Source organism: Micropterus dolomieu, linkage group LG05 (assembly GCF_021292245.1).
Source record: "Micropterus dolomieu isolate WLL.071019.BEF.003 ecotype Adirondacks linkage group LG05, ASM2129224v1, whole genome shotgun sequence".
NCBI classification, from domain to species: Eukaryota; Metazoa; Chordata; class Actinopteri; order Centrarchiformes; family Centrarchidae; genus Micropterus; species Micropterus dolomieu.
Window position 1 is genome coordinate 14,452,485 of NC_060154.1, and position 72,089 is coordinate 14,524,573.

General features: G+C 39.5%; 1 protein-coding gene across 2 annotated transcripts; it reads left to right on the top strand.

The window, feature by feature from the left end:
• Nucleotides 1-3,258: 3,258 nt before the first annotated feature.
• Nucleotides 3,259-60,300, top strand: LOC123970916 (arf-GAP with coiled-coil, ANK repeat and PH domain-containing protein 2-like). 2 transcript variants are annotated; one of them, XM_046049307.1, is made up of 24 exons: nucleotides 3,259-3,700; nucleotides 20,616-20,673; nucleotides 24,901-25,020; nucleotides 25,691-25,744; nucleotides 28,345-28,403; nucleotides 29,433-29,616; nucleotides 33,291-33,335; nucleotides 33,412-33,507; nucleotides 37,826-37,900; nucleotides 39,443-39,454; nucleotides 45,100-45,212; nucleotides 45,793-45,844; nucleotides 46,354-46,454; nucleotides 46,623-46,728; nucleotides 47,022-47,230; nucleotides 48,197-48,266; nucleotides 48,474-48,568; nucleotides 49,113-49,315; nucleotides 51,869-51,961; nucleotides 52,618-52,850; nucleotides 53,165-53,274; nucleotides 53,403-53,513; nucleotides 54,174-54,235; nucleotides 58,247-60,300. In XM_046049307.1, exons 1-24 carry the CDS (start codon nucleotides 3,648-3,650, stop codon nucleotides 58,348-58,350), a joined length of 2,418 nt encoding a protein of 805 aa, XP_045905263.1. In that variant the 5' UTR covers nucleotides 3,259-3,647; the 3' UTR covers nucleotides 58,351-60,300. The 2 variants fall into 2 exon arrangements, with proteins under 2 accessions (XP_045905263.1, XP_045905264.1); XM_046049308.1 differs by lacking the exon at nucleotides 39,443-39,454.
• The last annotated feature ends 11,789 nt before the right edge of the window (nucleotides 60,301-72,089 follow it).

The following is a 72,089-nucleotide window of genomic DNA, read 5'->3' on the forward strand; positions in this document are numbered from 1 at the left end:
ATTGTACTCTCGCGCCCAGACGACCTGCGTATTTAACTTCTCGTTGCATGAGAGCTTCACCAGGCAGAATTTGTGAGGAAGTTCTTGAGGAAAGTACAATCATCTAGTTTGTGTTTTAATTTCTCACCTGGCTTCAATACACTTTATTTAATGTTGTCTGATGTACTTTAGTGTGTACGACGCAGCTTGGTAATGTGAAAGAGTTGTCATTGATGCTACTGACAAGTTGGTTGAAGCGGATGTTGGCGAAAGGAGTTAACCACTAAGGTTTATTGGAGGTGAATGGTTTTTGTAATGTCTTGGGTTCCTAAGTGTCAAGAAAGTTACTGCAAAGTCTTAAAAAACTGTAGGATTTGACAAAAGTATTGATGAAAATAAATAAATAAATTGCAATGGTAATGTTGTTGACTGTCAGTTTCCGGGGAGTGATCCTCAGCTACACACTGGAAGGTTTTACTTGGCAGTTGAATGAAGAACCAAATGCCCAAAGAGAAAAGTATGTTGGAACTCTGAGTATGTCTAGTGTTGTGATCTCTTAATGTTCTTCAGACCCTTTAATTCTTCACTGTGTTGAGCTCTGTATTACAGAAACACAGGATCACAGACCCAACAGACGGACTTCTGCAGACGTCCCTTTGTGGTTTAGTTCTTGTAATTTAGTCTTCGGTGGCATTTTTTGTCTCCACGTTAAAGTTTAAAGCAACTTCCTTTCGACTATTTCCCACCAATCAACAAGCTCACATTCGAGCAGTTTATTATCACGATTATTGTAAAGAAACAGGAATAGTTATGTCTGGAAATACATTTTTTTTAATTTTGGTTTATTTTGTAAACCGATAGAAAAGACAACGGCAGAGAGGCTGATACGCTCGGTTTATCTTCTCTTAAGACAAAAGGACAACGTCGTCCGAAACGTAACTGACATGATCACCCCATCGGTGGTTGTTACCTGTCAAATGTGCCTCTTACGTATTTATGTACATGTGTGTAAAATGAACAGGCTATGCCCCATGTTAAGGTTTTTTGTTTTGTGCCGTTTTTCTTTTGCCTCACGTGTCCAGTGTCTCGCTTTTTACTTTTGCACCACTTTGTTTTGTTTTCTAAGGATGACAGACTGTTAGGGAGTCCTGTGACTCTGCACTGTGTATCTGTCTCAAAATGACACAGATGTCAAAATCCATGTTTATGTATTTCCAGTTGGCATGTTCAAAATCATCAGTTGGTTTGTTACTCTGTTTTGTTTTTGTCTCCTGTCATTAAACAAATGTTGTTAGTAACTAACAATGGCTGTGACTTGTGTTTGATCTGAAGAGTCGGATACCTTAAAGCTGAGTGATGCAGAAGATCAGCACCAACCGTGCAGATATCTCTGACAGTGTCTGTCTGATTAAAGCCTGTACAAGACTGGAATTACAACGCATGTCTCCTTGTAGAAACGGCAGACTTTTTTTCTTTTATTTCTGGTTTTTCTGTTGGTTTTTTTCCCTCTCTTCTTCTCTTGGCATTCACTGACTAAAATGAAAAGCTATTGTAAGTGACTCTCCAGTCTGTGATCATCGCGTGCTAAACAGCAAAAACAAATCCATATTTTTAATCTGTAAATGAGTCAAATCCGTACACATTCAGTTTATCAAACTAATCCGCATCTAATTTGGCAGTGATGTGAAAAGTACCTTTTTACTTTAATATAAGTATCCTTCCAAAATTGAAATCTATTTACTCAAACTTCAGCCCTTTACAAAAGTAAGGAAATTAATTAATTAGGTATTTCATCACAACAAACATATTTTTAGTCTTGTTAGACTTTAAATTATTTTTTTATTGGTAAAAGTGATAATGTGAGTCACTAATGTTAGTGCCACTTTATTAAAAAGGTCTGCATTGCCTTACCACACAACAAACATGTGACTTTGCCATCTGTAAAAGCAGATAACCTTCCCTGTGATGGTTTATCTAATGTATGTCTCTACTTATTGTTTTTCATACTATATGGGAATGAATGGAGACACCTGGAAGACAGAAACGTCTAAGAGTATGTTGTGAACTTAAATATATAGACATAGAGCACTGAACACAGACTATTGGCCCTAGTATTTCAATCTCAAAATTGTAAGGACTGAAAAACCGTTAATTTCGGCCTCTCGCTTGAAATGACTGCGTCTCTCTTACCACCAGATCGCGCTGTTTCACAACACATCTTTCGTTCCTTTTGGATTTCTAGTAATTCTAATAGGATAAAGCCTGTTCGTGCAAGGATTATCCTGCATGCTTGGTCTGCAGTGGGTTTACAGCTAAGAATGAATTTTATTCAAACGCAAAACAGCGTTTCAACGCAAGTGGTCGAGAGATTTGTTTCACCCTCGGATGAAATGTCAAATGAGTAATGCATTCCTCTCGTTAACGTTTTACGATCGTGCTGATTGTGTACGTGGCGAATGGTTGTTCGATGAAATCTACAATTTAAGACACGGTGGATTAAGAAATGAGGAGGACGTCCAAGTCTGTCCAGGCAGCGTCAAGGGTAATTTCAATGCATCAGATCAGGAAGCGCCTGTCAACTGACACAGAGATCGTGTAGGAGACGACAGAGGGATCGCTCTTACTACGTTTTTGTCAGTGGGAACCTAAACACCTAAAGGAAAAATGTGTCCTGCAAACATATGGAGAAGGTGAAACACAGAACGAATACAGAGTTCAACATTATAAATTACAGAAAACATCCACCACAATGGTTCCCATAAAACAGTTTACATCTGTGTCAGACAGATATAAATCCCTGAGAATATCCAGCCAACATCATCGAACACAGTCATTGATGGTTAAATATGGAAAAATAAAAATAGACTCAAGTTAAAGGGCTCATCCAATAAATAATGTAAGATGTTGCATTTTTTAATCAGTTTGTCAGAAGGGTTAACTTTCCTCATAACCCAGATTATAAAATTCCTAGGTTTTTCAGGATAGTTCTTTCTTTTCTCTCTAAGAAATTATTTGAGTTCACAATGTTGACTACTTAATGTGCTACTAAGTGACATTTCGCCCTTTGTTAAAATTTAATTAATTATTATTATTTTTGTATTCTTTTATTTTATGACTGTATATTTGCCAGTACCAACCACTCTTTCTCTGTTAATGTTTGTTGTAAAAAAAATAAAAATAAAATCAATAAACAGGCCAGAGTTCATTTGCATAAACTGGATTGCAGAAGCAGGCACATGCGCGCTAGATTGTCATCCCTCTTTTCCCAGTATAGACGATCTTTGTGTTTGGCTGTAGTGTGTGTGCGCTGAAGAAAAGCTCCTCTCCCACTGGCTGCTATGACCTAGCTACCGCCGGACGACACTTTCTGTTTTCAGGACTGACCGCCGCGTCTGATAATAGTTTTGTCGCGTTTTGGGCAATCACACATTCAACATACAGTCGTTTATGGTCGCATTGCCGCGACTTTTTCATCGTAGCTGCTGGCCTCTGAGGCTAGCTGGCTAGCGGAGCAGTGACAGAGTGGAGCCAGCTGGTCGGACAGGGGTACAGTAACGTTAGCAAACAAGCTAATTAGCCCGAAAGACTCAGCCTGGATTAACGTTAGTTAACGTTACTGTCTTTAATAAAAGAGAGCGCAAGTCTGCGGTTTTACTCACTGCGGCAAAATGAAGATAACTGTGGATTTCGAGGAATGTTTGAAGGACTCCCCACGGTTCAGGTGAGTGATGACAATCAGGCTTTTGTCCCGGTTAGTGGTTATTTATTAATCACACGGAAAAGTGACCAGCTAATAGCCTGATAACACAAGCGACTCAGCAGTAACGGTAACATAACTAACCAGCTAGCCGCTTGCTGCCTGCTGCTTTTCTATTTTTGTCTGTAAGAAAGCTGGGGCCAGCCGGGGAGGAAACCAAACATAAACTCACTGACCAGTGTGGTAAGCTCATATGGGCAGGAGCAAGCTGTTCTAGCGCTTGTTTTCTTTATATAAATTATGTAGGAAGAAGGGAATATATATTTAATAAAGTCTGTGCCAGTAACTTCATTTGCCACTGTACGGAAGCGCATTGCATTCACCAAAGGAAAAAAAATTACGAGATCAGGATCTCGTAATTACGAGAAAAGATGTCATAATTACGAGATAAGATCTCATAATTATGACATCTTATCTCGTAATTATGACATCACCTCAGCTTTCATTTTTATTGTATGCAGTACATCATACTGTAACATACTTTCCTATTTATCTGGAAAGAAATACTTTTATCAGCTAGTATTGGCAGGACAGAAAACTGGGGATGTAATTAACCTAATTAGTCTTATTTACTTGCTTAATCAATGAATTGTTTGGGCCATAAAGTGTCAGAAAATAATAGAATTGCCTCTCACAATTTCCCAAAGCTCAAGTTGACATATTCAGATAAGCCAACACCCCAAAACTGTCAAGTTTAATATTTTGATGACAAAGAAAACCAACAAAAAGTCACATTTAAGGAGCTGAAACCAGTGAATTATTTTTGCCATTTTTGCTTTAAAAATGTCTTTAACAATATTGTTGCTGATTAATTTTCTGTCGATCGACCAGTCTATGAATCATCTCAACTGGACAGGGCTCACACTTCTTCTCCCACCAGCCACATCAGGCCGTACATCCTATAATCCATATTTTATTATTTCACCTACTAGTAAATATTTGCGTGAGGAGAAGACCTCATGAGTAGTGGGTGGGTCCACTCCAGAGTGAAGAAGCTCTCCAGCAGTTTTGTCAGGTGGTGGGTGTTCACGTGATGTATTATTGGCAGCGGTGTCTTTTTCTGACATCGTCACTCCCAGCTTCTTCTCTTTTTTTTTTTTTTCAATTCATCAAGCCAAAATGTTGCGTAAAATGGGATGTTTTTTTTACAACTTCCTCCTCAGTTGCTTTGCGTTTTCCAGAGATTGGAGAAAGCGCCTGCCTCCTTCCTCCCTAAGCCCCCCCACTCCTTTTGCTGCTGCTGCAACATCCTCTCTCACAAAAAAACGAGGAACAGATGTTAGAAAGCTGTCTGCAGAAGAATGGAACAGCATTGTAAAACAACTAATTGGAGCATTTTAAAGCATCAGAATAAAGGGAACCGTCAGTCAGCTGTGTTGCTTTAGGTTGGTTGGTCTAACACTCTAGTGATGTAAGCCCCTGTGTATTACCAAGGCTGCTGGACTTTGAGGATATCAGTCATTATTATACCTTTTTATGAATTGTTTATGTACTCAAATTGGTCCAGTATTTACCAGCATTTCTTTAAAACATTGCAGTTAGTATGTATTCCAGTTCTAGTTGCATCTAGTCTGTGATGAACAATTAATTCATTTTACCAAAATCACAATATGGCCAGGCGCAATATCCAAATTGCAGGAGCTGCAACTTTTTGATAAAGGTAAAATGTATCACAGTATACCACTATAAATAAAGCATTGTGGTGCTACAGAAATGTTTTGGCTTACGAATCATATTCTCCACACGTAAGGGAGCATGCTTGTTTGGTACAGACCCTGGCAAAAATTAGATAATTTTTACATTTTTTTCTGCGAAAATGAAATGCAAAATTACCTTTCCCACTATAATTGTCACTCATATCGCAATAGACAGTCTGTCAAAATAATTGATATGAGTTATTGTTGTGTGAGTCAGTGATGTAGATTTTAGAACAAAGTTATGAAACTACTTAAGCCGGGCTGCAGACTGAGGCTGTGGTGAATATGCATTGTCTGAAACTAAAACCTTTAACCAATGACTTTCAGTCCATAAAGTATTTCCCCATAGACCTCAAACGATACCTCTTCCCTATTGAAAGTCAATAATTTTATGTATAAGGCTTGATCACAGAGTATTAATAAAAAAATAGATTATATGTCAACAAAGGCCAGCTCCAAAATTTGTTCTGAATTGAGAACTGGATTGGAAACTGCTAAACTTCAACATGACTTTGTAGACTGGATGGCTAAGTCTGCTAATTTATTAAGGAATGCTGCAGCAATATAAAGAAGGTACAGAAATGGAAACATCTCTGTGAGTGTGCATGGGCATCTATACACATAAAGTGTATTGGTCAGATTATTATAAACAACTTGATTCATGTTTAGTCAGGGAATTAATTAGCAACTTTTTTGTTCATCAATTAATATGATGGTCAAAGCTACAAAGTCATTTTGCAAGCAGAAAGCCTAAACGTTAGCTAGTTCCAACTCCTCAGTTGTGAAGAGATTGTCAATGGGCATTTTTCACTATTTTCTGACATTTATAGACGAGAAGATTAAAAAACATAATTGATTCTCTTTTGTTATCTTAACAATTCACCTGGTCGTATGTTTCCTTTGCTAAAGAGACATTTTTTGAGAGAGTGTCTACAACCCAACAGCATGTATTCTCCCACACACTCCATGGTCATCCAAACTTTATTCTTTGCGAAATATAGTTCAGCCTTTTCTCCTAAACAGAGCGCTCTGGCTCTGTACAGTATTTTCAACTCGCTGTACACATCAGGGTGCATGTGAGAGAAACCTGATATTAGCAACTAGTACAAAATAGCTGTTCATAAACCTGTCCGATGTAGCACAGGTTGTAACAAACACGTACCATTTGTGCAAAAGCAATCACAGTAATTGGTCTGCCTTATTTTTGTCAATGTTTAGCTCTGTGTCTCTGTAACTTTAAGGATAACAAATATTAGCGCCACCTGAATATTAAAATTGGAAATCTAAATCTAGTCTGTGTTTGATCATGTTAGTCTGATAGGACTAGGAAGCACCTTGCCGTGATCCTCTGCAACCAGGAGCCCAGCTTTATTAAATTTTTAGTGCCCTTTGTCCTTTATGAGAGTCATCTTTTTAAGTTTCCTGACTGCAAGTCCACTGTAGCTGCATCCTGATGGGTTGGGACTGATCAGAGAGTTTCACGGTGCAGTTTTCCACTGCGACCACCATTGTTTCACTGGTATTTTCCATTCTCGTTATGTTTGGCCCGAGAAGAGGACAGAGCGGGAGAGAAAGAAAGAATGGATGAACACATGGAATACACAGCAGTGTGGAGCAGCTCTCGCTTGCTCAACATCTGTTTCCATTTTGGTGTTCGCTTTTAACTTTGTGCCAGAGAATATGGAGCCCCCAAATGTGGAGAGGGTTGTTTTCAAGTGGTAATTTGGCACACCCCGCGTTTTTTTTTTTTCTTTTTTTTTGCTCTCATCCTCATTTTAGTCGGGAAGCTGTCTTTGGTCATAAACCATGCTTTCAGCCTAGAGGAGAGATCCATTAGTGCAAAAATTATGTATTTTTGGCGGTAAACCCTCATAGCCCAGTTTTCCACTTGAGAATAGACTCAGCCTTTCCTGGATCCTCTTCAAGTATGAGTCGAAAATTCCCTTCAGAGGGCCGTGGCTTTTCTCCCCACATGATTTAGAAGTAAATGTTTTACATATTTAAGTTGCTTGTCTGTCCTGCAAGGTACCAGCAGAGACTAGAATTAGCAAGTTTTCATATTAAATTAGCAGTATGTTGTTTGTTTTGGTAGTTCAAGAACAATAATGATGACAGTTGTTTTAGCATAGGTTCTAACCAATTGAAGAAAAATATACATCGGCTTGCTGAGGTTCTAGATGAACCACAGAGGGAAGCACAACACCAAGAGATTAATAAATAAAACATCACAAGAGTAGGATGGATGTGTTTTTATACCCAGTTGACATGAACTGCCCAGAAGTGAGCTAATTTCTTTATTTAACAGCAACCCTTTCCCCTGTCTTCACTCGCCTCTTAAACATGATAACGTGATTACTTGCTCCTGATTGGTTTTGCTGATTCTGAGCTTGGCCGAGTGCCATCCCATGAGGTCATTGGTCGAACAGTCCCGGTTGCAGTTTCCCCTGAGTCATTGACAGCAGCTGTACAGCCAGCAGATCACTGGCGGTCTTCCCTAATATAGTACCCAGAGTCTGATTAGAAGTGTTCATACTACGATACAGTATGAGCACTAACTCCTTTCCCATGGGAGTCCAGCTGTAGGCTTGTTCGCATGCTGGGCTTGTTGCAGTTTGATTTAATTGAGCTGTGGTTCATTTCCTTTTAGATGGTTATTAATAAAGGCAATTAACAGCTAATGAAATGTGAGGACTGACCCGTAGTCCTGCTTATTGGTACTGCTAGAGTTGTATTTCATGGGACAGTATAGTAAATAAGATAAAGGAAAATGTTATTTATTGTGCTGCAGAAAATGAATCTTCAATTCATAATAAACATTTCAAGTAAAAACACCAAACATTTTCTGATTCCAGCTGCTGAAATATAAAGATATTTGTAAACTTTCAGTTTTAAACTGTTGATTTGACAAAACAAAACATTGTACATTAATAGTAATAATGAAAGTAGTGGTTAGTTGGACCCCTAGTTTTTAGCTGTCAAAGTAATAACTCCTGTTTAACATTTTTATATTATTTAAGGTTTTCTCTCCTACAGAGCCGGTCACTCCTCAGACTTTACTTTAGATACTGAAAATGCTGCAGTTATGACTCCCACCATCTGCTCTGTCTTTCCTTCCTACAGCTTATGTATGACATGGGAGCGCAGGGGATGTACAAGATATGAAATTGGCCTAAATGTCCCAAGTTCCTGTATTGTGTAACTTTTTATCTTTAACTTATGACTTCATCTTGTTGATGTGGATGAAGCTCGTGCGTCAAATGGTAGGTTTTACCACAGCAGGAGCCCCCTCCATATCACCTCTCCTCCGCTCAGTAACAATTACAGGATCTACATCACAGCGCTGAAGCTCACCCCATTCTTCACATTTCCATCCACAGTAACAGATTCAGAGTGTTGAATTGTTTGCCGCCACCACTGTCATTTCAGTCCAGTGGAATAAACTTTCCTCATTCCACATTCATAAGAATGTAACAAAAAAATGTCAGAAAAGCTAACGCCTTGTTTAATCTTCTTTCTATACACTCAAACTATGACAGCAGAAGCACTAGGAGGAAGAAGAGATGACAAATACCAAATATAATTAGAAGACATCAAAGGAAAGTTGTAATGCAGAGCTATTCAACCGTCAGACATATCTAAATGGGATTAGTTATAGTCATTTTGACGTAAGCCTGCTTTGGGCTAACTGTGGAGTTTGCAGCTGTATTATGTAAGGAAATATAAATATGGGATTGGACTCTGTTCTGGCAGATACTTAACATTAAATAACTCCGTTTGGGGCAGAGGCAAAAAAGGTATTAAGACATCAAGGCGGCAAATTAAGATTATTTTCATTATTGGTTAATCTGCACAAGATGTAAAGAAAAGCAGCAAATCCTCACAATTAAGAAGCTCAAACTTTAGGTGAAGTTATTTTAGATGGTGTGTATATATAATAATAATATATAATCACGACACCGGCTCAACATTGTGATATCTGTCAGCCGTCGGCAATGAACATTGGCTTCGTCTATCGGCCCAACCTCAATTTCCAGTCAAACCAGTCAATCCCCAAAGAGCAGAACATCTTCGTTAGAAATACTGGATGTTCCAATAAGGAGGAAAGTGAAACTGTGTGAAGAGCAGATGGTCTTTGAAGTGTAGACGTCTGTGCCCCAGGCCCACAGAAGACTCGATTGTGTTGGCAGCTCGGACGACAAACCTGTTCAGCTACCTCACTCCTGCATGCAGAGTGCACACAGCCTGCTGGCCCATTGCCAACAGCTACACAGAGCCAGAGAGGCGGCACTCTTTGTTTTGGATCATGGTCGTTGAATCGCTGCAACAACAAAAAAATTTGTTGCCTTTGTTTTTATAGAAGATGTTACAACAGTATAGAGTCAGAGCTCTGACTAATAGGTGGAGGGCACAGGAAGGATATAAGGCTTTGTCTATTTCTGATGTTAATTTTGGTTGGTTGTTGGCAGTGTACCTACTACTAAAATAAAATACTTTTATGTAGATGTTTACTCAAAGTAGCTAAAACAACAGATTTTAGTGGATTCCCAGGCAACCCTAAAAGTGTTGGTGCTGTGTCTACCAGATTCAATTTAAGGTGGTATTGTGTCCTGATCTAAAGAAGGTTTAGATCAAAGTTTTTGGGTAATAGATTATAATTTACCAAAATCAACCAAAGACCCGCTGGTTCCAGCTTCTCAGATGTGAAATTTTGGTGCTTTCTCTTTTTTATATAATTGTAACTGGACTATATTTAAGTTTTGGTCTATTTAAAGACTTTCAAGAAGATTCTCATTCAGATATCCAAATGTAATAGATTTTCCAAAGTAGAAAATTTCATGTTGACATTTAGACTAGCTGTCTAGCTATGATAGGTTACTAGGTCACGTGTATATTAATGTGAATAAGGCAGATGGACAGTTTAAAAGGCATGGTGGTCATATTATGATATACAGGTGAAACTCGAAAAATTAGCTTATCGTGCAAAAGTTAATTTATTTCAGTAATTCAGCTTAAAAGGTGAAACTAATATATTATATAGACTCATTACATGCAAAGTGAGATATTTCAAGACTTTATTTGATATAATTTCGATGATTATGGCTTACAGCTTATGAAAACCCCAAATTCAAAATCTCAGAAAATTAGAAGAGGTTCAGTATTGTAGGCTCAAAGTGTCACACTCTAATCAGCTAATTAATCCAAAAAACCTGTAAAGGGTTCCTGAGCCCTTAATTGGTCTCTCAGTCTGGTTCAGTGGAATTCACAATCATGGGGAAGACTGCTGACCTGACAGTTGTGCAGAAAATCATCTTTGACAGCCTCCACAAGGAGGGAAAGCCTCAAAAGGTAATTGCAAAAGAAGTTGGATGTTCTCAAAGTGCTGTATCAAGGCACATTAATAGAAAATTAAGTGGAAGGGGAAAGTGTGGAAGAAAAAGGTGCACAAGCAGCAGGGATGACTGTAGCCTGGAGAGAATTGTCAGGAAAAGGCCATTCAAATGTGTGGGGGAGCTTCACAAGGAGTGGACTGAGGCTGGAGTTACTGCATCAAGAGCCAGTACACACAGACGGGTCCTGGACATGGGCTTCAAATGTCGTATTCCTCTTGTCAAGCCGCTCCTGAACAACAAACAACGTCAGAAGCGTCTTACCTGGGCTAAAGGAAAAAAAGAACTGATCTGTTTCTTAGTGGTCCAAAGTCCTCTTTTCTGATGAGAGCAAATTTTGCATCTCATTTGGAAACCAAGGTCCCAGAGTCTGGAGGAAGAATGGAGAGGCACACAATCCAAGATGCTTGAAGTCCAGTGTGAATTTTTCACAGTCTGTGTTGGTTTGGGGAGCCATGTCATCTGCTGGTGTTGGTCCACTGTCTCTTTATTAAGTCCAGAGTCAGCGCAGCCGTCTACCAGGACATTTTAGAGCACTTTATGCTTCCTTCAGCAGACGAGCTTTATGGAGATGCTGACTTCATTTTCCAACAGGACTTGACACCTGCCCACACTGCCAAAAGTACCAAAACCTGGTACAATGACCATGGGATTACTGTGCTTTATTGGCCAGCAAACTCGCCTGACCTGAACCCAATAGAGAATCTATGGGGCATTGCTAAGAGAAAGATGAAAGACATGAGACCGAACAATGCAGAAGAGCTGAAGGCCGCTATTGAAGCATCCTGGTCTTCCATAACACCTCAGTAGTGCCACAGGCTGATAGCATCCATGTCACGCCGCATTGAGGCAGTAATTCATGCAAAAGGGGCCCAAACCAAGTACTGAGTACATATGCATGATTATACTTTTCAGAGGGCTGACATTTCTGTATTTAAAATCCTGTTTTTTATTGATTTCATGTAATATTCTAATTTTCTGAGATTTTGAATTTGGGGTTTTCATAAGCTGTATGCAATAATCATCGAAATTATATCAAATAAAGGCTTGAAATATCTCACTTTGCATGTAATGAGTCTATATAATATCTTAGTTTCACCTTTTCAGTTGAATTACTGAAATAAATTAACTTTTGCACGATATGCTAATTTTTTGAGTTTCACCTGTACTATCCTTTAATATTGTCAGTTTATTAGGGTGCAAATATCAGAACTAACAGTGTTAGAATCTCAACAAGAATAATATAATCCAAGCAGGTGGCTTTACTTATAGACATACAGTAATGTGGATCTCTGTCTGGCGTATACTGTGGATTAGTGTCCCTTTGCGTGATCTTGGTCAACTTAAAGTGAAATAGGACCCAAACATTCCCTCAGTGATGCTGAATTGGCCTCTTTCTCACTCATGTGGTTTTCAAGGCAGCTGTTTTTTTTTTTTTCTTCTCTTCATGGGCTTCATACCACTCGTCTGTCTTTATTTAACCCCGGCTAAACACTCACACCCAAATAACACTTAAACTAGGATGTCTTAGTTTGCTAATTTATATTGTTGCATTTGGTGAAAAGGCTAGTAATCATACGTTGCTATTTCCTTTTACTTTTCTGCTGGAATTTACCTCTTAACCCCAGTTTTGTCACAGAGGGACAGTCCCCTCTTAGCTGTAAGGATCAAAAAATGTGGTGGATATGATTTCTCTGTGGTGCTGAATGAGTAAAACCAGAGACTGTGAACACATGAACTTGGGAACATTTACTTTTTTAATACAGTTTTCTTTGACAGTTTATTAGGAGTTAGAACAGAATCAACTTCAAAAGGCAAGGTTTTAATGACATAAAGTAGATTAGAGCCTAGAGTGCAATGTTGGCAGGGTACATTTTCTATTTCACCATTTTAATTCTCCACCTTATTTTAGTGTTTACTTACTACTTGAATCTGCTTCCTTTCCCTTCAGTTTTCCTACAATACCAACCAAAATATAGTGGACCAAACTATAACATTTGTGTGCTTGATAAAACCATACTACTATCATGATTAAGGGCTGTATCCCATCTTTCAAAATGCACAAATTATTCTCCTACAAATCACTTGAAATTATCAAATGATGCAATGAATGAAATGTAGCCCCCAAATGGCATACAATGACTTGGTCTTGTCCACTGATAAAATCTTCACCACATAAAGCCCTCTTTACCTGTCTGCTATGGCGGCAGGTGCTGCTTCTTTTTAGTTTGCAGCCTGATATCGGATGTTTGGCCAGAATACCTGCATCATCCACTCGGTCTGCTTATCACCCAGTCTGTTATCACACTACCTGTGCTGTTGAGAGATGCAAGCTTATTGACGCCATATTACAATGTTTGGATAACACTGTATCGCTTTATTAAGAATGTAGAAGTGTGTCTGAATGTTCTAGGAAAACAAAAGCCCCCCCATTCACTCTTGTTTAGTAGGTAGTAAGTAGGGAAAATATTTGATGGCTACATCTCTTATTTTCTAATGCTTTCTGATGTCTGAGAGTGTTAGATGCAGATAATCTCTGCCCTGTCTGACGGAGAGCATAAAAGTGATTTCTCATGGCCATCAGGAGAGTCTTTGCTTTCTTTAACCCCCCAAAAAACCCAGAATCATGATTTCAACTCAGAGACGGCACTTCAACCTGACACATTGACTCATTGTTACTGATGTCAGTCTCAGTACACCTTACCTACAAATACTTGCACTCTTCATTGTCATGTTCTGAGAACTTGAGATAAAGACATTCAATGGTTGTTTATCTCAAGGTTTGTATAAACCATCTGATTTCCTTTTTTATATGTGCTTTGTTGTGCAATGACTGAGGGACAAGGTAGTGGAAATACTGAGGCCCTTGTTTGACCTGCAAAAACCTTAAGAAGTTTGGTAGGTAGTTTGAAGAATCAAGATAAACAGCAAGCAGATCGGCTACATAATATTTAGCGCTGTGTAACATGGTGGGTCATTACACCAGTTCACGGGTGCCCCATACCAAACAACTTTTGTAGTCAGAGGTCACTATTCTACAGCAAAACTGCCAGCAGGTCAGACACAACAGCAGACCATCAGGACCACACCGCTCAAAACAGACCCACACAATGTTGAACTGGAACCAAAGACACTATCATAAATACAGTCTGCATTATCATATCTAATTCCTAATTTTTATCATTTCAAGTTTTAACTTTCAACTTTTTTTTTTGTAGCAAATATCTCCTTTCCTACTGCTAATGTTGTCTGTGAATGCGTTCAATAAAGCAGTAGTCATACACTGTTGTGGAATTTTTGGTCTCTGTGTACTGTCTAGTACGAGTGAAAACAAATATGCTTATTGTAGAAAGACTCATATAATACTGAAAATTAAATTATAACCTCTATATTGATGTCAAAATGTGTATCTAGTATAACTAATCGTCAATTTCACTGCTCATGCCTAAGCACCATTGTTGGCTAACAGTTAGGTCTATATAAAATATGAAATGATATAGTTGTAATGAAATGACAGGGTGGGCTATCAGCTAGCTAACATCAGATAGCTCATTTAAAGTAAAATAAATGCCCATTACGAAACTCTGAAGGTAGGAAAGTTAAGTATATTAAAGCAGTTAGATAGTTAACTTCTGACATTAACTTACAGTGTCTCCACCAGCGTGTGGTGGACTGGACTGGAGCAGCTGTGCTGCGAGTGATGTGGGCAGACAAGACGTTCAACTAACGTCAAGGTTAGGAAATGGTACGGTCCATTTAGGGCTTTCAGAAATCTGCTTAAATATAAGGCATGAATATGGGAAATATATTGTAATATTTACAATGACTGGTAAGAAAGACCCCCCTGAACTCTTGTTTTTGCCTCTTTTAGGGGGGTCCAAGCTTTAATTAGGGGGGTCAGACCCCTGTAATTCGAACCATGGGTAAATCACCGATCGGTCTGCGGTCACCAGTCGTTATGTGTGAACTACTCAAAGACACATCAAAACGGTTCCCTGGTGCATCGTAGACACCAGCCAGATATGCAGCATGCCAAATATCTGGAGGAGTTGGCCGACTCGACTAGAGCCCGACCAATATGGGTTTTTGGGGGCCAATGCCGATATTAAAGTGAAAACGAGCCGATCAATGAACCGATATTTAGATTTAGAGAATGATTTGGATAGTAGATCCCTTTACTGTATAAACTACACTTAGAACAGGTCGATATTGAAAGCTGGTATGTATGTGGACTATAAAACCTTTTCCTAAATGGATTATGTTAATAAAATAGATTACTGTCTCAAAAAATGAATATGTAAACAATTGCACATCAATAAATGTTCCTGGAACATGCAACTTTTTCAGCCATCTGTAAACAGAAAGAGTGAGAGATGATAAGCAAGTGTATTTCACTTTACACATAATCTGCCATAATTCCAATGTAGCATATTCACATGTAGTTTCCCTTTACCAGCACTCTTCTAACCAAAGCTACGAGAAACCATCATCTGTCAAAATCATGCCGTCTATGATACAGTGAGCTGTTGTTGAATGACTAACACAACGAGCTGCAACTTTGAGATTTCATTTAACTAACGTTATAACTACAACCAGAGACGTTACAGCTCTGACAGCATTTCACATCTACAACGTCACACAAAGAGGAGCTACAGGAAGCCGAGTTAGATTCTTGTTCAGCTCACGTTTATTTACATGTCCGGCAGACATGCCGACTAACTGCAGACAGTCGGCTCGCAGATATATTTAGAATACACCAGAAACTATAGTTTAATGGCTTATTATGATGTTAGCGCTCCTCCACTGATAAACACGGCATTAGCTTTGTGGCTAATTTAGCAACGGGCGGCGGCTGCTGTAACGTTACGTGATTTTAGAGATTATTTAGAAGTGATGAACTAGGGACAAATTGGAACCAAAGTGGACCGTTCACTAACTGCCACACTGTTTCAGAATAAATCTACAGTTATGTCTGTCAGCTAGCTTCCAACACCCAGCTAGCCCTCTGGTGGGCAAACTATGCAACACCCATGACATGAGTGAAGGATCTGACTTTTTGTTTCTTTTTTAATTGTCACATATCAGCCGTTATAAACGGTCAATGCCGATTAAATGCAATTGGCCGATATCAGCCGGCCGATAAATCGGTCGGACTCTAGACTCGACATGCACATCCAGCCAATGAGAGCAGGCAGCTGGCAGAGCAGGCAGCTACTTTTTCACTGCAAAAAACTTTTTACTCACCTCCAGCTCTCTCTGTAGCACAGACGATCCCTGCTACTTGCGTGTGCTAATCCATTCTTTCACCCATATTCTTTGTCTTTGTTATTCTAAAGATAGCAATTATAAACAGCTATTTCGTGTGTATTGTCGCGTCATTTCCCGTTTCACATTTCATGTATTTTCTTGACAAAACGCGGTTTGAAGACTAGACATCGGGTGACACAGCCACTGTCAGCTCGTGTAGTGTGTCACCCCCTGTCACCAATCAGTCACGTAGTGTGAACGCCACAACCACTTCAAGACTCTCATCACAAGATGTCAAGTTGTGTAGTCTCAACAGCATGGCGATCGGCCAACACTGAAGGCTGTGGTCTGCATGCGCCTTTAAACACGTGCTTTGGGGAACAGCATTTACATAATAACTAAAATGTAGTTTATAAACCTGAGCAGAGCACAGGGCTATTGGCTAGTTCATTATGCAGAGGGTGTTATCTGTGTACTTTGGTGTTTAATGCGACTCAAGTCTCATAACTGCTATATGCCTGACGACTCGAGCAGTACTGAAGGTATATTAAACTCTTGACCTACTCTAGCCATAAAGAAAAAAATTCCAGAATTGGAGTTCTACTTACCCTTGTAATTCCAGGTGATTCATGATCCAACTCTTTCCACTTAAGTGTTTATATTTTTCTGAATAAACGGAGAGAAAGAATTGTCACCCCAGATGAGAAGTATATCAGATTATGAATTTTGCACACTGTTACAACCCTCCCAGAATCAGAAGTCAGTATATCATTGTCAGTTCAATGTTCAGGCTGAGGACTGCTGGTGTTTCTCTGAATTTCCCTCTAAATATATATATATATTGTGTGGGTGGGTGGGTGGGTGATTCACACCTTGGATATGTAACTGCAATGTATTGCTCTTTCCATGGTTTATAGCAGTCTATCACTGCATATTATTCAGTGAAGAAGAGGTGTGTTATAAAATAAAAGTGCATGTCTCTCGTTCTCTCATTCTTTCTGCTTCTGCTCATTATCCAGACTCAGGCTGGACCTGCTCCAAGGTCAGAGTTATGAGGCAATGGCCCAGATTTTAATTTTGCCAGGGCCCCTCCTTTTCTTATCCTCTGTCAGCACTTTCACAAGTCCCCCCGCTGGCTCAAGTTACAAGATTAGAAGGAAAATGTCGTGTTCTCGTGGTTGCATAGAAAGCCAGAGAGTGACTGGCTGGATTAATTTAGATTTCCAAGGTAAATTTTTCTAAACCACTATTTTTCCAGGGACAGATGGCTGAGTGTGCCTGAGCTTTTCCAGGCCATCCTGCCTCCAATTCACATCTAAGAGCTGCCCGCTCTGTCCTGTTGTTTGCTCCTGAGCAGCTACACCTGTGCAAGTGCTTTTAAGGAAAAAGCGACAGGCATTGTTGAGAGACTGAAGAATAGAGTATTACTAGATCTGCTTAGCTAGCATATCTGTATTTAGAAATTTTAATTACAGAATAATTGGAAGACCCATGCTTCAATTTCTCAGTCAAAGCTTTTATTTGATTGATAAATGAAGGTATTATGGTAGTGGCTTTTGTGTGAGCATATCAGTGTAATTGCGCTATCCCCTCATGGTTTTTCGTAAGATTGCACCCTATTCATCCAGGGAAGCCTGATCCGGGACATGCTGCTCTTCGAATGCTTTGGCCCTTCGTAGGGATGCACCGAAATGAAAATTCTTGGCTGAAGCATTTTTTCCATTTATTTTGCCTTTTTTTACCATCGCATTAATTAAATAGTCAAAATGTGCTCCTTACTCAGTGTTTCCCACAGGATTTGGAGAGACTATGGTGGGTGGGTCCGAGGCCCCAGAGAGTCCGGTAAAGTAAATCACGTGTTCATTTACTTTTAATGGACACACGTTTTATACTTTCTGTGGATATAATCCAATTAATCTTGTTTCCATACTGTATAGACACCTTATTTTGAAAACCAGAATCTGTCACATAAATTCATCAAGTACGACCCAATTTGATAAATAATGTTGTATGTGGTTCTCGTATCGCGAAACATTACGACTTTACAGCCTCTCTTCAGGTAGGACTCTCATACTGCAACACGTATCTTTGTAAAGAGAGAAAATAACCAGATAAAGTCGCAAACCTGCCTCTCAGCTAGCACTGGTCTGTTTCAGTTACCTTAAAGGCTTGAATACGTGTGCACTCCCAAATTTAGAATAGACACACTAGAAAGAGGCCGATATTGAAAGCTGTTCTGTATGTAGGCTATAATACCTTTTCCTAAATGGATTATATTAATAAAATAGATTACAGTTTCACCAACTTCACCTGTAAACAATTGCACATCAATAAATATTTGCTGCAGGAAGGTGCAACTGTAAATAGATTGCTGAAAGATTCAATGTAGCATATTCACATCTAGTTTATCCCTGTACTAACACTCTTTAACTCACTTAATAATAATCCAAAGCTACGAGAAACTGTTTGTCAACCGCCATCTGACTCTAAAACATGCCGTCTATGATAATGTTACAGTGACCTGCTGTTGAATGCATCTAATACTAAATGACTGTCTACAACGAGGACTTGCAACATTGAGATTTCATTTAACTATAAAGCACTGGATATACTTGCTTTTAACTACACGTTTGCGTACGCACGATGGCTCCCACGCGTATCTTGCGTTCCTTTGGAGGGTAGGTTGTGCACATCCAGGAATGAATGCTCATCTCCTTACAGCACACATACAGCTCACATCCCCCACTTACAAGGCTGTCCTTTCATCACTTCCCAGGAAACTCAACAAACGTAACCTATTGGCCTCAGGTGAAGATACCAACGATGGTCGTTCAGTCTTGACCTCTGGTTGTCCTAACGACCATAACGACTGTCGTTACAGCAACCAGGAACACTAACGAACCAGCGGTATCGATGACCCTGGCAAACGACCCCACTGAGGTTAAATAGCTAAGTTTCCCTGCCAGTCAGTCAGAACTGAAGAAGTCCTTTGGATGAGGGACGAAACGTCTTCCAGTATCTTCAACCAAGTCCAGTTGCCCTTGACTTTAACCTTCGTTGGATTACCATATTAAGTAGTTCAGTCATACATGTTTTCTTTTGTAATGTGATCTAGTGAGTCCACACTTTTCTTCTGTGGCTTTGGCGTTCACTGTTAATCTTGCAGTGGTGCCTTTTGCTGCTCAGTTTTTTCACTAAAATGCCATCAACGATCACTGCATTATCAGCTCAAACTTTATGAACTTAATCCAGTGTTTCTGTTATTAACTTAGTAGGGTGAACTTTAATGTGGCTGAAGTTGCCAACATAAATGAAGAGTAATTACTAGGGTGAAGAACACAAACTGCCCTAGTTTTGTAATTAATAGGCGCACCTGAGTTCAAGGCCGGCATCTTTCCGGCCAGCATCTTTCCTGCTGATGTGTCCATGAGTGAAGTAAAGTAAGACTCTTCATACATAAGTAGTGGTAGTTGCATCTTATTTATGGTGTTTACTATGTACAATAGTAGAGCCACTTATCAGCCACTTGTGTACCTTTCCTACACTGAAGAACAGTCACAGTAACATGTTAAACTACTCAGATTATTATCAAAAAAAATTTCTATGTGTTTTGCTTGTGTCGGTCATGTTGCTGCTATTATATGCACAGCCGTTTGAGAAATGCTTTGTGATATTGGGCTATCAAACTCTGACTTGACTTGAAACATGAGCAGAAATTAATTCACCAAGCCTGTGCTTGGATGAGGTTCTTGAGCTGCTTCTTCCCCTGTCGTGGCATTCTCATACTCGTAGGCTGTTGATCATGTGGAGAACCAAGCTGTGCTTTTTCATGTTTTGAAGGGCAGAATGCCAGACCTGACCCCAGGCCTGTGGCATTACCCAAAATGGCAGCTCTCAGTTTGACTGCCTCTTATGGTGTGTGTTTCTGCACGTGCTTGTGTTAGTAGTGTAGAAGTGTATATTATCATGTCTAATACTTATAGTTTTCAGACACTTGAAAAATATGAATGTGTTGGTGAAATTGAATTGTTACATTTAACTTTCAGTTCCCTCTATATTTAAAAAAGCAAGATCTTGATATAAGATGCAACAATCGGGCAAATGTTTGTACCATAATCATGGAGCATGATCACATGAAAATGGTAGAGTAATTAAGCTATAACGTTTGTGGTAACTGCTGTTCTAATGCTTTTTATGTGTGTGCCTTTTTTTTTTGCTTTCCTTCTACTTAAGGTTGAAATAGAGTATTATCATGTGGAATATTAAATGCTTTCACTTGTGAGGGAAGTGTAATATAGCGTGGCTTTATCTTCATTAGTCTGTATACAGGACAGATGGTAAATGGGGAAAATGGTAATAATGCGACAAAGATGGTAAACCAAATGGGCACAGAGGGAGTTTATGTCCTTTACATAAGGATTCCCCTGCAGTGTATCTTTTATCTTCTTGTCAACATCTAGCATATGAATGCCTTTCAATGTTAGTGAAGTTGATCTTACTGAGTCATTGTTACACTTGATTTCAATTGCTTTTTTTCTTTCCCCACAGAGCCACCATAGAGGAAGTGGAGGGGGATGTGTGTGAATTGGAATCCAAGCTCGACAAAGTGAGTACCACCCTTGAAAAACATTGCTTAATTGTTCAGTTGTTCTACTGTGTGAACTAGCAAGCTACAGAGGCCATCCTGTTAAGTGGAAAGTTGCAGGTTTGTCTCTGGCCCCAGTATATCCCCTGGCAGATTGCCTTTGAGTAAGACTAATATAGACACCATGCTTGCACTAAAACATGTGGGGGTGTTTCAAAAGTGCACGACACCCTTTACACTGTACTATAATTGGACAATTTACTTCTACAATTCCTAAAAATAATGGCTGACCCCAGTGTTTCAGATGCTCCAGTGATTCTATTCGTTGCCAACACAGTGGGAAATTAAAACCAACTGCCAGCCAAATGGCGGCAAATAGCCTGTAATCATCTTTTATTCTAACAATCACATTATTTTAAATCAAAATCATAAAAAGGTGGCCTTTTTTGGGGGGGGGGTATAAAAAAGATTTAGTTTGCAGGCAGTGTTATAGTAAGATCAGGAACATGAACCGTTATGCTGTCTTTATGAGTGGTGAAAAACAAAGCAATTTTAATTGACTTTAGCCTGGCTTGTAGCTGTTAACTAACTAGCTAACAGTCTGGACCAACTCTGCTGTGAAGAGTAGAAGACGACACAGTAAGCAGTGGCAAACACAACACACAGCCTTTTAGAAACTATTATACTGCAATCTGAGTTTATCTACGTACTTTATCTCTTTCTAAAATAACATAACTACCCCTCACATACTGGGAAAGAGTCCCTTACATGAACAAACCCGCTGGACTTTGTCAGACACACAGGTTAGCCACAAAGCCACCTTCCTGAAAGAGGGAGCCTCGGCCGGTAACACACAGATGCAGTTAGGTTGTGGGTGTATTAAGGTCCATTACTTAAGCAAAAGTACTAATACCAGCTCCAATTTGAAAATATTCCACTACAAGTAAAGGTTGTGCATTCTGAACTGTACTAAGGTAAAAGTATACAAGATTGATGGCAAGATTTGCTTGTGCAGTAAAATGGTCCCTGACACCGTTTTACATGTATGTAAAACATCATGAGATGTTTTATAAACATCATATGATGTTAATGGATTAATATTACTCCTGCATTAATGTGTATGTTGCATTTTACTGCTGTGGGTGTTTATGGTTGAGCTAAGCCTGGGCACAATAATGATAATTATCGCAATATAATTTTCCTCAATAACAATATAATAAATGTTTGATTTAATTCATTTGAATCACAAACTAATTAGCACTTAATTTTTCTATTAAGATATATATTTTGTTGAGGAAAAGGGACTGAGAAAAGATTTTATCCTAATTGTATTGAATGTTCTGCCTCAGTTTTGTTTCGTGATTAACTGTTTGGCATGAAGTGTGACCATAAAGAATAGCTTAAAACCATCTAAAGACATAATGATTGGACATTTATCGTGATAATTATCGATATCGAATGATAGGAAATCTTTTAGCGTGATGACCATAGGCGGAGGTAGTGTGGGTGCATGGGGGCGGCCGACCCAGGGCCCCGGCTTGTTGGGGGCCCCCTAAGTGGACCATGAAGTTAGTTCAGTTAATTGTTATGGACACAAACAAACAGCGTTATATGTCGCTGCCCTGCACTGGGTGAAGTTCTTATCATCTTATCAAATGAAACAGTACCTTCACTCGTGGTTTCAATGGTAAACCACCATAAGAATTACCAACCAAAAATTTGGACAACTACCAAAAAAACCACACTAGATTCTAAGGAGACACGTTTTAATAAACATAAATCATAAATTATCATTTGTATTTCAAACAAATGGCAAACTTATTATCACATTTTAACAAAACTCCCTTCACCCTCAAGCATCATGGGAATTCTGAGGGAGGGACGTGTGTCAGCGTGTGCGCAGCGGTTTATTTACGGCTTCAACTTCCACTGGAAGCAGCAGCGGAGCGTGCAGCCTGCCCCACTTTAATGACCTTTTTGTGCTCCTACTACATTCTTAAAAGCTCTCTGGCTCGCTTTCGTTCCTCGTATTGACGGGTGCATCTAGCAACTACCACAGGGAGCATTTCAGAATAAGAGCGTTTTACCTGCCGGATTTTGCCGACATGTTTAGATTTTGTTGATTTGGTGATTAGTGCTTGCTTTTTGTGCTTCTACTATGATTAAGAAGGCTACGTAGTAAAATTCTTTAATTTTTTTGTCTAATTTAACAGTGTTTATTGTTGATATACAATCGGAAGTCTGTAACGAGTATTTTATTTTGAAGATTAACCGAATTCTCTGCCGTTTCTGTTGTCTGACTTCCTGCCCGGTTCATCTGCGCTGTGCTGCTTGACGCTGTGACGCTTCTTCGCACTGCAGTGCTTCTGGTGTAAGCACAAATATTTAGTAGAATGGCTGCTCCGGCAGCAGAGAAGCAGACAGACTATGTGGACTTTTGGAGTGAGTATGGGGTCACGTAAACTTGGTTAATATGACTTTGTAGCAGGTGGGCCCACAATGAAGCTTCGCCCCCACTGCGCTGAGAGTCTAGCTCCGCCCCCGGTGAGAACATTTCTGTCCATATCGCCCAGCCCTAGGTTGTGCTAATTTTAACTACTTTATACATTATTGAGTAGTTGTAATCTACAGCAATGCATCATCTTCTAAAAGATCATCATGTTTGCACTATTTGAGAATGCACGTAATGTTATTTTAGACAAAATGTGGATATCGAGGTGTCGCCTAAAAATATTTCTTATAGGCCATATCACCCAGCCCTAGACTAAACTAATAAACCATCCAAACAAGCTAGTGTTAATCAGTAGTTCTGCCTGATAACAAACCAAACCCAGAGCTCAGAGTATGTTCACTAGCGAGCTTGGAAGATCCCAGTTCATTGTTCCTGGACTTACAGTCTTACAGAGTCCCACCCTCCTCCCCCTTACCCCACCTCTGTGACTCAGCCCCGGCCCCACTTCCCCTCTTGCTCTGCAGAGGAAGGATCTGCTGGAGAGTGGGTGTGTTTGTGTGCGTGAATATGGCTGTGATAGGGTGCATGTGTATCTGAGTGTGTACTTGTTGATGGGTGGAGTCGATAAGCAAGGGGCTAAAGAGATCTTTTTCTTGGGGCTTCCTATCTGCCTGGGATGTAAACAGCCATGTTGTCAAAAGTGAACACACTTTTAACCGTGCCATTTTTAAACCTGCTCTGCATGAGCTATAGCAAACTATAAATACATGTGCCAGTTTATTAGGTACACCTAGCTAAATTTATGCAGTCTAATACAACGGTCTTGCAACAAAACCTACCTTCCTGAAGGTTTTAATGTTCAGTTTTTAGACATGTGATGCAGTTGTGGAGATGTTGATCTGTATTGCATTATACTGGGAGTTGTTTCTGTCATTTAGCCCTCATGGATATAAATGCAGAGAAGAGCATAGCCACATTGAAGAAAGGCAGGGGTAATTGAGTAAATAAATACTTAGTTAATTCAATTAAGATTGTCTTCCAACCACCATGGACTTAATCCAAAAATATTATATATTTTTTACTGTATATGACAGTTTGTTATCACAGGTGAGACAGAAAAAACAAAATAGCTTATTCAAAAGAGATCACAGAGGAAGTATAGACTATAATGGTGGTTAGTGTGCATGTGTGACAAATACAAGCACCTAATGGGTCTATTTTAAAGTTACCTTTTACCTTCTGACCTTTGCAGCTTAGACAGTTACATGTCTGGAGCTGAATTAATTTGGTTTTAAAATATGAAAGTTCAATACATTGTGTGTAGAGTAGTTTAATATATGACTTTTGTTATTGTATTATTTAACTGTTGATCACTTACTAATCTGTTTAGGAAATATCTTAAAATTAGCATTTTTAGGTGATATATTTAGCTGTTTTGCCTGCAGAGGCACATTCAGGCTGTGTGTCATCTTCTGCGTGGGACTGGATGGAAAATGGCCAGCGTTTATTGTGAGTTTACATAACCTGGAATTATCTTTGCTCCCAAATGAGTCAGAAGGGGAAGAACTGCCTCTTGTTAATTAAGCATATTGCTTTTCTGTTTTATCCTCTGCAGCACCAAGTTTTACCAAATCTTCCGTATCATTTTCAGCAGCAAACTTCAAGTGTTTTTAATAAGAGAGGATGCCCTGAAGAAATGACCGGCACTATTTCTTGTTTCTCTTCGCTCTAGTGTTATTATCTTCTGTCTGCTTAAATTATTTCCCCAATAACCATTTGCCTCTTTCTCTTTCTAGTTGGTGAAGTTGTGTATTGGGATGATTGATGCTGGAAAAGCCTACAACGCAGCCAACAAGCAGTTTGTTAATGGAATCCGGGAGCTAGCCCAGCAGTCCACCAAAGATGAGGTCATCGAGGTAAACAAAAACACAACCTGGCTTGATCTGAGTCATAGAAAGTCCCCAGCATTTGAACTATTAGAATGTGTTTTTGTTTTTTTTCATGTATGGGGACAGGCTTCCTTTTGGATCTTTTTTTAAATTGTGAAATATTTAACATCAAATAAAGTTGTTAGCTAATAGTATTTATAATATACTATAAACACACATTACCTTCTTGTCTTTTTTGAGTGAAGTGTTTTCATCCTTAATGACATTACCAGATTAAATCTTAATTTTAAAAAAACAAGGCCTTGTACCTAGACCTTGTAGTGTCCGCTGGGTCTTGCCGAGGTCACATGCTTAGTTTTGTTTTGTCTTCTCATATGAATTTTGCATGGAGAGGCAAGCACTTCCTGCCAGCCTTTGTGTATTCCACTCAGTGCCTTTCCCTTGGGTTTGAAGCCACTACATGTATTTGGAGGGAGTAACGCCAAAAGAATTCTTTACCAAAGTGCTATTGTGTCTCCAGAAACACAGACACCGTTTCTGTATAGCCATATCTGTCTGACTGAAGAGTTTTGTGTCTTTCCAGACATGTCTGTGATGTAGCATATAATTGAAATTTGGATTTTGTTTTTATTGTTGTAAGAATGGCGACATTCTTTCTCTGCCTGCCTTCATGGCTGTCGTTCTTTTGTCTTAACAGTCCAGTCTCACAAAGTTTGCTGAGAGTCTGCAGGAGATGATCAACTATCACACGGTATGTATCACTGCCATGTGAAACCGGATGTATTGTGATTCTTTTGGGGGTTTTTTTTTTCCTTTACAGCTGGGAGATGATAAAATTCAGCTGGGCTGAGAGTCTGAACCCACTCTTTAACTGTCAGAGTTCTTATTTACTGCTGGGAAGGACAGCAGCAGACCACAAGACAGAGGAAATGGGTCTGTAAGAGGATGGCCACTGGTTTGAAAAATGGAAGCGGAGTGTCAGGGTACCCTACAGCAAGACCTTTAACCTTAACTAACTGTTTAACTGGGGCTATTCAGAAGTAGAAGGATGTGGCTATAATAAGTAGTGTCCAGGTGGGATTTCATATTACTGTAAATATGTGAGGCAGGGTGTTGCTGCAGACACTGCCCTTCATAAAAATTGAGTATATAGAAATCCTTTGGGTCAGATGCAAAAAAAACAATCATTGCTTAAACGTAGCTTTTGGATTTTCTTGTCACAAAACCCTCCTCACAAAAGTTACATCTGCCCCTAGCATATAAAGTCCATAGTATTGACAGAGGATTTTCCTGCCTCATAAAATCTATTCCCTGCCTAGCATGTAGTGGAGTGTTTGACTGTTGGAATAAATCATCCGTTACTGAAGTAAACGTGGTCATGGCCAACGTTTTACGATGTGGTTGTCATCCTGGAGACAGCTGAACTACAAGAAGAACCATTCCAGGCTTCAGTCAGACTGTGTTGGCCTTACAGCTTGGTCATCTAATGCACTTCACTTCCAACCACTAGATCTCAGACAATAAATAAACATGTCGCCTTATCCATTGTTGTATCCTATCTAGTCCCCCACAAAACTCTCCAAGGAGCCCATTAGGATAGATCTGATTATGTGGCTGTTCTTACCCAGTGTCCTCTTGTTAGCCTTCTCCGCTGTCAGTCTCTAGTAGGACTGACACTAACATTGAGAAATGGAGACGTGCCTTTCTCTGATTAGCTTCTCATTAGGAATCCCTCAAACACAGAAAGGATGCACAGGGTGAGCTAGAGGCTTTTTTACAGTGGAAGTTCTCTTCTTGATCTCCCATGTCATATCTTGTTTCTGTTGGCTTTGCATAACAAGTTCAGAGTGAGTTACAAGCCAACACCACGCTGTCTCTGAGACATGTTAGAACAAACCGGGGGTGCTGCTACTGGAAATTTAAGCTTTTGTAATGTTTGTGGTTGTGGATGAATTTAACAGTTGTAACAAATAACATTATTGAAGTGTCCCAGAATGCACAACACTGGTTAATATTACAGTTATTATTATTATTAATTACACTTGTGTTTTGTCTGCTTTGATATGTTAAAAAGACCTAACCACCAATACCACTGTTGGGAAAGCAAGAGAATAGTATATATTTATTATTTTTTTTTAGATTTATTTAATTCAGTTCAGCGTGTTTTATTGGCTTGAATGTTTTATTTAAACAACATTGCCAAAGCAGTTTGCAACCAAATCCAAAAAGTTTACGTTTAAATATGACACAACAAGATTAATCCAATCAAGACCGTTCAATTTAGCAGTTACAAATTACAAAAACAAAACATCGGACAAACAAAGCAATTTGCAACTTTTTAAAATCTTTTTATTTATTTTTTTAAGTTTCTGACAATTTATAGAACGAACAATTCATTGATGAATTACAAAAAAAACCCATTAAATTGTAGTATTGTAATTATCTATGGTGATATTACAGCTGAAGGTAGCATTAAACCTTTTCTTTGGGATGAAGTGAAAAATCAGTACTTTTAAATGAGGACTGAATCTCGTTTCTGTTTACAATCATAACATGCGTTTCATTTCAGTATGAGGTTTTGGCTAGTTTTGTTCACGTTTGGTTGAACTGGGTTCTGTAGCCTTTACACTCACAGATTAAGAGAGATCCTGTAAATGTGTTCTAAAATATTATCCCAAAAAGCTGCAGGGTGGGTGTCTACCATCATTCAGCAGTGGAGTCCTCTTAATAGGTTCCTTGACTACACCCCTAAAAAGCCTCCAGGAACCACAGTGCAGCCCTGCGACTGTGACTCAACATCACCGACTGTGGTCACGTCAGCTGACTGTCAGATAGGTTTTTGCCACTCAGCGATCTCTGAGCACATGATCCACTCAAACACAGTGCTCAATCTGTTCGTCACTGGTAGCCTTTCACAGCCACACTGCTTAGATTGTCTGATCTGGCCATGAAATCACACTGAAGCCCGGTTTAGAGAATGTGTTTGTCTGGCCTTTTCCTTGGTAGCTCATTTTAAGGAAGCAAGCAGGTTAATAAGGGTATGAGTCACTACCAAGAATAAGCAAATCACGTCACTTCTCGTGTTTGTCTTTATGAGGGGAGTTTACAAAGTGAGCTTGTTTGTGTAAATTTAGCTGCTTAATTGCACCCTGTGATGTTAACAAAAATCCTCCTAAACAGAGGTGCTGAATGCTGACTTGCAAAACATCCCGTGGCCTAGAAAGTGAAAACTCTTTTTGCTGTTCCCGTAGAGAAGTGACTTAGAGATGTTTAATGCTTGAATTGTTAACTAGAGATAAGATGTTTTTCCAAACAGAAATGAGAATTTAGTCTTTCTTTCTTTCTTCACAGATATTATTTGATCAGGCCCAGAGATCTATCAAGACCCAGCTTCAAACATTTGTCAAAGAGTGAGTATTAATTGAACCAAGACGGATAAAAATGGTCATATCTCTGAGCAATCTTAGCTTCTAAAGAATGGCCTAAATTTGCTTTTTGTGTCTCTGTGAGAACAAGCCACAGCACATGTACATTTTGATCAACTTAAAATGAGGAACACACATCTCTGAGGGGAACTTAATAAACTTGTACTTTGTGTTGAAAGAAAAGTGTCTTGGATTTTGTAAACAAAGCCCACACTTGAAAGAGGACACTCAATTATATTGATGTGTGTATATATAATATTTTCTAATTGAATCAAGCCCTCATATCTCCCTTTTTAAAGCCTCCTAATACAGCACTGAATTCCAGACGGCTTGTGTAAGTGCAGGAAACAGTGGGGCCTTCTGGTTTATTCATTATAAGGATTAGCAGCTTTTGCCCCTGGCATACCAGGGCTAAACACCCACATTGGCAACCCCCATACTTCTCACATGTTCCATCATATTTACTCACTACCTTGTAGCACTCAAATATTAACCTCACTTACTGTAGGCAAAATACACCGTAGAACAAGTGCCTGGATCAAATAGTTGGATTTCCAGCTGACCAAGATTTATTAAATCAACTTTAACCTTTGTGTGTTCCTGTTGACTGACCATGGTTGTGTTGCTTCATATCCAGCGATAACTTTGCTTCCTTCCACATGATTGTTGACAATAAAGGGACATGTCATATTTGACCTTGGTCATGGAGTTTGGAAGCTTTAGCACTGAATTGTGGGATAATTCTACTGCTTTATTGGTGGCACCATCTAAGGGTATTTTTTCGACCAGCTAGTATAACAAGACACATTTTTAGTGCTTACATTGGTGATCAATAGCAAAAGACTGAAAAGGGTCATTTGTAAAGCCTTTATTCTCAGATCCTAATGAATAAATTAGTAAACTTTTCCTAAACTTGATTTCCCCATTTACACTCCCACATACTAATTAATGCTTGTACAATAATTTAATGTGTTTTGTCTTAGTAAACTTCTCTTCCCTCCCTTCCTTTGTCAGTGACATCCGTAAGTTCAAAGAAGCGAAGAAGCAATTTGACAAAGTGAGTGAAGAAAAGGAGGCGGCACTCATCAAGAACGCCCAGGCTCCCCGCAACAAGCAGCATGAGGTGGAGGAGGCCACAAACATCCTAACAGCCACGCGCAAGTGCTTCCGACACATCGTCCTCGACTACGTCTTACAGGTACAACAACTCACTTAGGGATGTAAATTGTAGGACCCTTAATGTGTTGCACAGAATCATTGGACTACTTACAAATTTGAAGTAACGGTTCCATGACAGTGTGTGTGGTTTTTTGTTGTTTTTTTTTTCTTCATTCTTGCGCTTAAAAGATATGATAGAAAAGCTGTGTCCTTATTACATATACATTAGATGCTGTAATCGTTAGACTCCTTTAAAGCTGAGTCTCGTTTTAGTCCACATTTTGCAGCGCATTTAACAATACATTAGTTCCCTAAATTGACAGTTTCCAACAGGACTATATATGGCAATAGACTGCTGACATGCAACTTTTAACAGAGAAGCCAAAAAAAGAGCTCAGATACACACTGTCATGTACGATATTTCTCTGTGCACCCTAGCCGATTTGGAAATGGAACTTAATATGGTGAGTCAGGTTGAAAATGCTGATGTGGCACAGAGAAGAATGAACAGCAGCTGTGTTTGATTCTGTTACATCCAAAGTAAAACACCCAAGCATATCCACCTGTCATGTTTCAGTTTACCACATCAGAGTGGATTTGACTGAAAAAGAGTAGCAGATGCATCAACAGGACACAGGGAGCAGCGGTCGAATTAGTTGTAGCGTTGGCAACAGGACTAGCAGAAGAAGAAGATAATAAGAATCAGATCAGGTTTATTTATAAAGCACATTAAAAACAAACCAAGGTGCTATACAATAAAATAAGATAACATAATATTGTAACCAATGTAACTATCTAATACTATCCCATATACAAATAAATTCTTAATGAAAAAGATGGGAAAACTTAAAATCACAGAGGAGTAAAAGCGAAACATAAAGAAGCCAGTAGTAGATTTTGATTTGACGTGATAGTACATGGTGGCACACCACATCTATATGCACTTGCATAGATGTATTAATAAACTGTTAGATTGTTGATTGTTCTAGTAAAGGGTTTTTTTCCCCCTCACCTGGTGCACACAGCATATTAAAATACACAATCAGATACAATGCTTCTGTCCTCTTATGTTTATAATTAAATCTAATTACCAGTTCATTATCATTTTCATATTTGGCTGATGTCAGGCATCTGTGTTTTTTCCTGCGTTCATTTTACAAGTTATGGTTAATAACAAAATTATTGCGCAATGTTCCAGTGACCAATGAGCCATCATGTCCGATGAAGCACTGCAATGGAGAAATTATTCATATTTTTAGGTAAGATCATTTGAGAACAAACAGAAGAGGAAGAAAGCAGCAGGAGGAGAAAGCACACAAGAAAACTATGGATTTTTATTTTTTTTATTTATTGTTAAAATCTGCCTCTCTGTTTGAACAGTACTTGAAGAATGTGACACCATTATATCCAGCATTTGAAGAAAAAGTCCTAGTATCAAAATGAGTCAGTTTACAATTTCATTAATGAAATGAAACTCTGTTGCCTTTCAGAAGTTGAATCATCTGTTCAGTAGGAGATCAAGCACCGTGTATCTCCTTTTGTGCAAACATGTTCTTTTTCGTACTTAAACGTGTCAATCTGTCAGATGTCTTGTACTTTGACCTTTCATTTTAAAAGCTGCTCATGTATCATTGAATAAGTCAGCTGAGCCCTTGGTGTTTTCTCTTGGCCACAGTAACACTGATGAATGCTTCATGTTTTCTGATAAGGCAGCTGCCCGCCCTGTTATTGAATCTCACTCCAAAAGAACTGACAGTGTTGAATGGGCACAGATTGCTCCAAAATTAGATTTTGTGAAGAAAACCCAGAAGCAGGTTTTAAAATAGGTTTGGCAGTCTGCTCTAGTGGCCTGCTGCATAATCATTCTGTTATAAAATGAAGCCTGACTGTGAGAAATTAGTTGAGTTTTTATCTTGCCTGTTAGTCTGCTTATAGGAAATCTATAAGCTCAGCAGCTTGCACAGCTGATTTAAATGGATCTCCTTTAAAGTTTTACGTTTGGGTATTGCTGTCAGCTCTTTCAAAGTGCTGCTAACTTTTGCAGCTGTGCTTGCAGGAAACATTTGAGACAGATTTCAACTTTATTTTTTGGTTCTTTTTAGATTGTTTTTGTGGCATTTTTACTTAATTATACTGTGCACAGTTTTCAGTGACATGCAAGATGATAGAGGGAGAGAGAAATATATGAGAGAGGTTGTAAGCCAGACTTGCATTCATGACATTTAAAGAATGGAGCATGTCTCTTTTACCGTGCTGTGCCACGTAGAGCTGGATCATAACATAGTGAACTTTAAACTTCGGGTTTGCTTTATTGACTGTTGGTCCAGCCTAGAAAAAACAACATGCAAATCTAGTAAGATGATTATCTAGTAAAACAGATAACACAGCTGTCTGACTTCATCCTGACCGATATGTTATCACCACTGACATACAAACCAATGCCTAAAATTTAAATACACACATACAACAGAAAAGCAGAAGCAGAGTTAACACTTAGTAGATATAAATGGGAGCTGTATGTCTGCAAAACATAACAAATATACCACGTTTACCACGTCTGGTATAGTGACTAATTTAAGCCTAAATCTTGCTTAAACTTTCTGTCCTAAACCGTCCTAAAAGTGTGGAATTACCACAGCCTACCAACCAATTACCTACCAAATGCTCACACATTGTGCTTGTGGTGGTTGTGTTTGTACTTTGCCAGTTAAACAACCATCGTTTAGAGGTGCTACTCCTTTCAAAACTAATAATTGCCTGTGATCGGGAGAAGGGTGGGGGGGCTTGTGAAAGTTGTGAGGCACCAGCCGCTGTGGTTAGGAGATGGAAAAATAAGCTTCCTTTCCTGGGTGGGAGTTACATCTGTGTATAAACGCTAGTGTGGGTTAGTATTGCCAAGGAAAAGAGGCCTTGGAAAAAGATTGCTGGCCGCAACAATGATTTGAACTTTTATTCTTCAGTGCATTGAAATGTGGTGTCTGTGCTTTCATGACCACACAAAAAGCAAAACCACTGGATCCAGGTTAATCCATAAGCATGAGGCAGAGTGTTAAAATTAATACAGTCACAGGGGCAGTCACTCATTCCCGTCAGTCACCGTGAAGCCAGCTAGCATCACCGTCTGGATTTACTGTACAACCTGCCTCTCTACGCTGAAACACTAAGATAACCTCTCAGGCCAGATGACAGTGTTAATGAGCCGAAGATGCACACACACAAGCAGAGGAGAGAGTGAGACAGGAGGTTACAATGAATGCAGCAGGACAATGTAGATGATAGGGGAGACAGGCTACAGCAGCATCCTCAGGTTAAATATGAGACGTGGAGCTCCTCCTGGTGCCGGTACTAGGAACTACCGTCCAGTAATGCTTAGGGTGATTTTTCTACTTCAGTTAGACTAATTTCACGCTTGTCTTCTTTCTTTCATTTGCCTTTTTCTTAAGACGTTCTTTTTTTGTTTCATCTCCAACATCTTATCCCATTTCCCCCTTCTGTCTTATGTTCTTTCTGTCTTTTTCTACCCTGCTGCCACTTTCTTTCTGTCTGTGCAATTTTCTCTCACATACTGTCACTGTAGATTTTGTTTTGTAGTTTGTTGATTGCTGCTTGTATGTGTTGAGTTTTCCTTATTGATTTTCATATTTCAGTATTCTTTAAAACAATGATTAAAAAAAACTTTCCTACTTCTCATTGATTTGTTTTTGTTCATTACAGATCAATGTGCTACAGTCCAAGAGAAGATCCGAAATCCTGAAATCAGTAAGTGTACTTACACTTCAAATAATCTATGCAGCTGCCTGATTGGCCCTCTGAATATTCACTGTCTCCTCCACAGATGTTGTCCTTCATGTACGCCCACCTGACATTCTTCCACCAAGGATATGACCTCTTCAGTGAACTACAACCTCTAATGAAACTGCTTGGAGGACAGGTACATGCTATAGTATACACACATGTGGACACACACAGACACACACACTCACACATGCAGCCTGTGTGCTTCACACTTAACAGTCACTTAAGCTTCAGCAGGCCAATTTATACTTCTGCATGAGTATTTATACTTGTGCACTGGTCTGCAGTTACACTGCCAAAACGCTAGTTGGCAGTGAGGTTTCCATGTTCCACTTAGTAGAGTGTATTTTTCTTCGTTGGTGAATGCCGTTAGAGTGTCACTCTCTCTTTCACTGTGATAAGATACCACAACTCTATGTAATTAAACATGTCATGTAAAACTTGACAGTCATTATTACTTCATAAGGGCTATGTCATTGTTAATATCAACTATAATGTGATTTAAATCCATTTTTTCTTGTTCAGTATTACTTACTAGTCAACATTGTTACTTATGATGGAAGAATGTCATTTTATTACATTACCCAGAAGTATGTTCATAGGTTCATAGGTTTTATTACATGTTTGAATTATTCAGAGAGAAATGTTTAATCATCGTTTTTCTAATTCATATTGTATTTGCTGTCAGAAGGTATTGAACTCTTGATATGAATTTTTTGATAATCATTTTGATGGATCAAAATTTATGTATCATTTTTATTTAACTTTAATACTTTGAATAAAAATAAACACCAAGCCAGTCCTCTGCCACACTTGCAATACTATTAGAACATAAAGTATAAACTCTTGCAACATAAACAAACATGAATGTATTTTGAGCAGAGTAGCGGAATACTTTTTTAGTTATGTTTACATACCAGTGCGCTATCATGGGTAAACACTTTTTATTATGTAGACAAGGACAGTATTGTTTTATTATCTAAACAGCGTGTGTTTCAGGTGATGGCTCTGAATTGTAACATCTTAGTTTGTACGTAAGTGGTCCTAAATTTACACTGGCGTCATTACAGAGCATTAAACTTTGAGCTTCTGCCTTCGCCTCAAGACGACCTCTCTCTCCTCTTTGTGTTTCCACTGCAGTCTTTTCGCCCCATTCAGCTCTGTGTGTTTTTGTGTGCATCCTCTGATAAACAGAGCCTTCCCTCTGAGCTAGAGGTTGGCCCGAATGTGACTTTAAGATGATTATCACAGTGGCGTTGCTGTTACAGTGAGCAGGAATGAGGAAGAAAGCAGCCAGAGGGCTGGAAAAAGCTTTTCCCACAGTCAGACTCATATGGTTGAAAGTCAGCTGAGCAAAAACAGCAAAGACACCCAAGATTGATGCTGAAAGTTGTGGAGTATAAACTGTGAGGCTGGAGCAGCAGAAGAGCCGAATGAGAGGACAATATTGCATCAAAATTGGGAGCAAGACAAAGGAGGACAGGAGTCCAGCCACAGATTGGGAAGTTTGGAGTACAGGGCACTTCTAAAGAGATAAGTGTAGCTAGTAAACATGTTTTACTAATGTGTGAAGCAACAGAAAAATGACAAAAAGAAACCAAACAGAGTTTTTTTTATTTAAATGACAGAAAAAAGAAAGCCAGATCTGAAAAGTCGGGACAGTGGTCTTGTAAGTTGGATTGGAGAGGAGACTGTGGTTTCTAACCCTCATGCTCTGAAGCTGGAACCATCTGATCTTGGCACTATCAAGAAATTGACAGAAAGGACCAAAGAGTACTGGGAAAAGAAAAGGGGGAAGACAAGACCCACTTTGAAAACCAGATGCTGTGAAAGGATAAGAGGCAGAATGTAATCTTCTCAAAGTAAAAAGTGATTGAAGTAGAATGGAAAGGCATGGACTATAAGCCCTAAACACTCAAAAGACTGCAAGGATTGTGTGTGTGGAGAGGGGGGGGAACCAGAGGAAGGACATAGACAAGTATAACTGCGTTGTGTGGATGGTAAGCCTATCGCACTGAATTTGGAACATCGCAAAAGTGAAAGGAGAGGAAGATCAGAGGCCGAGCAGTTGGGAGCTGTGACAAGAGGATTGTGGATTATTTATTTTCTACTCTCCATCATGAAGCTGAAGAAGGTGGAGAGGCTGTGCAGGGAGATGTGGAGGAGCTGTCAACAGGTCTGATTATATGACTTGATGCCTGTTACAAATGAGAAAGTGATCAAGAGTGGGAAAATTAGTAATAGAACGTTTTGGTTTTTATCTATTCTGTAATTAAACTGGTGAGAGGAATTTGGTGAGCTGGTAAATAGACTAAAGCACAGTAGTTATCATCTGAATGAATGGCCTTATGATTCCTGTTAAATATGCTACTTTTTCCACCCTCTCCTTTGGAAACCGCTAGACAGCTTCTAAATATACACTATTTTGCTGATGGCATCGTTCCATGACACAAAGCCTCAGGGTTAACGCATGTAGAGTGGATATATTCATTCAAAAGGATGTTTTGTATCTTTTCCATGAATCATGCTGCTTGTCTTCGTAGTTGCATGTCAAGACAGATCTGAGCAGAAGGCAGACTGACCAAAATGCTTTGGTGTGGTGCTGTGGTCTCTAGTCGGCAAACAGAGGCAGAATAAAACATTTGAAGTGATTGTCTCTGCTGACATCGTCAGTGTGGGATAGGGTAGCGAGATAGATATGCTGTTAAAGTTAAGGTGAATCACTGTCTCACTGCGGAGAGCTACACATAGAAACACATACATCTGCCCATTCACAGATACAGACAGTAGCCAATAGACAGCATGGACTGGACTGATCTAGTTGTTATGGTGAGAGAGGGAAAAACATTTCCCATCTGATGTTATCAGCCTGCCGCTCTGCCGTCCACCCATTTCCTCTAAACAAAACACCCTCAAATGATGTCTTCTCTAAAATTATTGTGTAGCAGCATTTTCACATTTTCCTCAAAAGTAGTATATTTTGTGAAGGAAAGTCAATTAAGCATAAAATAATTAGAATGTTATTTTGCTGAACACTTTAGCTTTTTAAAACTACAATACAAAACTTTGCACCATCAGAAAGGAAGTAAAATGCTGGTTCAGCCCAGTTTTATCTCATGTGGTACACTGGCTTCTCTGTAACCCATTAGTATGAATTACCATCTAGCTTGAAGCTGTGGTACAGAAACTGGTGCCTGTAAAGCCGCAGACATTAAAAGCATGATGAACACAGCTAATCTGTAGTAAACATAACACTCATGTTTCACATGCCTGTCACATTTCTCTGTACTTATTTTCCTTTTCTTTCCTTTTTGTTGGTTTTAAAAATTCCCTGTCCATGATTGCCAGAACTTAACCCACGTCAAATGGATGGCCAAACAAAAGCTGTATCCTAATATTGAAGAATGCAAGGCATATAATGCATTAACAAGGTCACAGACCTTGAGACTGATGATGTTGAACACATCCAAATTTGTTGTTTTTTCAATCATGACAACTTACATATTAGCTTTAAATTGTGTAATTAAGAGGAAATGGTTGGCTCCATGACAACTATTACGAGTTTCCTGACAAGCCTGATATCAAGCTAATTGTCCGTATTTACAAAACAAGTGTAAAGAAAAGAAATAGGTTAATCATGTGTGATTTGAGGCACTTACAGTAACACTGTCTTCTTATGCATTTTGCTGACTGAAGCTTTAAACCCTACTCACCCCTTATTCATATATATTCTGCATTCCCTTCCCCAATCCTTGACCTATTATCACCTATTATACTGATCCTTTTATGTTTGAGGTTTGAGACATACTGATTTAGGTCAAATTGCAGCAACAGACTATCTAGAGGCACAGAGTAGAAATTTCAGTGCTGTAAGGCAAACTGGCACATTTTTGGCATCCCCCTATGACCTCCAGCACTTCATTCAGCATCTTCTTTGCTGAAAAGATTCTTTGTTTTTTACTCTACACGCTATGGCTACTCGTGGGGATGAGGAGAATCAGTCAGTCACCATCCAATTTCACACATGAAGCATCAGTAGCACAGTTCATTTTGTTTGGGGGAGAAGGCCTGACTTGTGGAGAAGTTGTTTTTGTTGGAATCCTTATGCTCTCAAGATTGGAAAGGGAAATAAAGCTGTATTGGTGCACACACACTTACATACTTTCAAGTGCTGTCCACAAAGTCTTACCTTTAAATGGCCAAGCATTAGATTGTATGACTCAGACCACCTACCTTTATATACGTTGTTTTCTGTAATCATTTTGTGAGATAAATCATAAAGTAAGTATGAATGATTTTAAGTGTGTTAAATGTGTAATTTGGGGTTAAGTCCTGTTGTATTTACCCAATGTCTTTAAAAGAAAAACTCAAGAAATGTGTCTTGTGTTTTGATTTAAATACATGTGACCAGGTGGTTTGGTAAGCTTGACTAATCTGTGTTCTGTCTCTTGCAGTTGGACCAGCTGGTGGTGGACGCTGCCAAAGAGAAGAGAGACATGGAGCAGAAACACTCCACCATCCAGCAAAAGGTACACTCTCACAATATGGTCCCATCTTCACTTAAATTTAAACACAAATGCACAAAGCGCATGCAAACTAAAATATCATTCACACTTTGAGCACCATGCAACATACTTAAGTGTGCAATTGTGAATGAAAATCATCAGAACTTTATCCTGCTTTCCTCTGCCTAGCAACCTGATGAACACAGAAACGTAAACATACACTCACTCAGTGTGTGCTCTTGCGTGTTTGTGGCTGTTAGATCCTTTTGCCTGGTCACAAAGCCTTTCTTATTACACTCAGGCCTCCCATTAAAAGTAAACCCATGGCACTCTGCTGGGATCTTGTAGGACTTACCCCATGACCTGGTGCTTTTATCCCCAAATCAAAACATCCCTAAGTGCCATCACCGCTCACCTGCCCTGAACTCTCTGAGTTGGGGCCACCATGCTAAAATATTACAAGCTTGTGGTACTGTAAAGCACTCAGGATGAATGCATTCAAGTCTTTTATTGTTTGGTTAATTAAAATTCTAAGGACAAATCAGTGATTTGCAATTGAAAGAAATTATGTGAACTTATAAAATAATTTGCCCAATGGAGTATTCATACTAAAGCTGTTGATTTCAGCCATTTACTGCACATGTGTCATTGGAGTGAATGGAGGTAATGCTACGCCCTCAGGTGTAAGGTGATCCCGCAGGATGATCTCAGCCACACACACATACATTATTGACGGCTGATGGAAACCCATTTCCAAACAAACAAGGTTGGGTTTCATCACTCTACCATATCTGGTTAATGAGTCATACTTTTTGATATATTGCTTGCTAGAAGGATGCACAAGAAGTTTTGACAAGGAATAAAATGTAAAGAACTTCCATCTATCAGAGCAGTTTTTGCACCTAAACATTTTATTTTTATATTATAGGGGCAATAGATAAAGTATATTAAACTATCTAAAAACATTTTTGTCTTAGCCTTCTGTTCATTTTGTACACTGATCTCTTTGGCGCGTGTGTGAAGTGTGATGTGGGGTGTTATGTTACAATATGTGATGGTGATTAATTGCCCTTAGCTTTACTTGTACATCACACAGCATCATTAACTCCAGACAACATCTGCCAGTTCTTCACCCAGCTGTTGTCTGCTCGGCTTCTGTTAATTTGTCTGCTGTGTGTTCATTTCAGTCATCTCATCTGGTGTATGTCTTTTGAGATGTCTTTCTTTTTTAGTCCTTTCTGTTGTTCTTTCCATATGTCACTTTGAAATTTGTTTGTGTGTGGGTTTTGCCTTCTACCTCTGTGTTTTTCTTTTGCTTCTTGTCTCTCCCTCTTTTCCTTCTTGCTCTTTCGGTGATAGTACATGCACCAACTTCTGCCTGTCCTTGAAAACCTATCCACCACCTCCCCTTTCTCAATTTATTTAGATGCTATTTTTATATTGTCTCGCTCCCACTGCGCTTTCTCTCTCATGTGGTTGTTAATACACAGACACTAACCAACAGTCTCTTCTTTTCTTATACTGCTGCTCTTTTCCCCATATCTCTTCTTCTTCTACTCACTTCAGGCTGCTCTGCAGGTAAGCTGTGTTACTCTTTTTCCTCACTGTCATTCATGTCTGCATGGTTTGATGGATATTGTATTCTTTGCTGTAACTGCTTGGAAATGCAGTTCACTTCATTTGTAGTGAGACAAGTGAGCTGTTTCATCATGACATTAAATTGGCAACACACATGATATAATACCATTTCATTATATCAGTTGTCATTCATGTCCTAGTGCCTTTTTGCAGTTAATGTAGTCACCCTCAATTCATTTATGATATTAAGACTCTTTTGACACATTGTGCCTCATTGCACATGACTTTCCACTCTGTTTCATGCTGCTTGTTTTATGCTCAGTTGAGTTCAGTTGTTTACACATGTAAACTAAAGTATTAGTATTGCCTTACCAAGGACAAGAGGGATGGTCACATTTATTTTTAGTTATCTGTCAAAGGTTGAATGAAGTGAAGCATGCTACTCAGTATGTGTATGACATTCTACGCATAAGTGCATTGGAAAAGAAATGTATTGTGCTGGCATATTTACCTTGGGAAATATTTGCTGTTAAGATGATTTGTTAACGCTTCACTCTGGGTTATTAACCTATGCTGCATTGCTTAATAAAATATCCCTAACATTAGTATTTCCCCAGTGTTGCAAGTCAAAGTGCACAAATGGTGTTTGGCAATTAGGCTCACACTCTTCCCCAGGCTTGATGCAGGCTTCCCCAGACCAGGTTAGGGTTTAGCATCATTTTCAAAGATCTGTATAAAGACTTGTACTCGCTGTGGCAGGGACTGTATCTGTGACCTTATAAGACAGGTTCTTTAACCCATAAAGCTACTTTACCACATTACAATATAACACACAATGCCAGTTTAAATATAATTAGCAAAAACTGATAATTTGCACCAACATTAACAAAACAGACTTTGTAGTAGTGTTGGTGATGCCTTTACCTATTGCCCCCTATTTGGTAGTTTGTATGTCTCTTCTATCACTACGCATACTGTCCACTTGTGCTTGCACATAATCATTTCCCATTCCCCTTCATTGTATTGATGAAACCTTCCATCCTCATGAGAGTTGAAAAGGGTCCTGAGGTTATGTTTAGTATGCTTCCTGTGTGCATTATTCCACTGCAGCACTGTGACCACAGGGCATGACAGTGTCACAGTGGTGCTACAGGAGTGAGAGACAGGCTGCTGACTTAAAGATTTTCCTGTCTTATTTCATAAAGAAACAAAAAATGTGATTTTGAGATGGCTGTGGTAATCAAATGGTCTGGTGGTTTTTCTCCCATAATAAGCCTCTTAACAGTCATACACACTACACACACATTTTAAAGGCCCAAACAGACATTCAGCATGGTTAAAGGAATGGCTACTTTATTTACAAACACACACACACACACGCACACATAGTGACGGGAAAAGCTGAGTGCACGTCTGTTATGCTGAAGTCAGTATAAATGTTTGATGTGCGAGCTCCTCTGCACGGTCCACTTGATTATTCTAACCCAACAGTCACACCAGTGTCTCACACACAAAGAGAGACTCACATACACACAGATGACCTTCGCTTAGCGCATGAGGCCTGCGGAGGAGGAGCAGCCGAGGCAGTGACGGAAGTTTTGATAGCCATACACAGCCACTGGAGAGGAGGAGGAGGTGAGAGTTTGTTGAAGAGACAGGCCACGCTGCTTAGAGTCACAGACTGTCATTGCGATGCTACACAGGGATACTTTGAGATAGCGAAGATTCATCGGCCTTACGGGGACACATACAGGGTGGCTCCCGCGCCATAAAATCTGTGAAAAATGAAGATTTTCAGCCGTTTTCACTACGTTTGGTATCTGGTGAGTGCACCTAAAGAAGGGAGACCAAGTTAGAGTATGTGTGTGTCCACGCACGTGACGGTGTCTGTGTGCCCATGGCTGTTTATATTAATAGTCTATGTTTATGTTTGTCTGCTTTAGCTTGAGTGTTTTCTCTTGTCTGGTCACCATTTTTTATTTTGACAAATTCATAATATCTAAAATTAGTCTGTGTAAGAGAATGGAAATACATATTTCTTTTATCTTTTCTCTTGCTGTGTGTGACATTTTAGGAGGTGACTGAGCTCGACTCTGACTACCGCAACTTTTGTGCTTGGAGGTCGACCTCTGTACGTAGAGTCCCCTCATTGATTTCCATCTGACTTCCGTTTTGTAACCTTACCTGCCGCTGTCTTTCATCCCCTCTCCTGCACACGCTACAAGACTGCATTGCAGTGTTTGTGTAGATGTTTGCACCTTGGTCTGTTCCCTCATTTTAGAGTGTTGCACATCCATTTGGGTTGATGTGTCTTGATTGTGCCGCATGTTTATCTCGATACCTCATTGTTGGTGCCAAGTTGCTGGTTTGATGTAAGTGAGTGGTTTGTTGCATTGCAGTCATGTTTTAGCTTGTTAGATAATAACTGAACATATCTCTGTGGTCAGGCGAAAACCTTTCATCTCTAAAATGTTTCAGGAACTAAGAACAACAGCCAAACGTATAGTTTGCCCGTTTTTTAAATGTATGCAACAGATATGAAAAATGGTTTCCCATGCCCAAGCGGCCACAGAAATGTCTCAACTCATTGTAGAAACAAGAGCACTAGAAAGGTTTTCACATGACAGTAAAAGTGTTGCACTATATGTGCTTCATTCTTTGGCCTCGGTCCTAATTAGGGATTGATTGTGGTTGTATGGATATTTGAGCGTGTGTGTACTTGTGTGAATAAATGCACAGATGCATCAATAAAGTCAGTTTTGGTGTTTTCCCTGGCCTGAGCTGAATTAACAGTGGTTTCCTCATTCATTTATTCATTCACTCTCCATACCACTACTGATGTACAGAATTATGTATTTAACTTAAAAAATGTAGTTATTACTATAATTGTGAGAATTGCCTGGCCCTACTCCCGAGGTTAATTTTGTCCCACCTCTAGGAAAAGGGGATTTGTTTAATACCTGGAATGGTACGTTCCATTGTCTTTCTGTTCAGAAGCTTAATACAGACACATTTTGTTCCCTTTGTGCAACCAAAATAACTTCACTTGTCCCACTGTATGTCATGCTGGAAAATGTGTGTGTATGTGCGTGCATCTGTTCGATACACCATGGTATCATAGGGCAGAGGGGTTTAACTTTTGCTGAGTTTACAGATCCAAGCAAAGAGTGCCAACGTCCAAGCAGAAGAAGTAAATAGAGACTGAGAGAAGTGATGTCATTAGGCGCACTCCTTCATATGCTTAATGTGAACATGTAAAACAATCTCTTCATAATCAATTAAAAGGGAGAAAAATAACACTAGCAGCAATAAGGGATTGAACATACAACCCTTCGAACAGGAGTCCTGTGCACTGACTGAGCTAAACAGGCACACAGCAAATGGCGTATTATAAATGATTTATGTTCTGGCCCGTCATGTAATGACTTGAAAAAAATTTGTCCCGATGCCAGACTTATTTGCTGAACCCTGCTGTGTGAGTGTCAACTGTAGGTGGAACTCTTCTTTGTGGGAGTCTGCAACATGTAGATTTTAGATTGTTATTGTTGGATCTGATTTGTCCTCGAGCACTTGCCAGACTTAAAGTTCATAAAGCATCGCATGAGTACACTTTATTAAGGGCTTTCATCCTCAATTCCAATCAAATACTCTTTGTCTGAAGAGAAAAATCTCCAGGAAGGGTTTGAAATAAAACGTATCGCAAAGAGGAATATCTTGAACAAAGACAGAATGCAGTCAGAATATTGGTAGAATGCCAAAACTCTTTTATAAAATAAATCTTTTTATAGATTCCTCCACTGAGATTAAGAATATGTAGAATCCTTTATGTACATGTTTAGCACTGTTGCTTTCCTGGAAGTAAACAGGAAATGGTAGTCATTGTCACCACCTGCTGAACAACTGAGGTAATTTCCACTCAGCACACAGAATTATCAGTGTTGACATATTTTACTTACGGAGTTTACCCTACTAGGGTACTTGTCCGTCGTATATTTTTCTTTATTCTGTAGTCATGCCACATGCCAGCAGTTTGTGCTTTTAAAAAAAGTTTAAACCAATGAGTGTCACAGCCTAAATGTATGCTTTATGGTAACCATGGTGGATTGAACTGCATTTTAAACAAACACACTTTGAACATTGTAAAGTTTGTCCTACACTAATATCTAACAACCGACAAGATTATGGTCTACACATATGAATGTAAAGTAGAAATTACCATCAGCCGTGTTCTTTAATGCGGCTGTTTCACTCCATCAATTCAAACTTTCTCTGCATACAGTAAATACTGTTGTCAAGGTTTGATCTCATGTCCATTTGTTTGGGTTGTACAATTATGATCAGAGCAGGATGGAGGACAAGGTGAATCAGACAGGTCTGTGTCAGAAAAAGACTGGATGTTTCTAGAAGGACTCGCATCTCATTACAGTAATAGACCTCAAGTTGTAATTGGTTGTGGACACGGTGAACTCATTGTAAATTGACTCCACAAGGACTCACGCACGCATGCATAATGGTGTTCAATGTCACTTTAAGCTGAGAAAGCTGGGAGGGTGTTAGGAAAGTGTGGCAGCAGCTCAGGTAGTTAAAGCTGGACTGGCACACAGGGACAGTCCCATGACAACACACCAGGTTGGGTTACAGCAGCAGCAGAGTCAGTGAGAGAAAGGATGCAGGAGATCTCACTTTGCAACTTTACATTAACTAGGACATTAACTAACTCACCAACTAGTTAGCTTAATACCTTATAATATTATTGTTTGGTGCAGTTTTTATACTGTAATTTGTTAAGAAGCAATAGATAGTGTTTATGGTTGTATGGTTGTATGCAAGTATTGAGAAATGGGACTACTGGACATAGTGGTTCTTGGCAAACTATGCAGTATGTGATTTTAAATTATTGAAAATGACAACTTTATTAGTGGAAGACAAGTCTCAGTAAAGTGGTGTATAACTAACATTAGAAGATTTTCCAGTGTTATTTTTTTATTAGGATTCTCAGGGGTGAATTCACAAAAGGATTGTGCGGCTATTGCATCAACTAAACCTGCACAAATAAGACAAAAAGGAACCGTGTAATTCTCAAATCTCCCGGAAAGGTTGAAATGCACCCCTAACTGTGCTGCCAAGCAAGAAGCATCTTGGTGCTCCGGTGCTATTGGCACATTTAAATTAGGTAATGTGCATACATTTGGTGCAAAATTGACCACACAGTTAGAGTGAAATCATTTTTTGCAACCCATTCTTTGCGAATTAGCCACTCAGCATTTTTTAACCTCCTTTCTCAGGCATTATGATGTATTTGAATATATTATAGCTCTCTCAAGCATCAGCTATACATGTTGTTCCTGTCTTACCTTGTTCTTGGTGTGAAACCTCATTCAGCTCAGTGTGAGAAGCAGCCGTGCAGTGCTGCTTTGTGCAAGGTCACTCAACACAAGTGAGACTAATTGCCCTCATTTGTGACTTTTGGAAAAGTGCTGAGTCACTGCTCACCCCAGAAAAAATCCCTAGGACCAAAAGAAAATATCAACATTTTAAAATGTTGATAATGTGGGAAATTTGTATTTCAACATGTTTGCTTACTTTTCCTGTTTAACACTTGGATATTCTTTCCATCTTTCTCTCTCCTTTACTCTTTTGCTCAGGACTTCTCGAATGACGACACCAAGCTGGAATACAATGTTGATGCAGATAACGGTATCGCCATGGAGGGTTATCTCTTTAAGAGGGCCAGCAATGCCTTCAAGACGTGGAATAGGTGCAATAGAGACTGTTTAATTACCATATTTATGAATATATTTAAAATTCAATTTTATGATAAGGAATAACGTGGCTGATAGTGGCTGATTATGGATTTAGAAGGGCAAGCATTGTCATCAAGATGTAGAAGAGATATTAAAGGTGCTTTAAATTTGAATATATCAACACAGGAAACAGGAAAAGGGTTAATGCTGTACATTATTACCAGAAATTACCATTCCTGACAATCCTATGACTCTGTCACTTCTTTTATTTTTTATTTTTTTTATTTTTTTTTGGTCCATATAATTGAGGTTTTATTTATACCTCTGGACCCAGAAAACCTTTAGAAAACATGTACAGATGATGCTTTGGTTGGGATAGCTGTTCCTCACGTCATTTTATTCCAAATTCAATATAAACAAAACTCAAGAAAAGTGCAAATAATGCAGTTTTTTAAAGATGTAATGAATTATGGCACTGTTAATGAATAAGCCTTTTTTGACTGAATTCTGCAAATTATAATTATTGTTGTTTGTTATTTTACGAGCATTTCTGGCAACTGCGTGTGACTTTGTTTTTCCCGGATCTCCTTTCAGGCGTTGGTTCTCCATCCAGAACAATCAGCTAGTTTACCAGAAGAAATTTAAGGTATGCCAGCGACTCTGCACTGTTGCTAAATGTTTGAGTCTACATTAGGGTTGTAATGTTATTACAGCTTCACAGTATACCATGGTATGAACTTTTACAGTTATCATACAATGTACATATGTACACGTAGGAGGGGGGGCGTTAGTTCAACCAAGAAAAATGCAAATCGTGCATCGTATAACACTGAGAAATGATCAAATATTGATGATTATTAGTTGAATTGGCCAGTTTATTAAGTTATGACCCATTTCCACAGGGCAGGAATGTCACGCTTATATATATATTTTTTCCCAACACCCTAACAGCAGGGAATAACCACACCAACCCGTGATATAGTCTATGTTGACCTCTTTTTAGATAGTAAGCTGATTAAAATATTGGCAAACATTTAGATTTTGATATTTTTCGTGCTTTATTTGTTGGTGAATCTATTTTAAATATTAAGGGAGAAAATATTTATGTGTGTGTGTGTATTGTGTTTAACCAAAGCTTCTGTGCTGTCCCCCCAGGACAACCCTACAGTGGTGGTAGAGGACCTGAGACTATGTACAGTCAAACACTGTGAGGATATAGAGCGTCGTTTCTGTTTCGAAGTGGTGTCACCAACCAAGTAAGTTTGAGTCATTGAAATATCCCTGCCTATTAGTCTAATGAGCACTGGAATATGTAACTAAAGGTGTGAAGGTGGAGTAGCAGTGTACCCACCTCCTACCACATGCACGCACGCACATACACTTTTGGCAGACAGCAGTTGTGTAATACTTGTGTGTCCCAACAGGAGCTGTATGATGCAAGCAGACTCAGAGAAGCTGCGACAGGCCTGGATCAAAGCTGTCCAGAACAGCATTGCCACCGCCTTCCGCGACAAGGGAGAAGAGGGCGAGGTAAAATCCAAACGCACTGACGCTGAGTGGATAGTTGAAGGATTCACACATTCACACATAGATAAACAAGTCAATACATCATGAGTGAACTTTAACTAACCTGTGTTTACTGTATGTACAAAACACCAGTTTCCTATACTCTTGTTACCATCCAGTTAATTTTTAGCTTGTGTAGACTGTTAAGTTACACAGGGATAAAGTTTCGTTTAATTTATTTAATTCTATTCCATCCCATCTTATTAATATTTACCATCCCTCTGGACATCTGTGCCTTCCCCCATCTCTCATGTCAGAAGCTTGATAGGAGGTCGTCCACATCGACAGGGAGCCTGGACTCTAGTGGGGAGCCGAAGGAGAGATCACTGAAAGGAGAGAGTGCCCTGCAGAAGGTCCTGGCAATCCCAGGCAACACCTGCTGCTGCGACTGTGGCCAGCCAGACCCCCGCTGGGCCAGCATCAATCTGGGCATTACCCTCTGCATACAGTGCTCTGGTATCCACAGGTAAAGTAATATGGTTTTGGTTGCAAGCAAATCCTCATAGGTCTTTTAATATGTTTTCGAACAGCTACACACAAGAATGACAGCAAAAGCTAGACCCACAATAACAAAGAACCATGGAAAAGATGGATAAATAAAATATCAGGCTAAAAAGAAAAATCACAAAGGAAGATCCAAAGTCATGAAGCTCTTAAATAACCAACTTACAGTTAGGTTACAATACATCTAAGTGCTATGAAAATTCCAGAACACAGAAACCGAGAGAAACTAATAAACCGAGGGAACTAATATCAGCACATTTTATTTATTTGTCTACCACTTTGCAGGAAAGCAGTTCATTTTGGTTCAGTGAAAACTGGAAAGAATTAAAAGTGGTCATTGCGTTGTGGCTTAGTCATAGAAAATAATTTCCTTCAGGACCGTGGTGTGAATGCTTTGCACAACATGTTGGTCTTCAGAGATTTATGAAATGTAAACTCACTGTTATAAACACCCAGCCTGCTTGGGATGTTGTGACGACCTTTAATTACTTGTAAGGTTAAAATATTTTATAATCATAAATTTTAATCTAAGTGTCCACGCCAGCTCCCATACTATCCATATAAAGCAATAATCACCCGGGGTTTCAGGTTCAAGAGTTTCCCCGCTACAACCTAAAAAACGAGTCGTTCTTAATTGTGATTCCTAACAGGAGTGGGTTCAGAATTTTAAGGAATTTAATTAAAGGAATTAAATTATCTCAGGCACTTTTCCTCTAGTGATATAATAACAAAGGCAGAGCTGCCAGTGTACCACATGTTTATCTGAGACGTATATCTTCTACATACTGGGTTTTTGTGATTAATACTGCCGTGAATCTGCAGACCCCAATTTCACCCTTGTGGCTAAAACTTAAACTATACTCATGTGTAGTATAATGGTCTTCAAGTAATGTCATTGTGCTTTTTTTAATGCTTCTTTCATCTACAGGAGTCTGGGAGTGCATTTCTCTAAGGTTCGGTCTTTGACTTTGGATACATGGGAGCCAGAACTACTAAAGGTGAGCGAGGAAAACCTGATGTACATAAACGCAGTTCAGACTTAATTTCTTTTTGTTGCACACACATTTATTTTCTCTTAGTCTGTTTTCTTATGTGCATGAAAATCACTGTAGACGGTGTAGCTATAGTTGAGTTATACATCCCACTGGCTGGTTGATTATCCAGGTGTGTTTGTAATTACTCATTTTATTGAACACTTTTTGCAGTTGATGTGTGAACTGGGAAATGGAGTGATTAACCAGATCTATGAGGCTAGGCGAGAGGAGCTCGGAGCCAGAAAACCACAGCCAGGAGATCCAAGGTACAGAACTGGTAGAAAGTATTTGTGTAAGTTGTGCAGGAATGAAGATTCATGAGTAAACACTCTTTTTCGCTGCATATAAATATCCTGGTATTGTAAATTTTTTTAGTATCTGACAAACAACTGAAAAGACTTTTTTTACTTTTTACTTTGTTTTTAGAAAATAATTCACTAGAATAGGGGTTTTATCGTTCCTAAAGGTGGGTCTGACGAAATCTAATACCATGACAAATACCACGATATAGAGCAAACAATGACACAGCAAGTAATGTAACTAAGTTGTGGGTTAGCTGTGTTGAATTTGACAAAAATACATGTATTGGATTAGAACTGCCTGCCCCAACTTTATATAAACTTTATATAAAGAAAATTTGACCTAAGCCTCGTTATGACAATTAAACACCTAGTATGCAGTTGTTGTACAGCCTCTGCATCACATTGAGCTTGGTTTGAGTAGATAAAAGTGTTGTAAAAAGCAGTAGGCTGATGGCCAGTTTATTTCTCACCTTATTCACAAACAAAACCGTATGCTTGTTCCAAACAGACACGAGGTGGAGGCCTACATCAAAGCCAAATACGTGGACCGCCGGTTTGTACGCCGGCCATCAGACGAGGAGCTTCGCAGCAAAGTAGTTGCTCTGAGCAAGCAGGAGAAGAGGCTGAGCAGCAGCTCTGAGCATCTGCCCCCAAGAGCGCCACCACCCACCCCAAAACTCAGACCCGGTTCAAATGTCTCTGGACAGTCAGGTCAGTAGAAAAATGAGTCACCTTTGAATAACAGATGACCCACAGAACCAAACTCACAGCAAAAGCCATTTAAAGGTATGATCCTGGTGGTGGGGTCCGGTAATCACACAAATGGTTGCCACTAAAAAGTATATTGAATTTTAGCTGGATGGAATTAAGTCCAACAAGCTGTCGGGACTAAATACAGTATTTATCAGTAACGTTTACAACATTACTAGTAGTTTGGGATGAGTCATTTTGAAAACTGAGATATTAAAATTAATAGAAGTTTTTGCCTGCTAATTGTATTTCTCTTTCATAGACGAGGAGCAGTGTTATATGAACTTTGCATTTTAAGTTTTCTCAGTGTTTTTATTTAATTTCTTTGTCTGAATTTCTAATTTTCCCTAACTGAAAATACCTGGTTAATAAACAAATGCAATAGGATTTCAGAGTGTGACTTCATTGGTTTACCTCGTAGGGCTGTGCGATATGACTAAAATCTTAAATCCCGATATAGTGTCTTTACATCATAAAGGTGGGGTAAGCAATTCTGGAGAAATCTTATACCATGACAAATACCATGATATAGAGTGAACCACGACACAGCAAGTAATGTAACTAATGTTAGCTAGGTTGTGGGTTAGCAAACTGTCGCTACTTGCTGCTGCAATAGCTAACATCACAACAAGCTGAATGTCCGTGAGCAAGTCATTAAACGTTACCTGACACACACATCATGGCTCGCCTATACAACAGACTTCTCTCTTAGGTATGAGCTCCTCGTTTTTGCGTGCATGGTCTGAGTCCTCCATGTTTGTCTTCCCTGTAACACCGGCACATGTGAAAGAACGTACTGCAGTGAAGTAAGTTTCAAGTTGGATATTATTTTAAAGTTGGAGGAATCTCCAACTAGGCGGCACGGTGGTGCAGTGGTTAGCACTGTCGCCTCACAGCAAGAAGGTCGTGGGTCGTTGCCCCGGCCTTTCTGTGCGGAGTTTGTATGTTCTCCCCGTGTCTGCGTGGGTTCTCTCTGGGTGCTCCGGCTTCCTCCCACCATCCAAAGATATGCGGACTAGGTTAATTGTGTGAGTGTGAGTGGTTGTTTGTCTGCGATGGACTGGCGACCTGTCCGGGGTGTACCCCGCCTTTCGCCCCGATGTCAGCTGGGATTGGCTCCAGCCCCCCGCGACCCTGTGCGCAGGATAAGCGGTTGACGATGGACGGATGGATGAATCTCCAACTTAAAAGCAACTTCATCATGGTGCAAAGTGACTTCCCTTGTGTGTATTTTTGCGATGCAACAAAATAAACGATAGAACATAATTTTAAACGGACGTTTTTCTATCATCAAACAATATATATCATCAGATCGCACAGCCCTATGCCACAGGAACAGAACATTTAATGACTTTAAGAAGCACTATATAATACACTGCATCCAGCGGGCAAAGCCAGTGTCATCTGTAATTGTGGCCACCTCTTCTATTGTATGTGATTTTTTACACTGCCATGGAGAAGTGTTCACCCATTGGCATACTGTATGTTCTCTGTGAACAGCATATGTCTATAAGCCCTCTTTGCCTCCCATTGCTTCTCGTAGTCTGTTTCTTCCAGTGTCGACCAAGCTGGTAGTCTAACTTTCACCCTGCTTTCCTCTCTCTCCTCTTCCTCAACCTCTTGTTCACACACACTCTCTCTTTTTCTATCCTCCCCTGGCTGTTCTTGTGCTTCTGGACTAACCCCTGCTCTCACCGCCTACCCTAAATCTCCCCACCCTGCTACTCAATTTGCACCATTTGCCTTCCAATTTCCGCACTCCCATCATCCCTAACGTAGCTGTTGCCAGCGGCTCGGGGGCCCGCCGCGACTCTCTCTTCTGTCCTGACGAGCTTGACTCACTCTTCTCCTACTTTGACAACTCCTCCAAGCTCAGGAGCAGTAAGTACTAAATGCTTAGTGTTTTGCTTGCTTCTCCATCCCCTCTGTCCGTTTCGTATTCCCTGCTTTGGGGGTGTGGACTAACAACCCTTCATTCATTCCTCTGTTCCTCTCTCATCCAGACCTTTCTAACGGCCCATCTCGTCATGTTAAGAGCATCACACAGAGTGTATCATGTTTTGTTTTTCCTGGGGTTGGGGAGTGTTTCTCTCACACATGGTTTTGATCAGTGTCTGGTATTTGCATTTGTTTCTTTCTCATCATATTTTTTTGGTATTTAGGGACCTGAAACATAAGGTGATGGTGGGGATTTGTCATCCAGTTCTCTTTCTGTTGATTTCAGCTGGGGACTTGTGTGTACACTTCACTGTACAAAATATTAGGACCACCTGCTGTTTCTGGTAATCACACTGGAAAGAAATTAGCACCTGTCTAAAGCCAGTAGATGTTCAAAAGACTTGTTTGTTTAAAATGCTTCTGAGGGCCTACATAAGGAGGCTGTGTGTGTTGACCTGCCTGATTTTTTGCTTTCCACCGAAACAATCAGCAGAAAGGTGTTCCTTTTATTTTATACACTCTGTGATTGATATCTGTATGTTGTTTCACAAGTAGTGATTCAGTCTTGTCTTACAGTAAAAAGTGCAGACAGCGGCATCCAGAACAGCGCTGATGGGAGCAGGGAGATGCTGGCCAACACCCCCTCCAATAACAGCCTGACAGATGCAGGCAAGACACAAACACATACACTTACACAACTCTGTCATTACATAGACGTCCCTGCCTATTTACATCAAAGGCCCACTTAAAAAACATCTTGCATAAGCATCGGAGCGACAAGGCGATGCTGGAGGAAGAATGATGCAAGAGAAAGAAGAAATTGCAAATGCTTATTGCAGTTTGGCTTATACACAAACCTTTAAAACACACAGTCATAGTAAGTGATGCCTTCATCTGTGCCATTGCTAAGATTAAAAGAGAAGGATGCAAATGTTGAGCTACAAGCTTCCACTTGGAGACAACTGCACATGAGCTAATAAGGGGTGACAAAAAATGTCCCTGCAGAAAACATTCAGGGAAAACACAACAGTCCATAAAAGTTTTTTTTAATGTAGCGCTATGTTGGAGACAAGAAGGAGCAATCAGAGTTATAGGACAGTTATGGAAGTTTTCTCCAGTAATTGAATGCCGCTCTGGAAAGCTTTATGAAGGGATATCATAGTTTTCCCAGACTGGACAAGATTTCGAAAATCAATAGTGAGGAAAACTGATACAATACACAGATGACTTGGCATTTCTACTTATTGTTGTATTTATTGTCGAGAGTGGTAAGTAGTAACTGATTCTACCCATTGAACTTGAATCTCTTTCTTCCTATTTTCCAGATGCTGCTGAGTCTCCACCCATGGCCATGCCAGCTACTCTGCCTCCTCCATCCCCTTGTAAGGAGATGGTTTTCTACGAGCCTAAGGAGTACAGCCCGGGTCTGCAGCTCTACTGGGCCTCATGTGCTCGCAGCCTGCCGGACATGGCGGAGGCACTGGCCCACGGAGCCGAGGTCAACTGGGTCAACACGGAGGACGACAAGAGGACGCCGCTCATCATGGCGGTACAGGGGGTGAGCATCGCTACCGATAATCCAGTCTACTCCGCACTATTTACTAAACTGATGGGGTATTTTGAAAGACCATTAACACACTAATTTAATAATTCAGTTTTTGTTAATGAACAGTAATTGAAGTGTTGCATATATAATGTGTAAAGCCAGTCAGTAATGCTATTCATGTTTCTATGTATACAAAATAAAAAAAGAAATCATCATTCAGGGAATGTTTTAGCCAAATAATTGCCAGCGAAACTGAAGAACTGATCTTGAGATAATAAGAAAACTTGCGTAGTACTATAATTTATTACATTAATTGTTCATTTCAGGGTTCGCTGGTCACCTGTGAGTTTCTGCTTCAAAATGCAGCAAATGTGAACCAGCAGGATGCTCAGGGCCGAGGACCCCTCCACCACGCCACCATGATGGGACACACAGGGTTTGTCTTACACATCTTACCTTCATTACTTTACTTTTGCTCAGAGAAGTGTGATTATGAACCCAGATTATGTTTGACCTAAAAATAAATAAATAAATAAAAAACCTAAACCTCTCTCTTTGTTTCAGGCAAGTGTGTTTATTCTTGAAAAGAGGAGCAAATCAAAATGCTGCAGACATTGACGAGAAAACCCCCCTGACAATAGCAGTGGAGGCAGCCAATGCAGACATCGTCACACTGTGAGTGTTATTCTTTTGTTGTTATAATTATCCACCATTAATAGTGGTTTTGTTAAATGTTAAGGCTCCCACTGTAGGATCAGTTTGGAAAGTGAAGCTAATTATTTGGTGTATTTTTAAGGTATTAATAAGGGCTAAATAAACCCTAACAGGATAAAACAAGAACCAGATGCAGAGCAGAGATCCCGCTAGGGAGTTCTTTTCTGAAACTGACTCATTGTACCTTATACCTCCATCACACAACTGCTTTAAAAAAGGCTGAACTCTTTTATGATTTTATTACAAGCTAAAAAAAACAAACATCTGAAAAAACTTAAGCCACTTTAACTTTCTGCATTAACTAAGGAGTAACAACCTTTCCCACAAGGTGTCACTGTTTAATCACTGCACAGATCTGTTACTTGTAGATGTAACATAGTGGCCTGTAAGAACTAATATTTATCAGAGTGAAGCATTTGTCTGAGAACTGTAATAAACTTATTGTGTTTGAAAAGAGTTGATAAGCATTACTTGAAAAACATTACATGTTATAAAATAATACATGTTATAAAATACAACTAGGACCCTGACATTAGAGTGAAATTGTAAGAGTTTGATTATTGACTGTACCTCTTAACTGCGGTTAATCTGTCACTTACTGTTTCTCAACCCACTCCCCAGGTTGCGACTGGCCAAAATGAACGAGGAGATGCGAGAGGCGGAAGGGCCCTACAGCCAGTCAGGTCAATATAACACCAACAGCCCTACCGAGATGCAGTACAGGAAGTGCATGCAGGAGTTTATTAGCCTGCAGCTGGACGAAACCTAATAACTGTCTGCTCTTGCTTAAACACAGGGGCAATGTATACTGTAAAACCAGGCTTATCACAGGACATGTAAAGCCCAGGTTTCAGAGTTGGGGTCAGTTGAAAGAAAAACTGCAGGTGAATCTAGACAATTCATTCTCAGTGGTTTGATTACAATTTTTTTATTAAGACTTCCAGCTTAAGAGAAATTTGATCCACTGATTTAAAGTGAACTGAGCCCAGCTCTGTCAGTTGTGCTTCTGTGTCCTACTGTACTGTGTGTGCGACTATCATCTTATCCGCCCAGCTCCATCAGGTTTCTGAGCCACTGCACATTAGTGTGGTATAAGATCAGGTGCTAGACTTTATCAGCTCGACTGGGTTAAAGCCATCGACTCTGGACATTACCCAAGAGTTCTGTTCCCAAGTGGAACATCCACATTTTCAATAAAGTGGCTGTTACTAATGTAAAAGTATTGATAGCACAAAATTTTAGTGTCACTTTTTACTAGCACTTCATCCCTTTAGGTTAGAAATTGTACCACGGTTGCTGATTCCCTCTATTTTAGAGGTGTTCTGTGATTTATAGCAGCTAATGAGAAATTACTTTTGGGCTAAAATACATTTTATTTTTTAATTAGTATAGTGTCTCTGCTATCAGTCACAGTATCTTTGCAAAAAAACTAGCTACCCAGTAACTGCCACCAGTATCCAGCGACACTGAGACCTCAAAATGGCGGCAATAATCTGACTTTTGAATGACATTTTTTATCATCTGACCAGTCTGGACAGGCGTAGTGTGTGTCTATAAAGTTTAATTTTTAATTGACCTGTCAGAGGTAATTTATGCACATTCCTATTAACGGTTATGCAACTTCTGTACCCTTTTTTTTTTTTTTTTTTTTTACCGCGATTGTATGGTTCCCGTTTTAAGTCTTAACCATTTTCAAGGCCTGTTTACTTATTTGAACTGTTTGTTGTCCAAACATAATGCATATTGCTGTTGTGACATGCCTGGTCAGAAAAGTTTTATAAATATAATTGTAGGAGCTGTATAATAAGTAAACTCACTGAACATGTTGTAAATGATGTGCATAGGTATAGTTCTTCATAATCTGACAGAGTAAGCAGAGGTGAGAGGGTGAGCGCCACCAAGGGGCTCTGTATTCACATCCTTGGTTTTCTTTTCGATTGTGTGGTGTTTACTTCCTGTTATGACAATATTGTGTCTTGGTTAGTAATCGGTTAAGTGTGCTTGCTCATTCCCCACAATCATGGGAAATCCAGAATTGTAAAATGATGAAGGCCTTTTACTGCCATCGCATTGATTGTATCGAATATTAGCGGGTTTTTACCCAAATCTAGACAAACCATCTGAGAGTGGTACATCGTCAAACAACAAGTGCAATAGTGTAGAAAAATATCCATGTAACTATGTATAGATTTTTATCACCTGCTAGTCCTAGCTTATTTATCTTAATCAAATGGGAGCTTTACAAAAAGAGAAAAATAGATATTCACTAAGAGTGTGGCTACTGAAGCAAAGTTCACTTTATTGATGGGTGAGTGAATAATGGAAACGTACCCCAGTTCCATCCCACGTCTCCGCTCCATGCAGCCCCAGATCCTGGGAGGGCACCAAAGCACTTTGATTAGACGGCCATTTCTGCTATTTCACATTGATACAGCAGTGCCCCCTGGTGCTAGCAAAACAATGTGTGCTGATAATGGCTGACTACTGTGGGGATGCGTTCGGTCAGGGATTACTGATTGTGTTGCGATAGTGTTCGCATGTAAATTAAGATCTTGTGTCCTTTAGAGTAGATGCTGAGGGGTTTTCTTAGAAGTTCATAGGTTGTAGGGAAAAGGGAGTCATGCATTCATGTGTGTTGACCGCAGGAGGGAGGGCTACACTCAGGAATGGTGTCCATATGTCCTAGAAGAATAAATCATCTGATATGGAGGGCTAGACTTGCCGCTCTAGGTAGCCAGACTGTTATTAGCCTGAATGCTGTTTTTTTTAAAAGTGGAAAATCCTGCATGATGATTTTTCACCTTTAAAAAAATAAGTCAGGAATGTTTTGGACCTGAATGACAAAGAATGACACACAATTCTTAATTTTTCTTATTATTATTTTCTTTAGCCTGTGCTTTAGCGGGTTCTCGATAATGAATAAATACAGAAACTATTGCTGGCCTTAAAGGTCAACAGCAGGGACACTAAGAATGATGATGAGAGGAACAGAAGGAGGTTTGGAGCAGAGTGGAGTCTGAAGTACAAGCTTCCAGTCGCTGAATGGTCCTCACGTTTGTCTTGCTTTGCATTTGCTTAGTTGTCAGCGTCAGCTCTGCGTCCTCTTAGATGCCCAGCGGCCTCTTCATCAGCGCCTCCAATCAGCTGATGAATGATAGGATTGATGAGGGATATTCAGGGGTGATGAATGTGAGGGAGAGCTAACCTCACCCCCCTTTTTTAAAATTAAAATTACAGCTCAAGTGTTTCTACCTGATTGTGTAGAAGTGCAGAGCGGTGGTTCTCAGCCTGCGAGTTGCTTTGTGATTTTTGTGGGCATTTAAAGTTCGGGAGGGGTATTTATATTTTTTTAAAACATAATGATACTTCTTTAAATATTTTCATGAATATATTTTTATTGAATTAGTATCTGTCTTATGTAGTCGTCTATAAATGTATTAAGAACCTGAAAAGGGAAAACTTAAACTTGGAACTCAAACAGATTGAGAACCGCTGCTCAGACGAGGCTCTCTCTTCTTTGTTGCTCTCATCCTCTTCTGTGTAAATTCACTCTCTCTGTTCTGTATTGTTGCTTTTCTTTTCTCACTCTCTTCCCCAGAGTTTGTGCCTTTCTTCTGTTCTCTCAGTTTTTTGTTTTTCCTTTGAGGTGCTGAGGCCAACACAACTGTATTCTTGTACATAAACTCCTGCACTTTAAACGCAATACAGTTGTTAAAAAAATTAATCTCTGATGGCTTGTCTTTTCTTTCCGAGTCAGTCTCCAGTTTCTAATGAAAGGCTCTCTGGCAGTTTGTTTTTTTTCAAACATTTGCATTTTTGCTTCTTCTGTTCTTCCTATATCTTTTCTGCCTCTGCGTTGCTCTGTTTCATATTTCGGGCCACGCTGACACTGACAGGTATGGCCGACTTTTTCTGTTTCATTCTTGTCCTGATGATGCTGTCACTGTGCATGAGCCCTCCACTCTGTTGATGTTTTATCCTTCTGTAGACATGCATGATGACGCATTAATGATTTTCTGTTTTTAACATAGTTTAGTCTTAATGACTTGAGTAATATTTATATTATTTTATTTAATTGAACTTCTTTGCTGCAGGTTGATGTAGTGAGGAGGGAGACGGCCTAAGTGGTGAAAAGGGCGGAAGTGTAATGAGTCTCTTCTTAGGGATGCTTCTAGGGATTGTTATTCCAGCATTTTACCTTTAATTAGCATTAAAATCACAAATTCAAACGCACGGAAAGTTCTCTGACAAAAGTCTAAAATGTTAGTATCGTACCCGTGTTTGTTATTAAACAGCTTGTCTCCTTGTATAATGCTCTTGTGCCACAGAGAGAGATAAACTTTGAAGTAAAGACAGTTACTGTTGTCAGAAAGGGTTAAACCACACCGCCCTGTTCTATATCTCAGTGGTTCCCAACCTTTTTTGTGTCTCCTTTTTAAAAATGAAGTATTATCTATTTGTCATGACATAAGTTGTGAGTCCTTTTCCCTCTCACTGTTTAATAAGGTCTTTTACAGGCCTGAAAAGTTGAGTGTTCAGTGACCCACAAGAAAAAGGCAAACATTTTAAGAAAATTCAGAAGAAAAAAAATTGTTATGTGTAATAAATGTTGGGAACCATTGCTCTGTCTGCCTTCTCTTGTGTGGTTTGCCTTTGTTGTTGATGATGGTCTTGTGTCCTTGTTTCTTTTCCAGGAGATGAAACCTACCAGGACATCTTCCAGGATTTCACCCACATGGCCTCCAACGACCCAGACAAGCTGAACCGCTACCAGCAGTATGATCACCAAAAACCCTGACACGAGCAACACCGTCCACTAGCACTTAAAGACACTGTGTAGTCAACCCTGGAGAGACAAAACGACGTCTGGAAAGACGCTGTCCACTTTCCCTTCAACACCATTAAAGCCAGTTAGTACCGCCACAGCTGGACTCACGTCACTATATCCAACGTGGCTGAAGCTCCCTTTCATTAAATTGTATTAATTTGACTTGCAGCTGCGATCACAGCCCTTGTTGAAAACTACAGGCATTTCACTCAAGTGAAGGGGGTACTTCTCTCAACCGCAAACCTCACTCTTTTTTTTCAAAGAAAGTGGGATATATAACAATAAATGAATGGTACAGTGTTGAAAGGATTTTAAAAAATCCTAAAAAAAAATCTAATGATAATGGAACTCGGTCTGAATGTAGAGCTGCCATCAAGGCCGTTAGTTATTTTGATTCAATTTTTTGTCACACTTCCTGACAGAAGAAATTTAAAGACAATTTCCTTTTTCTTTTTTTATATATTAAAAAAGAAGTGTGCTGCATCAGAGCTGTGAAGCGATAAGTGCATGATAGGTTGTTAAGTGCTTCCTCTTTTCAATAGGATTCTCGCTATAAGCATAGGCAAATGCTACAGGATCTTTTTTACCTTTTTTTGTATCAAAGTTTTGCTTTTAATGAACTCAGCAGCGTATACACGACAATATGCTTTTACTTATTTGCACAAATCTCTTTGTCTTAAATCGCCACTGATGTTTACCAGTTTTGATGGTAAGTCTTTGACATGTTAAACAATGCACAGTGATTGTGGAAGTTAACATGTTAATTGATGCATTTGTAATGTTAAATATATCATAGTTTTTTGTTTTTTTAAATATTAGTTATATTTGAACATGTTCCTGTGAATGATTTTTCCATATTGTCACCACATCAGTACCTGCAGTACGAGTCTGCGTCATGATTTTGTGGAATTAAAATGGCTTCAGTCCTGTTGAAGTTATTGTTAATTTGTAGATTGAGTCTCTTGCTGAGATGAGGTAAAAAAGTTAAGATGTAGAGTTAAAGAGCTCTACAATATTATGGACCTACTAGAGTATATGTGGTCATTTCATTCCTGTTGATTCTAGAAATGCCAGTAACACTGTATTTTTAGAGGTTTGTAATTTCCTAATAATTTCATAGGAAGTTGGTAATTTGGTATTAATTCTAGAGAATGTAGGATTTTCCCTGAAAGAACAGCTCCATTAAACCAAAGTTAGTGTTCAGTTAATATTGGAAACTTAGTTAAAATCCTGAAACATTAAAATCTTATCTGCTGACAAACGCCCCTTTCAGCGCTAACATCATCAAAAACTTAACTACAAACAGTAAAGCTGGATTCCCTTGTGTGTCTGGAAGGTCATTTAAATCCTGTTTCCCAATAATTAGTAGCAAATGACATAGAACTTTAAAGGAAATTATTAGGAAATGATGGGCCTGGAAAGCATTACAGAAATACTGTGCATACAGTCTGCAAAATGTCCAGGAGACATTACACTTCATTTCATGTGTTGAATTAAGTATTAAAGATTAATTTAGACATCATCAGGTGACTTCACTGAAATGTTCAAGTCCAGAAATCAGATTTCATGATATATGATAAATATACTGTTCTGTGATTTTTATCTTTTTTTTTAAAAACTGTAAAATCTTTACTTCTATATGATACCTAGTAAGATATTATATGAAGCGCAGAAGAAACCTTTGGCCAAGGCAACATGGGATACAATTCTTGTACATTTTGTACAGATGCTTTTGAATTCTCCAGAGAAGTATAAAGTTAGTGGTACTTGAATCATTAAATAAGCTTTTGTATATGCTTTGTATCCTTTGGTAATTTTAGCCCGTTTTATATTGCCTGTCTGTACACCAGTATACATGTACTGTATATTCTACCTGTAATGTGTAAGATCTTCAATACATATGGACTGAGGATTCATCAATGAATGTTGATTCTTTTTTTGATTTGCTTTGTCTCGAGGATTAATTTCAACCACTTTGGCTAAAGTCATTACAGGAATGTGTTTGTCAGCACAGAGTTAATGTGACTCAGACATTGGGTTTTGTTCAAAGTACGATATGGAACTAGACTCACATCAATCTCAACTCACAAGCTGCTCGTCTGAAGACAGAGAAAATAGTTTTACTGCTCTCCTGAGCTCAATTGTTATGAAGTACTGTCATTCATTTGTTTTCAAATATTCATTAAAACCCTGACGTGCATTCACACCAAGACCCCGTAGAAAATCACATGGCATTGAGAAAGATATCCAAGGGAAGGAATTAAGAAAATTACATTAATACTCAATTGCACAAAATAACAAATGGGCCTGAAGAGTCCCACGTCCTTTTAAAGGCAGAGCATTTTCTCTTAATCACAAAGGAGTTTTGAAAAGAACGAAGCAAAGCAGTAATTCATGAGCCAGCCGTTGTCCTCTTATGTTTAGCTTTTTATAAACAAGATAATTTTCCAATTTAAGGTGGTATGGTTACACTATATTGAAAAGAGTCATCATACTGAATGAGGGCGTCAGTCAAAGACTGAACTTTAATGTGAGACCCAAACGACAAGAATGTGGATCTTTAATGATATTCAAACACTGGTTTTAAGTTGCATTTATTTGTCGTACAAATGTGTCTGTTTCTCAGAACAAACAGTAATAAAGCAAGAAATAGATTTGCAGACGAACAGCTTGTTAAAATGGCATACACATTTGCAACACACGCTTGTACGTGGTTTAAAATAGAAATCCTAGTTGTCGCTGCATATTTGGGGTCACAATTAATAGCGTCGTCTGCTGAGAAATTAAACATCGTATGAGTTTAATTTGTTGTGAGGATGATTTTATTTTGTTGTCGCAACTTCATCAATATTTTTCAGCCCCTCCGTTGTTACATATCAGGCTTTTTACTGGGTTGTTTAGTTCAGCAGAAAACAGCAGTGTGGTGTGTCTCTCCAGCAGGGGGAGGGCTGCTTTTAGTCTTTCATATTTGGAGGAAACATTCTTGACCTTTACAGCCTGAAGACGCAGCTGGGATCCTGAGAGGCAACTGTATGTAAGTCCTGAGTATCCAAAGGGTTTGTTGTTTATTCACTTTATTTGTTTTCACCTAAGAAGTTTAAACCTTTACACCTAAATCCTACTATGATTTTCTATCTATAAAGATTTGTTTATAGGAGTTTATAATTTTTAATCACTCCACCCCATAACTAATGTTAAACTCAGCTGAGACTTTGTGTTTGACCCTAAACTGAGGTCTAAACTATTCTTTTTTAAAAACATAAAGAGGCTTCATTCATGCTGTCGTCCTTGTACACTGGTAAAGTCACTGGTGAGTTTGTCCCTGTGCAAATCTTGATACACATCTGTGGATATATTACCCAGTCCCATTCCATCTTTAATAATTAAAGTGTGTTTATTTCTGCTGCTGTTTAAATGAGAGGCATGCGGGCCAGTAGTGCCCACCTCTTCAAATGACTTATAGCTGTGTGTGTGTGTGTGCGCAGCGGGCCAACGTGTGTGTTTAGTCTGCCTCAAAGTAATGTTCCTGAAAACACATCGCTTTTTCAACAATGATAGCACCATCATAATTCACCTCAGTGCTGCTGTTAAACATACAGAAAAACTCCTGCAACTGCAACTACACTTTCCCTTTGTTCCCACGGTGGCCATTTTGATACTTTCAGAAAGAAGAAATCTAAGCACTTTCAAAAAACAAAAAACATAATTTCACACATTTCCATCTGGAAATAATATCTTGACCGATACTGGATTTATGAGGCTGATATTGATATCTAGTTTTATTTTTAAAAAGGCTCAGTAATTACCTAAAACAGCTGCACACTATAGTTTTTAGCATATGTGCAGACACATACATGCAAATTCTAAGTGAAAGAAATACAAATAAATACAGAAACATAAAAAGCTAAATTCCTTTTAGCACGATAGAAAATAATTTTTTAACAAAACTAATTACTTCTCCCTTCTAATGACAATTTTTGCATCATGCATTTTTGCCGCAGAGCCTCCACAAGGTACTTTTAGCATCTATATATGCCAGTCTATATATTATCTGAGTTTGAAGGTCATCAGATGCTGATGATATCCCCGCCACTGTGAATCTGCCCTCGGGCCTTTTCCAGGAAGTCTGCGGTCTGCTCGCCTGTGGAGAAATGAAGGGCCGCCACTGGAGACGTTTCCCTTCATAAAAACACCATGTGAACAAACGCACGAGTGGGCCAAGCCCCATTAATGCCATTCAGACTGCCAGGGACCAAACTACAGAGCACATTTGTGTTAACAAGTCACAGAGTCCAGCGGTGACTGAAGTCTTATTTTCTTCAAATAAATAAAAAATGCCAGTCGAGTGAGATCATTTTACTTACTTCCAATGCAAAAACCCAAAGTCTTAAGTTTTCTTAGATTAAGCAACGGCTTTTAATTATCTTCACTTCAACATACTGACACGACAGTTTAAGGAAAATGCTTATAGTTAACACTGCAATATGTGCAGTGCAAGTTAAATCATTAGTTTCTTGACTAACTTGCAGACTTGAAGATATTTATCCAGTGTACCTGTGCAGACCTGATGGGAGAGGCTAATTCATTCTGCCTCAACACTGCTGTTTCACAAAGAAACTCAAATAAGGAATAGTGATGAATAGCAAATCGTATACTGAGGAAGATGAACAGTAAAATAATATGTCCAAGATTGACTCTAACAGGACCATCTTATTGCAACAGGTGCAGACAAAACCAGCTGTCAGCAGAAAAGGTCGTTTCACATAAACAGAGGTGTGTGTGTGAGAGAATGATCTTCCTGCTGGACTCCACAGGTCAGTCTTGAATTGTAGCATTGTAGTCGTTCATTTGTGGTATCCAAAGCAAAGGAAATGCATTCCGCTATTGAATGTGAATTAGTAACACCAACTCTAAAAATCAGCTTCCTCTGTTTTAGTTGGTCATTTAGTCTGTCCCGCAGTGCTTTTTACATATTAATACACGTCTACATTTAGAAAAGAAATCTTAATTTTCTGATGCAGATGCAGAAATAAATTAGATATTTTTGGTTACAACTTTCTTATTCCATATCCAATAATTTAAAGTGTAAGCATAAAAGATAAAAGCGTTGACTTTAAACATTTAGAATTCAGTGTGTGTGTGTGTGTGTGTCGGGGGGGGGGGGCATCAGTGTGCATGCTTCACTATGATGTTTATTTGTCAGTGTCTCATTATGAAGATGACACTCGGATGTCCAAAGTCTATATATACTATTTAATACTTCAATGTAAAAATGCAAGGGTCCGGCCTTAGATATGTCATTTAAGTTCAATTATACAAGTACAATCATCAAAATGCACTTCAAAGGATCAAAAGTAAAAGTATCAATGCACCCTGTGAGTGTCCTATAGCTGTCGTACCATTTGATCATTGCAGATGTTGAGGTGGAACTCATTTGAACTAATCTAAATTCTGTTGGAGACAGACAATATTTGCTTCTGAAATGTAATGGAGTAGAAATATAAAGTAGTATTTATGTACAATATTTGAGTAAATGTGCATAGTTACTTTCCACCACTGTCCACAGTTGGGCAGGAATCAACACATCAGCCTGAAACAGTAGAGTAACATTCAATCAATTCAAGCTCCATCCCTGCCTCTAAGAAAAAGTCAAACTCCAGTCTATAAAAGAAATGCCTTCTTCTTGGCAGAAATACTGTTCTGTTTAAGCGTTTATGCTACACAGCACAGTCTTGGCCTCCACATCCTCAGCCATGAGTGCTAATATTTACTCCGCCCATCTTCACACTGAATAGAAAGGTTCAGGTTTCATATGTTGGAGCAGCCTTGTGCTGCAAATCCAAACAGTTCTGCCTGTATTCTCTAAATGCTGATGATGAATGGACAGCCGGTATGAATAGGCGCAGTGTTATAAGCACACTCTCATACCACAATATCCTCCACCACACTCACTCTGACAAGAGGGGGAAAAAGGTGTTAGACAACGTGCAGTACCATGTTGTACCATGCACCACCTTCACCAGGCCGCAGATCTTATGCTTCGTTCTCCAGAACTAATGCTTGTTTGTCTCCAGCCTAAATTCCCAGAATGGGCAGGACCAGATTTTTTTTTCCTGAGTGAAGCTTTCCAGAGAGCCTCGCTTCGTGCTGCGATGAGCCGTCAGCCTTTCCAACAGGTTTCCCCAGCTGGGGAGGTCTGGTGTCCAGCTGTTCTGACACCCAGAGGACCTGAAACCTCCTCTCAGCCAGCTGCAGAGAACTGAGTGAGCTAGAGCAGGTGAGGGTTAGACCAGACTGAGTCTTCTTCTTTTAAAGATCCTTTCCAGACATGTTTTAAGACATGTGGAAAATAATCTGCTCCGAATAAACAATTCTGTCCGATATGGGTTTTCCACATATGCAAATATGACACAAGATGTCTCCTAGTTCACTGAAATGTGGCATTTATGCACTGGAGGCAACGAAGTTTCCATGTCATAGGTTTCCATAGCAGAGATTTAAGATTGAGTCGCTGATCTCAACAACCCAGCTATATTCTAATTTTGGACAGGTTTGTGCTTCTTCTTAATAAGTATTCAACTTAGTGATGAAACGCGCTCTGTAGAGTAGTTTGTCCATTTAGGCTACTGTAAAACAAGTGCACAACATGGTGACTTCCATTTAAGATGACCCGCGGAGTATTTAGACATAAATGGATCATTCTAAGGTAATAAAAACATAACGGTTCATTATGTAAGGTCTTTATACACCACTGAAAACATAGTTGCATATCTTATATTGCATTTCTGTCAATAGATCCTCATAAATATTACATACTTCACCTTTAAAACATACAGTGTGGAAAGAATTTACAGATGGACTAAAACATTGTTTTGGTGATTTTTATGAGATTTGTTTACAAGAAGAACTAACTTCGAATATTTGGGCAGTAGGAGCCTAATAGTCAAAGGGGCTTATAAGTGGACAGCTGCAACCAACTATTGTCACATGTGAGAGAACAGTAAATTACCAACCCTCTCTTCCCTAAACATTTACTGTTGTAGCACGCATCCTTGACCAAGAAACTTAAGCTCCAAAAGCTCCAGTGGACCTGCTCAGTGGTCAACAACAAGACTGGTTGTACTCAGGGCAACAACTAATGATTAATCACTTAGTGGCCCATTGCAATGTACAAAAAAAACATGAACTCTGATTGACAGTTTGTATGATGGATATGTCAGCTTCTCTTCACAGTATTTGCTGTTCCTGGAGGGAGTTTCATTTTTCAACTTTGTGTCTCAGGATAGTTCCTCAAACCACAAGCCCATGTCGCCAACAGACAACAGCCACTTGTCCTGCCCAGCTGCTGCTGACGGATGCTAGCGACAACAAAGAGCATTATGTAACTCTTCAGATTGTTTTGACATCAGTCGCCTTATCTGGGATCAGAGGGGCCAAGTGAACATCAACACAGTAAACTTTAGTCACTGAGGCAGAGCAGTTGTGCTTCCTGAAGCCTGAGAAACAGCCACTAGTAGTGCGTCACTATCTCATCTCTGTTAGTAGAACTATTGACTCTAAACGTTCCACAAAGACATGATCAATTTTAGTGCAACATCTCACCAACTGCACAAATTGTACAGTTTCTTTTAAGCTTGGCATTGAACTTTAACCAAAAATTGCATTCAGTGTAGAGCTGCAACTGTTGTGGCTCAGTGTTGGTCTGTCTGTCACTTTGTTCAAAACTGAAATATCTCTATTGGGTAAATTGCCATGAAATTTGATACTCATTCACGTTCCCCACAGGACGACTTGTTTTTATTTGTCCAATACTTTTTTGCTTTATGACCAAATACCAGCAACCAAATGACATTTCCATCAGCCAATCTGTACTTTGTATTTACTGCTAAATATTAAATGTTAGCATGCTTATACAATTAACTAAGATGGTGGACATGGTAAACATTATCTGTTAAACCAAGGAAGGTTCAATCAAGAGCAACTGGACTTGGTTGAAGAGACTGGAAGATGTTTCATGAAAGCGAAAATGGATTGAGAGGCAAAATGTCTACCAGTATCTTCAACAAAGTCCAGTTGCCCATGATTTAACCTTCCTTGGATAACTATGACCTGGATGACTGAGGATTTGTGTTGAAAATAGAATATTTGCCAATATGTTGTCTGGCTTTTTTAAAGGTACAATGACTTGGTCAGAACTTTATTTAAAACATTTACATATGATCAACAAAATATGAGTAAGGAACCGTTCTGAAGTCATGTCAAGTCGTCAATGTAGTGAGTGTGCAGAAATAGCGATTGAAATTAGCATGCTAACCTGCTGTTGTGCCTCGAGATGACGATAGTGACTCTCGGTCCAACTTCAGAGGACAAGGAAGCAGAGCTGCCCCAGGGGCTTGTCAAGCTAAGCGCTGTGGAGATACAGTACTGTGCAAAGGTTTTAGGCAGGTGTGGTTAAAAAATGCTGTAAAGTAAGAATACTTTCAAAAATAGACATGTTAATAGATTATATTTATCACTATCACAACAAAACACAAAGTGGTTGAACAGAAGAAAAATCAAATCAATGTTTGGTGTGACCACCCTTTGCCTTCGAAATAGCATCACTTCTTCCAGGTACACTTGGAAAGAGTTTTTGAAGGAACTCTGCAGGTAGGTTGGCCCAAACATCTTGGAGAACTACCCACAGTTCCCAGTCTGTGGATCATGGCAGCGCCAGTTGCTTCTCTCTCTTCATGTGATCCCAGACAGACTCGATGATGTTGAGATCAGGGCTCTGTGGGGGCCCTACTGTTCCTTCCAGGACTGAGCAATTGACAGATCGTTTTAGTGTCCTGTACAGGAGCAGTTACTTGGCTGGATAGATGATAATCTTGATATCCAACAGCTCAATGATGATTCCAGCTTTTGGATGAGGGAGTGTGAGAGTTCACAAAAAGTGAACCTGTGGCATATGAACACCGACTAAAAAGGAATAAGTATGCAACACAATACAAAAAACATTGAATGTGTGTATAAAAGTCAGCCGGGATTATTATCATAGGAACTGTTTATATCAACTCTCCTGCTTCAAAGTCTGCTGCTTCCTTGTAGGAGGTCTCTATCTTTTTACTCAGAGATAGAAGGGCAGTTTCAAGCTAGAGCCAAAATCCACAACATCCTGAGTTTGTTCAGTGTTGAACGTTCACCCAGAGGAGACAGAACAGTCTGTCCAGTCCAGAGCTCTATCATGGACCATCGGCACATCACTCGCTGGTCCTCGAGTCCAGCCAAAACCTCTCTGAGACCTCGACATTGTCAGCAGGCCACATGCTCGCTGACCTGACCAATGAGCTCTCTGGTGGGTCCACTTATTTGCTTTAACAGCTCTGCTGACCCTCCATTCTTTCATCGACATCGTCACCACCATCGCTGCATCTGCAGACGGTGACTACATGCTCCGTCTGCTCACACAAACTCTCGCCCTTCTCCTCTTCCTCCTCCTTCTCTCTTGACGTTTGGTTTGTCAGTTTACTGACAGACATTAGTCGCTGCTGGTTGGCTGCCTGCCTCCATCTCCTCTCCACAGCTTGGCCCTTATGACTGGACGCAACTGAGGGATCCTTTGCCTTGTATGGTGCTTCGCAGTTGTACTCATTAGGGAATATGGAGGTGCAACCTTTTTTTAACTCTTCCTAAAAAGCACAAATCCAAGCTCAGAAGTTAGAGTCATGGATTTATAGTGAAAGGTCACATGTCTGATCCCTGAAAACAAAAAACTGACCAGATTCATTGTTCATTGCTCATTGTCAGAATATGAACATTAGCTAAATGCTTAAAGCTTAAATATTGATGCACTGCCGGCCAATTTTCATTATTTTATAGTAACTGATGTGTGTGGCTTTTGCGTAGGGAGTGAATAGAGAAAGGGGGGAAATATCAGAAACCCTTTGAACTGAACTGATGCCATTTGCATCTTCTCAGCACCATCGATCTCTGTTTCCTAACGGTGTGTGCTGAGAAATCAAGACGCTCATTATAACTTCAGATCTTGTCTCAAATTTATCATATTTAGACAGTGCCAAAAGTCATCAAGTGATTGTTTTCTGCACATCCAATGTTGCAGTGCAAACAGGAGCTGTTAGCATGTCATGCAGCATGAATTTTCATGGGGCAAATTTGCCAAAGCCTTAAAAAATAAAAGCCAAGCAAGACATGTCTACAGCCATGCTAGTGACTGCTAGGCTGTCAGAATGCTAATATTCTCACAGTGACAATGCTAACATGCGGACTCAAAGAAGGTTTTCCATGTACACAATATTAGTTTAGCATGGTAGCATGCTAACATTTGCTAATTAGCACTAAACACAAAGTCCAGCCAAAGCTAATGGGGATGTCATTAGTTTTGCAGCCATTTGGTCATAAACTTAAGTATTGGAGAAAATAAAAATTTGACCTGATAACAATATAGAAAGTTAAGGGATCACCAAAGTAATTACAATTCATCCTGAGGGGGACATGAATGTCTGAACCAAATTTCATGACAGCCCATCTAATAGTTGTTGAGACATTTCACAAAAAAGCGTTAATCTACTGGTGGCGCAAGAGGAAAAGTCAGGGCATTAGAAAAGTCATAGGATTCATCTTCTGGAGACCATGGCTATGTGCCAAATTTCAGAGCAATCCATTCAATAGTTGAGATATGAGATAGCTGAGGTGAGATACTGGACCGCACAGACTGACCAACATTGCCATAAATAGAGCCACACAGCTAACATGGCTGAAACAGGGCTACGGTGTTGAAAAGTTGTGGGCACACAAGCAAAATACTCAAATACTTATAAACCCACATAAAAGAGAAACAGGTGGTATGAGGAGGAAGTCCGCTCTATGACAAAAAAGTGTGAGCATATGAATGTTTGAAGAGTCTGAAGAATGAGACGTGGCTGTGTACAGAGGCAGATTTTCCACACTCAGACTTACAAATCTACATCTCATCCCACCCCAGCTCTATCGGGGACGTACGGGAAGAGAAGGCTGCAGCAGACCTCACCTCATCTTAGCTGGAAAAGAGCATGGAAACAAGGAAGATGTGGAGCAGAGGGGGGGGAGGGGTGTGTGGGTTGCAGTGTGACCAAAACATTCTCTCCTGTGGGGTCTACAAAGTGTTATCGCATCTCCAGGAATGTGGCACTGTAACACAAAGTTCATACCTCAGCTGTGGACTCAACAGCCTCTATATTTAGGATGTGTCCAATCAGACCTGCAGCAGCCGATGCTTCTTCTTCCACCTCACAGGAATCACATGCCGAGTGATAACGATGACGAATTTGGTCATTAAGGTCAAAGTCAGACAGACCTCAGAGAGGAGTGTGTGCGTGCGTGTGTGTGTGCGTGTGTGTGTGTGTGTGTGTGTCTGTGTGTGTTTGTGTGTGTGTGTGTGTGTGTGTGTGTGTGTGTGCTCTGCAGTTCCGGGAGACGAGCAAAGATTTGGAAAGACAGTGGAGTCAATAAAGTTGTTAAGACAGCCCTCCATGACCAAGTATCTGGGAATGTGAAGGGAGGAATTGATTAGACTAAATGTCTGGCCAAAATGTACATTCGCTGGTTCACTGATTGGAGCGGACAAGCAGCTCCGATGACCACTGAGTTCACAGCAAAGACGTTTTTTCCACCAGTCTTACGCATTAAAAATCAAACGAGTGGCTTTCCAACACATTTCATGCTGAAAACCACCGCCTGTGCTATCATTTCCTGAACACTTCCCAAACCACTTTTCCACATGAAGCTTCATTCACCAAATATAATCACACTTAGGTTGGGGAAACTGGCCACTTGAAGATGATAAACTTGATCTTGAGGGTCGAAGACCAAAAACCACACAAAGCCCCGCCCCCAAAAAAGGATTCTGCTGCAGTCTCAAGTCTATTTACAAGGCGGATAGATATATTGTCTTGCTTAAGTGTCTAATAAGCAAAAGGAATGACACAATTTCAGAAGTAAACAAACAAGAGTGAAATAATAAGTGAGAGAAAACTTAAGAGGGTGTGAAAACAATTCTATGGCAAGAAAGAAGCTTTGGGGCAACCTAATGAAATAGTTTTGACATTACTTTAAATAAAACAGCAATCACTGCGTACCTCAACAAGCGTAAACAAAATTAACTCTGTCTAATGCTGGTCAAGTCTCAAGTCAGAGTACCACGGTGTTAATTATGAGGAGAAACATCAACCCCACAGACAGATCATCAGATAATGGGCCGCCCTCATACCAGGCCAGCATCTATCCCGCACCCGACTCCTGAACTCCAGTGGATTGATCACTGGAGATGAAGAGTTGTCTTTCCAAAGATTCAGCTCCACACAGATACTCCTCTCCAAAGACATTATACAGAATACTACAGGGCTTGTTGGTTGGTTGTAATAAAATTTTGTTTTCCATCTTACTACTGTCACTGTGATATAACTGCTGTGATATGGAGTATTGAGGACTCAATGAAGTGGTACAGAATATGATAGGAAACAGGTTATATTTTCTCTGGGATGAATTATTCTGCCACAAACATACAGTGCATTCTTAAAGGTTCAGTGTGTACATTTTAGTGACATCTAGTGGTAAGGGGTTGCGAACTGCACCCCCCCCCCCCCCATCCAAGCGAGTTGTATAGCTATGGTGCCTTAGACAGGACAAAAGATGTCATCTATGAGATAGCAGGGAGTTGCAAGTCAAGAAATCAGGTTTCTGTAGCCATATATATTAAGAAATTATATTTACTTAATTGTTCAGTAAAAACATGTTTTTTAAAAAAAATATTATTGTTACTTGTTCATTAATAAACAACAGCTACATCAAGAAATGAAGTGCTACATGATGTCTCATACTCCAGTAATACATTATTTTACAACTTGGGAGGGTTGGCTCATCTGGACTAACATACCAAAGTAAATGAAGAACATCTCAAACACTATCACATCTAGTGAATCAAGTATGACTGTTTCTGCACCACAGTCCATTATAAACCACATAATACATGAAGTTTATAAAGGCATTGTCAGGTGAAGATCAAAGCTCCTCTCACTTTGCTTAATTAGACAAGCAATCTGCAAGTTTTACCAAAATGTTTTTTTTTATTTTTTAAAATACAACAGAAACACAAAGTAGTACTGACACAGTGTGCACAATATCCAAAGCAAAGCAATATCCAAAAAACATCTTTTTTAAATGCAAATTCTGAAAGTATTCATTATTGGTCACTAGCACTGAAAAGAAATACATGTTTTCCACCAGTGCAGTATTCAACAGAAGTTTAGCTGCTCATCTGAGCTTCCCTGCTGTTTCTGTTTTATTGCCAATAATATTCATCAGCTGTCTCAGGAAGGTAACGGCACATTTCTGTCCATGTAACAAAGCCATAACAGAGGCTGGAGAAGAACTACATTAAATTACAATCCAACTACAGATTTTTTCTACCAGCGCAGTAAAAGTTTAGCTGGCTGATCTGAGTTTTGATGCTGGAAGCTGCCTTCTCAGCTGATTGTCTCACGAACATAACAAAACCAAAACAGAGCTCTGCAGAGATAGATTAACTACATAAAACTAATCCAACAACATATTTTTTTTCTACCAGGGCAGTAAAACTTTAGCTGTCTCATCTGAGCTTCCAGCTGTAAGCTACCGTTTTATTGCCAATAAGTGATCAGCTGATAGACTGATTGTCTCACTAACGTAACGAC

Coding starts and splice junctions, on each gene's coding strand:
- LOC123970916 (XM_046049307.1), top strand. CDS start 3,648: ATGAAGATAACTGTGGATTTCGAGGAATGTTTGAAGGACTCCCCACGG. Junction 48,267..48,473: donor GGGAGCCAGAACTACTAAAG/GTGAGCGAGGAA, acceptor CACTTTTTGCAG/TTGATGTGTGAACTGGGAAA. Junction 48,569..49,112: donor CCACAGCCAGGAGATCCAAG/GTACAGAACTGG, acceptor TGTTCCAAACAG/ACACGAGGTGGAGGCCTACA.